Source organism: Hyaena hyaena, unplaced genomic scaffold (assembly GCF_003009895.1).
Source record: "Hyaena hyaena isolate Hyena2069 unplaced genomic scaffold, ASM300989v1 scaffold_456, whole genome shotgun sequence".
Lineage (NCBI taxonomy): Eukaryota > Metazoa > Chordata > Mammalia > Carnivora > Hyaenidae > Hyaena > Hyaena hyaena.
Genome location: NW_024081087.1, coordinates 1 through 67,840, shown reverse-complemented (window position 1 = coordinate 67,840; position 67,840 = coordinate 1). Strand labels below are relative to the sequence as shown.

The window sequence follows — 67,840 nt, the reverse complement described above, 5'->3', positions numbered from 1 at the left end:
GAGTAGTTTGTCATTTCTGGAACTCTGTCAGTCATCATGGAGAAAAAGTCAACTAAGCCTTTGGTGAGTATAAGAACTATAACCCACAACTCATGAATCGAAATGAAATTGAGGGAGAACTTTCCAAGGTCAATCTCTCTACCTTGCAAAGTTGGAAGCTAAATTTCAGAGCAGATATTTGGCAGAGTCAGGAACTGAGCCTGGATCATCTATATTCCTGTCTATTACACCCTCCTCCAATCACTGCATGTTCAATCACACACTTCATCCAGGGTACTCTTATACCCTACATCAGTGCCCAGGGATCAGTTCTAGAAAAAGTCTGCCTCCTTATAATGCCCCTTTGATGGTAACTGGACTTCAAATTTAGATCTTCAATGACAAAAAAGTGACACTATTATAAAGAGGTCTAGTTGTTGTAGATTCACTGTTTAAGCCCATCTGTCCAAACTCTTGAGAACCTAGTCAAAATTGTTATTTATGTGGGGAATTCTCTCTCATTCTTTTATCTATCTGATCTAAAAATTAATACTTCTGTTGGATTTGAGTATGAACTCTCGAGTCCTAAAAGTTGGCATTAGTTATTGGTATTGGATAAGAAAACAACTTCACCTGCATTTAACTCTTCCAGGAAAACCAGAACCGGGTGTGGCAGGGAGAGAAAAACTGGATTATAGGGAGATTTCTAATCTGTAAAGTTTTACTAAGTCCTCAATCAATCCTAGACCCCTCAAGTAGTTTGATGTTGGGGGTCACATGTGAGAATGCCATAGAACATAGTAACACAGAAACTCAATTTGGAAGCTCTACTTACCAAAATCTCCTGTAGGCAGCAGGAAATTAGAGAGAGTGCTCAGGGCAAAGCCAATCTCTCTCTCTCTCTCTCTCTCTCTCTCTCTCATTCTCTTGCTCTCTCGCTCTCTCACTCTCCATCAGAATTTAGAGACTGATGACTTGGAACCCTTTCCTAGCTCCCAAGCTGCTAGGTAAGTGCTGTCCTGAAGAATTTACTGTAGTAATAGAGATGGAGTAATCACACTGCCAGGTATGGTAGTCACATGTTGCAACTGAGAACAGGAAATGTGGCCAGTGAAACTGACAAACTGAACTTCGTATTTTTTTATTTCAGTTTACTTTAAATATAAGTAGCCCACGTGGCTAGTGACAACCATATTGGATAATGTTTCTAGGGGTGGCTGGGTGGCTCAGTCCATTAAGCATCCATCTCTTGACTTCAGCTCAGGTCATAATCTCATGGTTCTTGGTGTCAAGGCCCGCATTGGGCTCTGTGCTGACAGTGTAGAGCTTGCTTGGGATTCTCTCTCTCTTTTCTGTCTGCACCTCCCACACATGCACATGCTCGCTTGCTCTTCCTCTCCCTCAACTAAATACACATTTTTAATTTTTTAAAGGTTTTTTTAAAATTTATTTCTGAGAGAGAAAGAGACAGCATGAGCAGAGGAGGGTCAGAGAGAGAGGGAGATACAGAATCTGAAGCAGCCTCCAGGCTCTGAGCTAGCTGTCAGCACAGAGCCCGAAGCGGGGCTCAGATTCTCAAACCATGAGATCATGACCTGAGCCGAAGTCAGACGCTCAACCGACTGAGCCACCCAGGTGCCCCAATATACATTTTTTTTAAAAAGCTAATATTTCTAGATTTTTAGGGGGAAGCTTATGGGACTCTTACCCCTGAGAAGAGCAATGACAGAGTGAACAGGGCAGCAAACTCAAGGCCATGGGGTGTGGGCTTTGGGTGTGCTCTGGCTCACCAGAGCCATCTATCTTGTAGTGAATTCTACTGTGCTCACACATTATACCAGCCCTTTCTGAGGTTGAGGACGAATACTGTCCCAGAACAAAGCTAAATTATTCTAAGAAATCTATACATTAGAAATCATGATTTGCTGGTTATCAGGAGGCCCAGGAGCATGCACCTTAGTCATTATTTTAGGGAACGGGGTTAGGAGGAGAAAAATGCCCTCCCTATTCTCTATCATGCCCGAAAGTTCCAACTGCTAAGCCATTAAAGAAAGAGGAACCTAGATAGGATTATGTGATATTCTATTTTATAACTACTTGGTGTGCCCTAGACCACACTCACCTATAAATATAGCTTCCAGGATCATCCTTGCTCAATTCCCCTCTTCTGTGAGTTGGCGTAGAAGATTCCTCATCTCTGAGATCAGTTTATTTATTGCCCTCACTCACTTCACGCATGTAGAAATGAAACCCAGAGTGGGAAATGAACTGAGGGACTGAGCACTCAGGAAAACTGAGAGGGTCACAGGCAAAACTACTACCATGACCTCAGCTTCCTAACACCCAGTCTGGCCTTCTACTTCACACTGCCACTCACATGCTACACCATCCTCAGGCCTGAGGCTAGAATTCTGTCTAAACTCATTCATACGGAACCCTGGGTGCGAGTACCCAGAGCCTGTACACTCCAGGGCTCACCTAAGCCTGAGTACCATGTCCCCATATTTATCTCTGGGTGTGTGGGTATTTAAGAGGGTCGTGTGCAGGGAGGAGTGCCTCCTCTGTGTAGCCAATGCTTCCACCAGGGGTTTCTGAATGAGCTGGGGGAGAAAGAAATCACACCTGCCTTTGGTCATACTTTTTGGTGGATTCTGTAGGCACGGCCTCATGGAGTCCAGCCAGCAGTTCTGGGTAAAGAATTTAGGAGAGTAACATTCTCTGCCACCTACTGAAGTCCTACCTGGGGAGAAACATTTCATTTATTCGTTTACTTATCCAAGATATAACTTTTAGGTGCAGAGATATTGCTAAGTGCTGGGGAGACATATGGGTTTAAGTCTACCAACACTAGACTTCCTGAAGGACATAGATAAGAAAATAAGGTTTTGCAATGCCTTGGCAGAGAGAGATAATAGAACATTTGCTGCTTGTCAGGAGTGATTCTTACTCAGCATTTGTCTGTCAGGTTTGGAGCAGCGTGGCTGCAAACATTCTGAGCTCTCTATGTGCCCTAGTGGGTTTTATTCTCCTCTCTGTAACCTTGGCTGCTTTGGATCCTGCCTTTCGGAAGTGTACCTTCAACCAAAAGAACAGAGAACTCGAAGAGACTACATTTCACTATTATGTTCACCCACTTATTGACAAAGAATGCTTCACGGCCAAAAGCACTCTGACTGTAAGTATATTTAGATGGGGTGCTCCAGTCATGTGAGGTTTCTGAAAGCCTTGACTTTTTGTTATCCCTTCTTTTGAAAATCTGTCTGATTCTTTATGGTTTGGGCATCTGGGAGAAGGCCAACCCTCTGTCTTCCCAAAGAAGGGCACTGCCTAACTGAGGTGACAGGGAGAGGCTCTGGTGTAGTGAAGAGGAGTAGAACAGGAAATGCCAAATTTGATGAGGAAAAGCTAAAACTTACCATTGATAGAGGTTCTTAATAATCAAAGTAATTCTGTTGTTAGAGTCATAAAATATGAGTTTACCAAACCGAAAATCTTGGCACATGGAAAGGTACATTCAGAAAGTCAAAGACAGCAGGAAGACGCAAGTGATCGGGAAGTATGTGTACTGGGGTGTTGACTCGGCCTGAGCAGACATCAGGCCCAGCACTGAGAAGTAGAGGGTAGGAAGTCTGACCTTGGAGGTGAGGGCTTCTCCTTCTGGTGACCACAGTGATGAACAGGATTAATCAAGTGAGAAAGCAACATCATTGTTGTTATAACTTAAGAGATGGAATTTATTAATATTAAATTAAGAAATATGTCTAGGAAGATGAAGAGTGTTAACCGATAATAATTGCCATTATTGGGGAAAAGAAAGCAATGAAGTTTAACTAATAGAAATAATGTCTCAAGTTGGAGCATTCAAGGGAATGGGTATGGTGAGAAAACCCTGAGAAAGACACAAATAAAGAGGCAGCAGAAAATGTGTTGTCCTGCAATCACCAAAGTGGATGATGTCAAGGACACAGCTGGAGGATGGCCAGAGCTGGTCAAGCATGTGCTTGCACACCATTCCTTATGGAGCTGGCCCAAGCAACTTGCTTCTCTCCAGGTTCGTGATATGATCAGGGGAAGAGGTACATGCAAATGAGGTTGACAGTAATGGACCTAACCCCGCACTTGGAGGATCCAGCTCCATTGTGGGAATAATTCTGGACAGAAGTTTGGGAGGGATTTGTATAATGAATAAAGTATGAATTCGTGAGGGATCATTTTGCTTTATAAATAAAGGGATTAGCGTGGGCTTGCTTGCTATGACAATTTCTCATTAACGTCAACAAGTTGGATTTCCTCTTCCACTATGTATAAATAGACTAGAAGCCTGTGCAATCACTTTTTCTCTCCTGTCCTATCATCTTGCCAGGTCTGCATGAAGGATGCCTCAGGACAGAAATGGTAGAACCGAGTCTCTTGGGGAAGCATCTTCTTTGAGTTGATTTGGTTTGTTAGATGATGATGTTTATGCTATGTTTATTGCCTTGATTGTTTTTTCGAACTCTCGCAGATGTCAAGAAAAGCTAAGAAAGCCCATCCAAAGGGGGTGTTAATATTGAACTTTACAAAGGGCTTGCACCAATGAGGTCAAAACCTCATTGGTTCTCAGATCCCTCTGAGAAGGAAGTATCAAGGTGCACATTTGATAAATGAGGAAACAAGCTAGAGAAGTAGAGACTTCAGGCTCACTCAGCTACTAAGCGGTAGAGGTGAGGCTGAGGCTAGAATGGAATCTGGCATTTCTCAGCCCTGGGAGTTATCATACTACCAGCTGAGTCAACAAGGTCATCAGATGTAGCTATGCCTCCAAGCGAGTGGAGACAAAGTGGGTTATGTGTAGCTGATGTGGTTAAGGCTCATCCTCCCTCTCAAGTGTCTAAATAAGCAAAGGGTTTAAACTAAGTCAATTACTAGGCTGGGAAGGAGCAGTGTGCTCTTGCTGAGGGTGTTTCTTCCTTCACTCTCTGATGGTTGAGGCGGTCTTCATCTCTTACAGTCACCACCCAACAAGGGATGAGGGCTTCGGTTGACTCAAGCACTGCCAACCTTGTATTCCCTACATTGCAGGGAACTCTGTCTGTGATGCTGATATACACGGTGTTGGAGCTCTGCCTGGCCGTGCTCACTGCTGCGGTTTGGTGGAAACAGGCTCACTCTGACTTCCTTGGGGTGAGTGTGCTGGCCAGCCTCCCTGAGTCCTGCTAGGTGTCTTTCAGGTTCAGGACTGAGTTGAGTGATGTCAGCAAGAGTGGCAGATGGGCCGGCAGTTGTCGGTCATGAGATACACATTAGAGCCGGTGTGATGGGGATGGAAGACAGATGAGGAAAGCAGAACAGCTGGGGAGCTGATTGGCTGAGGATTAACCAAATGGGGTGGTTGAACCTGATAAATTGACTGGTTCAATCTTCCATTTTGTAAATGCAGAAACCTGGAAGTGAAATGACTTGCCTGGCATGGTGTATGAGTCTGTGCTATGCTTGGGTCCCTAGAACTTGGTTTGTGTCTTTCCTAGACAGCCCCAGTCTCCTTAACAGTCTTGACTTAGTGAAGGACATTTGCACACGACTGGATTTGGTAAACGTCTTTTGCTCTGGCCTCGACTTCCTGTGATCTTTACATTCTTTTTTCATCTAAAAGATACTTTAAAAAAATTGTTGTTTCAAATTCCATAGGACAGCACCCTCCCACCACTATAGACCCACGGCTTCATTTAACCGAATTAAAAAGCCTTGATTTATCCAAAATTTTATTACAGAAAGCAGAATGAATACTGAGCTGATGAGCAGCACTTATTTAAAGAGCTTAATGACATGCTATATTCATCTTGTATAACACACACACGCACACACTCAGAGATTGGAGGAAATGACATCGAGAGATGTATATATTAAGCCGAACCTGAATGAAGTCTGAAGAACTAACATATGAAGAACTAACGTATTTTGTTTCTTTTAGAGTGTGCTTTTCCTGCCTCAGAGTTACAAGAATAAATCCAGCACAGCCTCAAAGGCATTTCATGCCGACCCTGGATACAAAGAACTCGTGACTTCTTAGGGGAAATACTCATCAGAAATTTGGTTTTATGATAATATATGAAGACCAGCCAGAGAAACTCAAGAAAGCAAAGTTTGAATTCCCTGAAATGTAGGATTTATGTAATGAACACTGCAAATATATATGCATATATGTATATGTATATATCTATGTGTATATATATATATTTGTTTTGTTTTCTTGTTGTTGAATATATGTGTTCATTGGGGGTGTTTTGATTTGGCATTAGGTAAAGGTGCAGATGTGTAAATTACCATTGGCTAGACAGCCAAATAGTCAGACATTTACCAAAACACTAGACACGATTGTGTGATTCAGTGATTCTGCTGACGTAAAGGAGACAACTCATTCTTGTCCCCCTTAATCACCAACCGGAATTAGCTGACTTACAGTGGTGTTCAGACTCGTTTATAGCAGACAGTAGTGTTTCATCACATGATTTTACTCATTACTGTATGCAGATAAACCCCCTACAATTAAATCTCAGAAGCTGTGTAAGTAATGGGCTTCGAAATAAAATCTTTCTTTGATTTCTATGATGTGTATTTTGTCAATACCACCAAGCAATTAACTCAATTCCAATACTATCTACCTGGAGATAGCATCTAACCTTACAGGTTGAGGGCTCAGTCCTACTAGACCATGATCCTATCACCCACTTCAGACGGCAGTAGTAGGTCCAGATTGTCACCTGAGCTTCTGGCTCACTGGCTATAGATTGAGGTTCCCAAGCCCCCCTCCTTAGTTCAACTAATTTGCTAGAGTGGCTCACAGAACTCAGAGAAATGTTTCGCTTACATAGGGAAGAGATACAGAGGACAAGGAATGGGAAAGGATGTGGAGGACTCCTCTTCCCGAATCTCCTTGTGTTTACCAGGAAGCTATCCCAATCCTGTCCTTCTGATGTTTTACGTAGGCTTTGTTACATACTCATGATTGATGAGATCATTGGCCATTGGTGATAAAACTCAATTTTTAGCCCCTTTCTCCTTTCCAGAGGTTGGGAGGGGTGGGGGATGGACTGATAGTTCCAATCTTCTAATCAATCATAAGGTCGGTTTCTCTGCTTGGGGAGGGTCCCCAATGGATCCTTAGGTTCCCTGAGGGCTCATCAACATAAAATAAACTCATTAACATAAAAACCAACTCATTAACATAAAAAATATATCTTTACTGTTCTATCGCTTAAGAAATTCTACAGATTCGCAGAGCTCTGTTCCAAGAACTAGAAGACTATATATATATATTTCTTATTATAAATATCACAAAATATTAATTACATATTTTTGGAAACTCCTTTTTTTCATGTGTCCTTTTAAATACAGAGTAAGTCAGTGAAATGAAAGATACACACCTAACCTTGAACCCCCTTCTCCCTGATCAAATACTCAAACAAAACAAAGGAGCGAGGACTAACTAGAATATTTATTGTTATTTAAGAGGCAACCAATTCATATTCTTTTCCTGATTTCAAAATAGGAAAGAGCAGTTGTCCCATTGTAAATGTTAAGCCTCAACACATATACACACATGTGCGTACACACATACACACACATGCTGGGTGTAAAAAGACTCCTTCTAATTTTCTATAAGCTCTATTTTTTAAAGATTTTTCTCACGTTCTCCCTACCCTGACCCACCACGTCAGGATCACACCCCCTATGTCAGGTCTGATGCTCAGTTTCCCTGTTCTATTTTTCACTGTGAGAGTAGAATGTTGGTTTTGACTTCTCGGTCTTTCTTCAAACTCTCTCCTCATTGTCTTCTTCCTGCTGCCCTTCCTCCCTACATATGCATATGGACACCATTCCTCTTATTTGCTTCTTACGGAGAGTCAACATCTATCCGCACGTTGAGAGTACCAGACACTATGTTTGATGCCAAGATTACAAAGGTGAATAAAGTACACTCTTTTGCTTCAGGAAATTCATAATCAATTCGGCAAAACAGATGACAATAAAGTTGGAGAAGGACCATATAGGGCATTAAGGGCTATTTGAGCCCAGAATAAAGAACGCCCTCCTCTGCTTAAAAGAACATAGGGAATAAACATGTGTGTGTGCATGTGTGTGCGTGTGTGTGTGTATGTGCACATATGTGAATATGAGCAAGAGAGAGATTCTTCCTTTGAGAACTCCATCTCTGCAGTAGACACTACCATAGTAGGGCTGTCAACCACAAGGGGCCACCCTCCTCTCACACACAGTTGGTATCCTCCATCATATCGTCCCCACACCACCCCTCCACTTCCACCATGATTAAATGTAAAATGTCTAGAACCGGGAGCTCATCCTAGACCTCTCTTTGCTTTGACTCCTTTCCCAGAAAAGGCAGCCAGCCCTTTAGGCAACACTCAAAGTCACTTCTTATCATTGGTTCAACATAACCACTAAGTTAGCCATCTGTGTCTTTTAAGCTGCCATGTCCCTCTAGCGTCTAATGACGCTAGCGTCTAACGACGAAATGAGACTGACGTCTACTTTGAGATCTGAAGATGTATTGAAAACACATGTGTAAAGCACTTACCATTGTACAGAAAATGCTCAGTTAACTTCAGTTTTATTTTCTATTTTCTTCCACCTCCCCTCTTATTCCCCTATACCAACTTAATTCTCTAAACAATTTGAATCTCCGTCTGCCTCTGGGATTTCGAAACCGATTAATCTCCTAAAATCTTTCATTTCTCCAAGAGAGTCTGTACAGTGGTCTAAACAGAAGCTCAGACCGCAGCAATTTATTTTCTGTTCCCTTTGCTACCAAGGAAGATTTTAGAATTAAAGGCCTTTTTTCAGAGCTTCTGCACAGGTGACTCTACTGACATCCAGTGGTGATAATGAGAAACACTCCCCCTCCCCTCCCCCGAGATAAATAGAAAAGGCAAGCCAGGGTAATAACTCAGTATCCATGGAGAATTTCCCTGCGGGCAGCTAATTTGACAGTACAAAATCGTATCTGCAAACTTTGTCTTCACATGTCATTGCTGAGAGGGGACAATGCATCTTTCAGAAATAATTTTTTATTTGTAACTTCAAAAAGACTCAAAACATTACCATAAGAAGCTAGAATAGCTATATTCATATGGAATAAAATATAATTTAATATGAAACATTATTAAAGAGAAAAAGGGATATTTTATCATGATAAAAGGGTCAACAGAGCAGGAAGAAACAAGTGTAAATAAAGGTGTAATTAACAGCAGAGCCCCCCAAATATAGGAAGCAAAAACTGACAGAATTCAAAGAATTCAGCAACTCTAACTGGGTTTCAATATTTTATCCCCAATCATAGATAGAAAAGCTAGACAGAAAATCAAGAAGGAAATAAAAGACTTGAACATTATTAACCAACTTTACGTGACGCACATCTATATGATAAATCTTAATATAACCTATATTATTTGTAGTAATGCATTTGTTACACAACAATAGAACACAAATATAGATCATATGCTAGAACTTAAGACAATAAATTTTAAAAGATTGAAATAATATAAAGTTCTCTGAACAAAACAGAATTAAAGAAGAAATCAATAGGAGAAAGACTTTGTAAAATCCCTGTATAGCTGTAAATTTAAATCACTCATTTCTCGGAGCTCCTGGGTGGCTCAGTTGGTTAAGCGTCTGACTTCAGCTCAGGTCATGATCCCACAGTTCATGGGTTCGAGCCCCACGTCACACTCTGTGCTGACAGCTAGCTCAGAGCCTGGAACCTGCTTCAGATTCTGCATCTCCCTCTCTCTTTGACCCTCCTCTGATCATTCTCTGTCTCTCAAAAATAAATTTAAAAAAACATTTAAAACTAAATAAATAAGTAAATAAATAAATAAATCACTCACTTCTCGACTGATTATGGGTAAAAGAAATTTAAAAAAAGAAATTGGAAAATATTTTAAGTTGAATAAAAAAGAAAACATATTAAATGTATGGGAGACAGCTAATGCTGGGCCTCGAGGAAAACTTATAGCTGTAAGTGCTTATATCAGAAACAAAAATGTCTCAAATCAATAGCCTAAGCCCCCCCCTATGAAACAGGAAAAAGGGAGAAAAAATTAAATTCAAAGTAAGCAGAAACAAGGAAATGTTTAGAGAACAGGAAAATAATAAACCAAAATCAAGGGAACTAAAGTTAGTTCTTTGAAAATGCCAGCAAAATTGAGAAACTTCAGCTAGACCAAACACTAAGGAGAGAGAAAACACACATTATCAAAATCAGTTACAGAAGAGGGCACACCATCACCAACTTCACAAATGTTAGAAGCATTATAAGGGCCTTATATATAATTCTGAACAATTGTATGCCAGCAACTTACACAAATAAATGAAATTGTAAGATAGAAATAAATTACCAAAACTGATCCAAAAAGAATTAGAAAATATGAGTGAATCTATAACAAGTGAATAAACTGAAATAATATTCAAACACTTTGCCACTAAGAAGCTCAGACCCAAATAGGTTTCCTGGTGATTATATCAGATAATTAAAGAAAAAATATGGGACACCCGGATGGCTCAGTCGGTTAAGGGTCCGACTTCAGCTCAGGTCATGATCTCATGGTTCGTGGGTTCGAGCCCCGCGTCAGGCTCTGTGCTGACAGCTCTGAACCTGGAGCCTGCTTCGGATTCTGTGTCTCCCTCTCTCTCTGACCCTCCCTTGCTCATACTCTCTCTCTCTCTCAGAAATGAATAAAACGTTTAAAAAATAATAACAATACATTACAAACTTCTTCGCAAAAGAAAAGAGGGAACACTCTCAGCTCATTCCATGAGCCAGTATTACCCTGATACCAAAGCCAGGCAAAGACATTAGAAGCAAAGAAAGCTACAGAATAATATGCCTCAAGACTGCCATTTTTTCCCATCCTCCTGCAGTCACCAGAGCAAATAAGATGCCCATTCTGGTGGTACCTCTTTTATCACAGCATCAGTCATAACCCAGGCAAGAGCCATCTCACCTGGGAGCTTGTTTTATAGTCTTTTAGAGCCATTCTGACGCCACCAGCTTTTGTGGTATTTCTATGGCTTCAGTAGATGTTGACCGTCATAAGGCAAAGGAAGGACAGTAGAGAATTTGCCTTTTTCTGAGTGTAAATGATGCACCGCTCCGTTGGTTCATCCTAAACTAGTTCATCCTAAACTAAACTAAATTCTTAGGAGCCATCTTTATAGATGTAGACAATTGATCCGCGAGAGTTGTCCAGGTTCCTTTGGCTGGTGCTCCTCCTGCTGGCCAAAAAGGGAAAAGTTCACTCCTGCTCTTGCTAAGCAAGAACATTAACAAGGAATTGTTAGCTGACTTGCCACTTTTTTGCAGTTTCTTACTCATCCATTTTGCTAGATCCTCAGATCCAGTTTCTATCGTTTCCATATTATACCGGGAAGTTCTGTTATCAAGCAACTTATTTTAAAGTCTGGGCTACTTCAAACTGAAGAAGTTCAGTAACCATCTGTGCATTCCCTTTATCAAAACCACCCTTTGGGGCCCCTGGGTGGCTTAGTCGGTTAAGCGTCCGACTTTTGCTTAGGTCATGATCTCGCGGTTCGTGGGTTTGAGCCCCGCATCGGGCTCTGTGCTGACTGCCAGCTCAGAGCCTGGAGCCTGTTTCAGTCTGTGACTCCCTCTCTCTCTGACCCTCCCCTGCTCACGCTGTCTCTCTCTCTCTCCTAGAAATAAAAAAATAAAAAATAAAAAAAACCCACCCTTTTTATTTATAAATACATCCTTAGCAATATTTTTAGTGAAAGACGAATCTGGGTCTTCAGTACCATGTCATTTCTGATGCCAAATGTTCTGATGGTAGCTGTTAGGGTTTAATTTCTAAAGAAGACTCATAGGATCCAACTGGACTATGCGTACAACTTTAGGACATATTTTGCAGGATTAGGACACGATATAGCAACAGCGTTAAACTAAAGCTGTGTGTTCCAGCTAAAGACTGCCTCGTTGCAAGGGCTCCATAATGCCAGGCTTGTGCCCCAATTGCCCTGCCTTCTTCTTTCTGTTTTTGAGAGGGAATCCCAACAGGAACCCTCAGGACCGGGGAGCCCTCAATTGTATTGGTCTGGGAGCTTCTTATGCCTGGCTTGACACACAGGCATGTTATTCAACCAGTCCCAATAACATACCATCCTGCGATCTCACTGAAGCCACATGCACATCACTAGTCACACTGTTATCGATAAATAACGCTGACAAGTTGGCCCAAACCACCCAGAAACTCCTGAGTCCCATAGTTACAGAGCAACACAACGAATCAATGTGCTCATGCCTTGACCAAGGGTCATCCCTCCACAGGTGCTCCCGAAAAACCACTCAGGTCTGTTTTCAGCTTCCTGAAATTAACCCTTACGACACAGGCCTGCGTTTTGACAGGCTTGGCTTGACTAATTACTCCTTGTGTGATCTTGGATCAAATCACAGCTTCCTTTTTTTTTTTTAATTCTAATATATAGATAATAAGTAGACCCCTGTGTCTGTCATGTCAGGACTGAAGAAGGAATTCTGAACACCATTCACTATACCTTGTTCGTAAACATTGGTTCTGTACATGTGACTCTCGGATGTTTGAGATAAGAAGGAAACGTTACTTTAGCCTTTCAAAAGCATACTCTCAGCAAGGAGAAAAAGCATTGGGCAGAGAAGGGGGGCCAGGGTTTGAAGGCACCTTTTTTGATAGGGGCACCTTAAGAACGTAACTAGAATTAAACAGAGCTATTCACATAAATGTGATTTAGGGAGTTTGGGTCTAAATAAAAGAATCAAGTGGAAACAGATACAGTGGAGTACGTACCATCAAACAAGATCAGGAAACTGTTGAAATATCTCTGTTTCTGAGCGTGGTAGATTGTTGATTATCCTCCGATAATATTAAGGCTAGCTTATCTCTACCACCCTTGTATTTGACCTAAAGTTGAAAATAAAGAAGCCTAGAGTAACAATTCTACCATAACAATCTTTCTCCATAGAGGGTCAACGGCAGGGTTGACTGGGTCAACTCAATGAACGATATGAAACACAAGGTTGCAAACCAGGATAGCTTGTGACTTAACACCCACTAGCAACCTGGGATAGACATCAAGGTAGGCACAGCTCATTTTCGGTTTTATATATTTCTGGTTGAGTCTGGCAATGATTCTGTGCTTGAGCCTGGACTGAGGATCCACAAAATCCCTGGACTGGGAGCAGATCTGAGCTGGAAGAGTGAGGACCCAGGGAGGGGAAGAGAGAGCAGAAAATTCTTTCTCTACCAACTTGGCAGTCACTCTGTGCCAGTATTTTCTCTTACTATTATTTGTGTAGTAAAGATATAGGCACAGATAATATTTTTACAAATACTGTATCTACTGCCCGGAGTCCACAGACAGCAGCTTTTTGCCTCATTTGCTTAAATGTTATATAATTAAAAAATTAATAAATCATTGTAGGCAGAGTTAAAGCCTCAGCCCTGAGCTACTGGCCCATTTTCCTTCCTTCTGGATTCAAAGACAATCATTATTTTCCCCTTCCCAAACATGTAAGATTTTTACCACACAGATGTATATGTGTGCTCATACACATGATAGGGCAATGTTTTATTTTACAATTAGAGTTCTGAAAAATAAGATTATCATCTTCATCAGAAGCTGAATATACCTTTTTTTAACTTTGAAATACACAGACAGAAAGGTCTGTGGAGGCAAGAGAGTGATAGAAGTAATTCAGGAAGTTTCTAGAGCAGCATGTGCCACCCTTAATTTCTGTCCGTCCTTTGCATCAGAATTCATCATTTATCCATAAAAGTGTTACTTGATTTTGTTTTAAAATTTCAACAATAGATTCCAATCTTCCTTTCACTGTTTGCCATTAATTTATTTAAAAAGTAAAGGATGTTCTCCTGTTATATTCCAAGTGATGTTCTAGAAGCTAAAGAAACAAAGATCAAGAAAATCTCGTATACTAGCATGTCAGTCAGAAAATGAAACATTTTGCCACTACTTTTTATATTTGACTTAATATATTATGTAGTTGATTTAAACTTTAGAAGAGAGGCGTTTCAGTGAGGGTGGCATAATCTGATAATCTATGTATTTTTAGTGACAATGTAAATAGATAAAATCTTTTGGCATGGAATTTGGGATCTGTAACGCATGCTCTTATCCTTATGCTTTGATCTAGTAATCCCATAAAAGGGAGTTTATAAATATAAATGTTAAATGCATACTTATTTACAGTAACAAAAATAGGTCACTTAAAACATATATGGCATCTAGGGGCACCTGAGAGGCTCAGTCGGTTAAGCGTCCAACTTCAGCTCAGGTCATGATCTCATCGTTCGTGGGTTCAAACCCCATGTTGGGCCCTGTGCTGACAGCTGAGAGGCTGGAGCCTGATTGGGATTCTCTGTCTCCCTCTCTCTGCGCCCCTCCCTTGCTTCTGTTCTCTCTCTGAAGAGTAAATAAATAGAAATTTAAAATATACATTTATGGCATCTTGAAAACGCTTAGTAGATCATACCATTATTCTTTTTTAAAAAATTGTGCAAACACTGCTAGGAATTTACCCAAGGGGTACAGAAATGCTGAGGCATAGGAGCACATGTACCCCAATGTTCATAGCAGCACTCTCCACAATAGCTAAAACATGGAAAGAGCCTAAGTGTCCATCAACAGACGAATGGATCAAGAAGATGTGGTTTATCTATACCATGGAATACTACATGGCAATGAGAAACAATGAAATCTGGCCATGTGTAGCAACATGGATGGACCCTGAGGGTGTTATGCTGAGCGAAATAAGTCAGGCAGAGAAGGACAAATACCATATGTTTGCACGTATAGGAGGATTAGGAGGAACTTGACGGAGGAACAAGGGGGAGAAGAAGGGCGGAAATGGTGGGGGAAAGGGAGAGAGGCAAACCATGAGAGACTCTTGAATACTGACAAAAACTGAGGACTGATGGATGTGGGGGGGAGGGGGGATGGGCATGGAGGAGGGCACTTGTGGGGATGAGCACTGGGTGTTATGTGGAAACTAATTTGACAATAAACTATTTGTAAAAAAGAAAAAAAAATTGTGCAAACAGAAAAGTGATAATTAACAGACACTTGGATAGATTTTTAATACATAATGTGAGTGTAAAACATTTAGAGACAAGAGTGCACATAAATCATAATTAAACTTTCAAAGGCCATTTTTGTACATCAGCAAATACTGGAATGGAATGAAGGCAAATACTGCTAGTTGTGTCCAGTTAACTTTTCTCTATTTTTTCACAATCTTATAATGCATTAACATGTTAGACACAGAAAAATAGTATAGCTTTCTGAAAGAAAAAAAAGTAATGTAGGCTTAGAAGGAAAGGTCAGTCGAGTGAAATCCGTTCTGTTGTATGCTAAAAATGGATCATATTGAAATTTTAGGCAACGATACGGAGAATTCATAGGAAAACTTAAATTGCTCTATTCTGAGGAGAAAAAAAATTAACTAGAAACACGCATCACGTTTCAGATTATTAAATAACTTCAATGAATTGTCTCAATAACATTACGTCAGAAGATCCTTATGAGGTCTAAATCACAGCTGAAGAAATAGAAACTCAGAGAATGTATGTGAATTGTCTGAAGCCACTGTGCAAATAACTGGGGAAGTCGGGATTCATGCCCGGGTGTACCTGACCTTAAGGTATGCATTCTTTCCATCCAATCCACAGCTTCATTTTTTTTGCACATGTGTGAGAAACAACAGAGGTGTCCCCTCTACAGTGGGTTTCTGGAAAGTGAGTTCCTGGAAAGTGGTAATAAATCCAGTGGGTTTCTGGAAAGTGGTAATAAAGCTGTCCAAGTCTCTGTTGTATTCTTATCCCATCCCTGCCTGTCTCCCACTACTGTCCTCCAGAATTCCATATTCCGTTGATTCCATCCTGGAGAGCTGTAGAACCCCCCACCCCTCCCAGGCCTCAAGTAAGGGTTGCTTATCAATCCTTCAGATAGATTTGAGAGCCAGGTTAACAAGTTTTACATGTGATCCATTTTCCCAGTGCCTTCCCTTCCTATGAAATACAATCCTCTCAGGACTAGGAAGCACATGGCCGCTTTCTTTGAAACACCTCCCAGAAATGTGTGTGGCATTTTGCACACTGAGGGCAGTAGGGCTTAAGGAAGAACTTTGACTACATGTGGTGTCTTACAGAATGAGCCGTGTCGTTGCTACTGAGGGGATTGTGGAGGGCATTTCAGCAAATGAAATTCACAATGCGCAAGTGGGACAAGCAGATGCATCTGATTTAACTCAGCGTCTACACAGCAAGCTGCATGATTTCCTTAAAAAGAATCTGCAATCCCTGGGTGTAAGTTACCTTTAGTCCTATAGACATTTAGGGGTGAGTTATGGGAAATTAAATGGTCTAAAATTTTATTTGGGAGGAATTATTTTATGCCAGTTCACAAGATTGGGTAAAAAATGGGTGAGAAAATATATCTGGGAGTCCATTTAGGTCAGATGTTTTGGTTTGAAGGTGTTCCAGGCTCCCAGAGTTCAAATGGGATGTTTGTGCCCAAATATAATATTCCCATTAGGTAATAATCATCCACAGGGCTTGGTAAACCAACACCATTTCTTTGGATTTCACTCTTCCAAGATTATTTTTAAGAGCCAATGAAGGTGGAAAAGATAACATGTGATTCACACGTGACCTTGAGATTGAGGGAGAAAAGTCTGTAACAGAGAGAGTTTCTACTTTCCCCCTTGTATTTTTTTGTTCCTCCAGGTAGCTCAGATAATGATTGGCCTGAAATGTTTCTTATTTGGGATCATGGAGATTTTTTTTTACTGGCACTTGGACTTGAGGAATCTTTTATTCTGCTTTTATATTGGCTACCCATTCTGGGCTGCGGCATCTGTGAGTATATCTGTTTGAACTACTTTGGGAATCAAAGAAGCTATTTAGCAGTTATAAATAAAGGGAAAAGTGTATTTAATTAGTTTGTCCTCTCTTTTTATAGACAATGGCTGAGACTCTTTTTTAGACTTTTTTAGAGACACTGTGCCAAGTAGGTAGGGAATTTGTAAGAGAGAAGGTTACAACGGACCTTACCATCAGGACCAATTGTAAGTGTTTGGCAAAAAAAAAAAAAGTGCTCTTGAGTCCCATGCTCCCCACTTTGAAGGGAATCGTTCTTACCCGAGATGTTCCAGGTGTACTTTGAAAGCAAACGAACTTTCAGATTGGAATATATTTGGACAGATTAGGATGGGGGTGTACAGGGCAGAATCATTCATCCCATCCAACTCTATCACAGTCGATGGCATCTACCTTGAGCTCCTGCCTCACCTTCTTCCCACATCAATATTCTTCCATCCATATGCCTAAAATGGACCCAGATTCAACTCGGTTCAGTTCGATGATTTGTTCTTTAGGAATATTCTGTTGGACTGGGGCTCAGGTTAAGTCATCCAAGGTGGAGGTGGGTGATGGGGACAGGAAAGTGTTCTCCCCTGTTAATGTCTTCCCTGTCTTATGAACAGTTCATCATGTCTGGATCTTTGACCATCTCAAGTACAGAAAAACAAACAAAATTTCTGGTGAGTATCATTTTCCCTTTTGCTCACTTAATGAGTTAGTAAGAACAGTTTACTCTGACTCTCTAGAGGAGGCCAAAACAACACAAAATTTGGATATCCCAGTCTATTTCATTGACTTGCAACCTTTTCTTCAATCATCTATTTCATCGACTTGCACATTTTTCTTCAGCGATCCATTAACTCTTTAGAAAATGAGGCATACACTTAGTTTTTTTAAAGACAAGAATGTATCCTGGGTGCCTGGGTGGCTTAGTTGGTTAAGCGTTTGACTCTAGACTTCAACTCAGGTCAGGGTCTCACAGTTTGAGAGTTCAAACCCTGCATCAGGTTCTGTGTTGACGGTGCAGATTCTGCTTGGGACTCTCTCTCTCTCACTCTCTCTCTCTCTGTCCCTCCACCTCTTGCTCTCTCTCTTTCTCTAAGTAAATAAAAATTAAAATTAAAAACAAGAGGAGAAAGTATCCAACCGTCTGAATTTTAGCCTAGTAAGAAACAAAGTAAGGGAGTCTTTACATATAGATCCTTGTTTCAATGGTTGAAGGAGACATTTTGGAAGGCTAAAATGGAGAGGGGTGCATGTTTGCGTGTTTGTATCAGGGAGCTTCTAATTCAGGGTGGACATATTCAAGATCAGTCCTACCAGTGATATCAGAACAAGTAGAACACTCATAATGTTGGATCCATGGCCTTTCATTTCTGGGGGACCACTTAATTCCGCCTCTCCCATGATGTAGAGTGGGTTGCCAACCAACTGCTTCAGTAAAACAGGAAATTGAATTACTTATGAAGGACCCCTTACATTAGCCCACGGAGCCAGGGTGTGCCTCAAGGGTACTGCAGATGTGTCTGGAAACACAAAGGGTCCTGAGTATTTCTGTTAAATGTGCTATTCTCTTCCAGACTGGAGTCAGTATTGGAGCTAACATTATCAGCACACTACTTTCAAGCACTGGGATAATTCTTCTCTCAGTGAATTTAGTTGATGTATTCTTACTTGATTGCTTGGAGTTACCTGAGTGTTCATTGGTTAAATCTTTTATAACTGTAAGTACTAATTTGCTGGATGGTATGTTCACATGCGATGCTTGTTTTCAGGTACCTCAGCTTTCAGTGACTAAAGCCTACAATGAAGTTTCTAAATGTTTAAAAGTAACAGGAAAACAAACAAATAAATGTAATCATGAAATTTGTTTTAAAAACCTCAAAATGAAACAAAAACATGATTGCAGAATTGCAGGATTATGTGTGTGCATTTCTGTGTGTCATTTTAAGAACATGTACTTTTATTCTTCCAAATTTTCTCTGATAAACATGTGCTGTTCTAAAAAGAAAATGATAAAAAGACAGCTTATAGATCAGTGTGCCCAGAGAGGAGGGAGTGAGCTGCAGCATTAATTGAGGATTGGCCTCTGGATTTCTGGTAGTGAAAATGATACAAAATTTGGGAGCTGGTCTGAGTCCTTTTAATGTTAATTTAAAAGACCAATGGATGGGGCGCCTGGGTGGCTTAGTCGGTTAAGCGTCCGACTTTTGCTTAGGTCATGATCTCGCGGGCCGTGGGTTCGAGCCCCGCGTCGGGCCCTGTGCTGACTGCCAGCTCGGAGCCTGGAGCCTGTTTCAGTCTGTGACTCCCTCTCTCTCTGACCCTCCCCTGCTCACGCTGTCTCTCTCTCTCTCTCTCCTAGAAATAAATAAAACATTAAAAAAAATTAAAAAAAAAAAAAAAAGACCAATGGAAGGGCACCTGGGTGGCTCAGTCAGTTAAGCATCCGACTTCGGCTCAGGTCATGACCTCACGGTTCGTGGGTTTGAGCCCCGCATCAGGCTCTGTGCTGACAGCTAACTCAGAGCCTGGAGCCTGTTTAAGATTCTGTGTCTCCCTCTCTCTCTGACCCTTCTCTGCTTGTGCTCTCTCTCTCTCTCTATTTCTCACAAATAAATAAAAAACATTTTTTAAAAAAGCCCAATGTAGGGGCGCCTGGGTGGCTCAGTCAGTTGAGTGTCTGTCTCTTGATTTCAGCTCATGTCATGATCCTAGGCTCATGGGATCGAGATCCACATTGGGCTCTGCACTGAGTGTGGAGCCTTCTTGGGATTCTCTCTTTCTCTTCCTCTGCCCCTCTCTCCATGCTTTCTCTCTCTGTCTCAAAAATTAAAAATTAAAAAAAAAGTAAAAGACCAATGGAATGCTAGTAAATCCATCCTTTCTGTGAGTAAAGTTGAGTCACATGACGTTTGTGTATGTGTATGAATGTGCGTGTGTGTGTGTGAGAAAGAGAGAGAGAAGTCGTCGTGTGTTCAGTGTTTGACCAATACGTGTGAAGAAATGGCTGAAATGGGAGCAACTAACTCTAGAATGGCAAGAGAGTTCTTTTGCAGAGCTCTGCCATTTAGAATTCCTATAACTCATATTTGTGTCTGTAGGAGTTTACTTATGGCTGCTCACTGAGGCCAGGTTTGTGTCAGACCCAATATGGTGCCTTTACCAGAATGTGCGTATCTTGGATAGGAAGTGCACTGTTCTGCAAAATATCCACCAATCCCGGCTCCTTGCCCCCGGACAGCCAGGATGTGCACACTGCAGGCTAAATTCTTGCTCCTCTTCTCTTCCATAGAGTATTGTGATCCTTCAGATGATACTGACTTGTGTGGAGATTTTTATTTCGTTCTCACTCTGTGGGCTCACTTATACCGTGGATGGCAATGAGGTCAGCTGGGTGAGTAGCTTTTTCTATGGAGAAGGTGAGGCAGCATTTAAAGCATCACGAAGAATCATATGTGCTAAGTGTTAACTTCAGTCTCTGGTTGACTAGAGAATTGGCAACAACGACAACAAAACACCCCCAAAAAATCCCTCTTAATGGCAAGATGGGAGATAGGAAGTTAGAGAACAACAGTTACGTGTTGCATTCACCAGCCACTCATTTTCTAAATAGTCCTTTGTACAGACACTTCATTCATAGTCAGTTTCCCTCATTCCACACGTTTATTTCTTATTCATCCCTCTAAGATGTACTGAACACGTAATATATTTACTGTGTTGTGCGATAGGGAAACAGCAGCTTTTCCCATATCTTCAACAATTTGCCCATAATTGAATAAACGCTTAACGACAAAAATAGCAGCCAAGTAAGAAATACAATAGCTCTACACATACGTGTGATTTTGATATTAATTCCACACCTCATAACTTTTCATGGAATCCCATCAGTCATTCACACCCCAACATGTTCATGTGCTCATGCACACAGACATATTCGTGCGTGTGTATGTAGTCTCCCACATTGTCACATGTGCGTTCCTCCATCATAGATTCCGTAAAGCCCTCATAAATGGTTGGCCTTGCTACATCTGAAATTTATCACACTGATATTTCTGTTTCCATGTCCCTAGGACAAAAGAGATGGGGATATATCTCGTGTTAATGGATAGCATTTTATGATTTTTTTATGGAATGAATGACCCTCTCTCTTACTACTACTCAAACTCCTGTAGATGCTGGCATGGACTGTTGGCTACATAAATACCTGACAAGATCATTGAAAAGATGTATTTTACGGTAGTTCCAGACGTGGCTGGAATTGCCCTATCTCTGCCAAGGCTGTCGTGAAAACATTGGCTGGTCAGGGTGTTTCAGCTTTGGCACTATTGACATTTTGAATGAATAATTATGTGTGGCGGGGGTCATGATCTGGGCATCGCCAGATGTTTAGCAACATCCTTGGCCTCTATCTGTTAGATGTCAATCACTTCTCCCACCCCCAATTTTGACAACCAAAATGTCTTCTGACATTGCTAAATATCCCCTGGAGGGTAAAAGTACCACCAGTTGAGAATCAGTGGGCTACACAGAGCATTGCAGCAAGGCACTTACAAGATCAGATAAAAATCACTGAAAAGCCTGGTAAATAATTGTAGATGTGATGATGTCCTATTTCTAGGCTTCTGCACTAAGCTGCTTGATCAGATCGCATTCTGAAGATCCTTACCAAGACTTACTGACTCAACATGAAATTTATGAAGACTTAGTGCTCCAAGACATAGACCTTGTTCACTCTGATTCATGAGACATCATTTTAACATTTTTTATCACACCAGTGCATCGTGGATCCAAGATGGCAACCAAAGACAGATCTTCTGATAGGAATCTTATACAAATACCCTGCTCCCCATGTCTTTTATTATGCAATTTCATGCACACACACACACACACACACACACACACACAATTATCACGTATATGTGCTTAATTTCATAGTTGACCAGCAAATACCAGTATTAGCATTCCATGACCTAATAGACCTCTTTTCATTCGGATGCTCTATTACTATTTTTAAGCAAATTTTAGTTCTTAGGCTTCAGAGAGGAATTTGTTGTTACCCACTTGCCCCTTCCTAGAAACAGTACTGCCCTCTGGGTTGACAGTTTATTCAAGTGAAAAATCTTTGTACAAATAGTTTGGGTAAGTAGTGGCATACTATCCAACACTGGGTCCAATCTAAGTTCCTTTGACTGTTGAATGTAGCAGCTCTCCCTTGCTGGTATCAAGGTGAATTTGAGAAAATATAATGCAATACAAAATGCATACTAGCACACTCTAATGTATGACATATAATAAAAATCTAATGCAACCTCATTATTACCTGAATGCAGATTTAATCACTCTACTGCTCAATCAGTTGTTTTTTTGTTTTTTGTTTTTTTATTTTTTAAATTAATGTTGCTTTCTTCTTGGTGACTATGTATCACAGTGGGTTTTTGTTTTTGTTTTATAAGGCACTATCCAGGGTTTGGTTTTTCAACAGCAGATTTTGAGATTAGGATTTGTGTGTCTATTTTTTAAGAAGTGAAGAAAAGCATCAGTAGGGAGGAAGAGAAGATAGAAGATAGTCAGATGAAGATGGCAGGGAGAGCCTGCTCAGGCTGCCATAAAAGAATACCACAGAATCAATGACAGAAATTTATTTACTCACAGCTCGGGAGGCTGGAAGTCCAAGATCAAGGTGTCAGGTGGGTTGCTTTCTCTGAGGTCTCTTTTCCTTGTTTGTATATTGCTGTCTTCTTGCTGTGTCCTCAATGGTCTTTCCCGTGTATGTCCGTGTCCTGTGTCCTAACCCTCCTATTATAAGGACACCAGTCACGATTGTATTGCATAAAATATGACCTCATTTTATCCTAATTAGCTCTTTGAAAGACACTCTCTTCAAATACAATCCCCTCCTGAGGTATTGAGGATCAGAACTTTAACAGATACATTTTAGGAGGACACAAGTCAGCCCATAACAAGAAAATACAACCAGTAAAACGTACATTAGCAAGCCAGTTCCAACTGTATGCAAAGTGGATTTTAGTTTAGAAGGAAAAATCTAGGAACTGTATTTATATATCAACTCCTAGCTGTCACTGTTTGAAAGCTGTTCTCGGGAAGTATAAAGTCCCTGGCAATATCTTCCTGCCATGCACATATATAGGACCTGCCTCTCTGGGGTTGGAGAAAGTCCTCAGGCAAAGAATCTAGAGTGTACTCTAGAAACAAGGTCTGTGAGACATGGGTGGGTCAGCGAACAAACAGCACTGGCCAAATCGTGTCTTGCTCAACTACACTCATTTCCTACACTAGAGTCTTTTTTCACATGAAATCTTCTTTAAAAAAAAAAAAAAAAAGATATTGCAATAGAGGAACAGGTGATGGTATCCAGAGCTACAGTCATTCTGAAGCTTCAATAGTATCCATCAATTCCTTCTTTTAAGCTCCATGTTAGATTCCACTCACCCTCACCCAGGACTTCTGATGTCTCAATTTCTTTTCCATCGGGGCAGCCCAGGCATCCCCCTGTGGGAGGTCTGAGCCTCTGGTTTCATGCGTTCTCCAGGCTGTGGTTGTTCCATTTACTTATTTGTGGTTTTTACGAGACATGGAAGTCTCAGGAGGCATGCTGGTGAATCCCATGAGTTCCTGACATAATTCTCTACCGTCCTATTATTTAAGAGCAATACTAATTCCTCAAAGTGTATCTTCTATACACTATCTTCTTTCATTTTCTTCTGATTCACTGGTTTGAAGATTCCAAAATGACTCACTGTTACTAGTTTTGGTGGAAGCCTTACGGTGTCCCTGGTAAATGCATCACCCCTGCCTCGTAGGAACCAACACTCAATTTCAGCAGAGGTTAAACTTCCAGGAACAAAAGCATAAACTGTACAAATGGATCATTGAGATTTTTCAGGGGCACCTGGGTGGCTCAGTCGGTTAAGCATCCGACTTCAGCTCAGGTCATGATCTCACAGCTCATGGGTTCGAGCCCTGCGTCGGGTTCTGTGCAGCTCAGACAGCTCAGAGCCTGGAGCCTGCTTCAGATTCTGTGTCTCCCTCTCTCTCTGCCCCTCCCCTGCTCACGCTGTCTCTCTCTCTCTCTCTCTCAGAAATAAATAAAACATTTTAAAAAAGAGATTTTTCATAAGAGGGGTCACTATCCACTAGGGTTATAACAACACATAATAGCCACTGGCTCAGAGATACATATAGCAGTGTAAAGGACAAAGCCTCAATTCCCCAGAGTATGACAGTGTCTTGCTGTATATTTAAGAAGTCATTCTGGCATGCTATCAAGAAGAAATTAAGAATTTCTGTTCATCAAAGGACATTCTTGGGACAATGGAAACAGAGGCCACTGACTGGGAGAAAATATTTATAAAGCATATATTTGATAATATTCATGTATCCAGGATACATAAAGAACTCCCAAAACTCAGGGCGCATTGGTGGCCCAGTCAGTTAAGCATCTGACTTCAGCTCAGGTCATGATCTCATGGTGGGTGAGTTCGAGCCTCAGGTTGGACTCTGTGGTGACAGCTCAGAGCCTGGAGCCTGCTTCAGATTCTATGTCTCCCTCTCTCTCTCTCAAAAATGAATAAAAACATTAAGAAAAAAAAGAACTCTCAAAACTCAATAACAAAATAGCAAACAACCCTAGTAATACATGTGAAAAATAACTGAAGACACTTCACCAGAGAAGATACAGTGATTACAAATAAGCACATGATAAGGTACTCAATATCACTGGTTGTGAAGAAATGCAAATTAAGGGCACCTGGGTGGCTCAGCTGGATAAGCATTCGACTTCAGCACAGATCATGATCTCACCGTTCCTGGGTTCGAGAGCCCATCAGGCTCTGTGCTGACAGCTCAGAGCCTGGATCCTGCTGCGCATTCTGTGTATTCCCCTGGCCCCCCAGCCTCTGCCCCTCTCCTGCTCGTTCTCTCTCTCTCTCTCTCTCTCTCTCTCTCTCTCAAATAAATAAACATTAAGAAAAAAATTTTTTAATGCAAATTAAAACACAAGTTTCTTTTATACTCCTATCAGAATGGCTAAAATTAAAAAGACTGATCACAACAAGTATTGGCAAGAATGTGGAGAATAGAGAGGCACCTGGGCTGCTCAGTCAGTTAAGACTCTGACTTCGGCTCAGGTCGTGATCTCACATTCGTGGGTTCGAGCCCCACGTCAGGCTCTGTGCTGACAGCTCAGAGAATGGAGCCTGCTTTGGATTCTGTATCTATCTGTCTCTCTGCCCCTCCCCTCTCATGCTCTGTCTCTCTCTGTCTCAAAAATAAATAAAACATTAAAAAAAATTAAGAATGTGGAAGGCAGAGAAGGACAAATATCATATGTGTGCACGTATAGGAGGATTAGGAGGAACTTAACAGAGGACCAAGGGGGAGAAGAAGGGAGGAAATGGTGGGGGAAAGGGAGAGAGGCAAACCATGAGAGACTCTTGAATGCTGACAAAAACTGAGAACTGATGGATGTAGGGGGGAGGGGGGATGGGCATGGAGGAGGGCACTCGTGGGGATGAGCACTGGGTGTTATGTGGAAACTAATTTGACAATAAACTATTTGTAAAATAAAATAAAATAAAATAAAATAAAATAAAATAAATAGCTTCATAAAAAGAGAAAAAAAAATTAAGAATGTGGAGAATAGAAACCCTCATACACAGCTGGTGGGAATGTGAAATGATCCAATCACACTGGAAAACATTCTGGCAGTTTCTTAAAACCGTGAACACATACTGATCACCCAGATGCTGCACTCTTGGGTAAATGCCCAAGAGAAATAAAGTTATATGTTAACATAAAGGCTGTACACAAACATTCATAACCGCTTTATTTGTAATAGCCCATAACTAGAAACACTTCCAGTGTCTTTTAACAAGTAAATGAATAAACAGATTGTGGTGTATCCAAACAGCAGGATACTACCACCAAGCAATAAAAAGGAATTCAGAAATCACCCCTTGTCACTTGTAACCAAGAACATGCTCTTTCCTGGTATGTGAGACAGCATTACAATCTGGCTGGATAGCTCAAAAAGTATGGATTCAGACTCCAAGTCTTCCTCATATTACTAGACCCAGATTGCTCAGCCCTGTGTTTCTAGCAAAATGGTGGAGGTTAGGTCATATCAGGTTACAACCCACCCACTCTCCGATCTAGAGAGTGAGATCTTATCACACCCCACTTTTGTTCCCCAAGCTCATTTCATGCTAGAGGAAAACAGTTCTCCAAATAACCAGCCAACAGAGAGAAGCTATCTCTGCACCAAGACTACTCACTCAGGGTGGGTCTCCATAAGGCACGTTATTGACTCTCTAAGAGAATGAGAAGTGGAAATTAGCTTGTGCAACTAAGAGATGGCAAATGCTACTTTTAAATCTTCTGTGTTCCTCAGTGCAGATGAGGTACCCTGGAAGGTTCCCCTTTTAGGGCCTAATCTGATTATGTCAGATGAGTATATAAGATTGTTTAACTCTCGTGAGCAAATCATGCCATCCATCAGCTACAAACTATTTCACAACCAAGTAAACAGGGCATACTAGTCTTCTAAGATATCTTCTATCTTTGGGCTGTCCCTTGAACCAGGCCTGCTTTCAGCATTGATCTTTTATAGAGTTTTCAAGATACAACAACAACTCAATTAAAAGTAAAACAAACCATTAATCAGAGATCCCAGTGAGTTACAGCTAAATTTTTAATTAATTATCTATCTAAAATAGGAAACGTTTTCAAAATGAAAATTGCTAGAGGAAAAAAGTCAAAACAAAACAAAACAAAACCAAAGGGCTATTTCTGAAGACCTATCATTCTGGAAATCAAATGACATTTCCTTAAGAAATAATGAATAATATTATTGAGTGCCAAGATTCATCCTAAGGGTTTCAAATCTATTAAATGAATCAATCCTCACAACTCTTATTAGAGTTGTGCCTATAAACATTGCTTTTATCAGTTCGGAACAAGAAATCTAGAGAAGTCAAGTGCCTGGCACAAAATACGCAGAGAGTAGAAAATGGTGTGATGAGGGTAGACCCTGAAACAGATATATGGAAGTCTAACTCCTTACACGTAATAGAAATTCATTTCTCAGGCACACAATAATTCACACTGGGCACCCCTGGCCAGAGGCTGCTCTGGCCCAGGTTGTGACCCAGTGACCCTGCCTTCTTCCATTTGGTCTTCACCATTCCTTAGAGCCCTGTTTGTATGTGTAGTAAACTGTAAGGAAGACACAACAAAGGAGGCCACCACGGAAGTCCATGCACCAGACCTGTCAGTAATGTTCCAGGATGTGGTCTCAGAACAGAACTACCTGCAGAGGATGCTAAAAGGTAGTTAACTCTGTGTCCAGAATGGAGAGCAAAATCGATTCCAGGCAAGAACAAGTTTTCTCCGCCATCTGTAATTCTAGTGGCAAAATTACCCACTGGCATTTTTCCCATCTCAAAACATACTTACTTTTCTCATCAAAAGAAATAGCTCTACCCAGTCAATGTACTCGTCTCGAAAACTGGGACCTTTGGGTGTATGTAGTCTGCTTCATCTGTTCCGGCCATGATTCCTCACAGTCAGAGTCCTGTGAATTAAAAACAGCAGCAACAACAAAAAAATCCGTGTATTTTCCATCACCCCCGACTCTAATTCATGTATATTCAAGGGTGGGAAACCACAATTCCAAAAAGAGGAATGGAAAACATGCACATGTCCTTGGTCTACAATAATAATGGAACTCTGTAGGGTCAGTGTCATGACCACTCCCTATGCCGTCAGTTAACAGTGTGGAATGAGCTTCTGGTCCATTGTCTCTTGGGCCCTGGCTTAAGTGTGGGCTGGATACAAACCCAATCAGTCTGGCTCCGATCCTATTACAGGAGACAAATAACAGACACGTATGTATATTGATCTCAGGAATGATTTCCTCTGAGATAAAAAAAAGGACCTGTCACCTGCCTTATGAGAATACAAAAAACAGATAATATATCTACGCACATTAGATACGTGCAGAGATGAGAAGAATCTCTCAGTTTGAATATGCAAAGACTATCTGTAAGGAAATAGTGTTCTCCTGTGACTAATCTCATTTTCCTTCCTCAATTTTTAGTCAAGCCTGACTTTCTCTTAAGTCCTGCAATTAAAGGTACACACACGGAAGCAGTGGAGAAGGACTTTTAAAAGAATGAGCCCTGGAATCAGCTGCTAATGCAGTTAATCTGTGATCTTGGAAAATTCCTTATTATCTCCATGGCCTCTAGAAGAAGACAATAGTGGACCTGTATGAGAAGGCTGTTTTGAGGAAAAATGAGGTTTTTGTCTACAAGGTACATTTTGTCTGCAAGGTACTTTATATATACATCTACCAAGCCTGGCATACGCTACCAGCTCAGTGAGTATTAGCCAATATTCTATCGACCTGATACTAACTCCCTATTTTGCCCTAGTCTCTGCTTTATTTAAATTCCTATTAAAATACATATGAGCTGAAACATCATGTGAAGTGAAAGAAACCAGACGTATTGTGTGACTCCATGCATATGAAGTATGCAGAACAGGTAAACTCGCATAGACCACGTGGATTGGTGGTTGTCAGGGCCTGAGGGTGGGGAGGAATGGGGGAGAAACTACTTCCTGGGTACATGGTTTTATTGTGCAGTGACATAACCAGGTAGAGGTGAAGGCTCTGTGACATTGTGAATGTAGTAAATGCCACTGAACTTTTCAATTTAACATGGTTACGTTTATGTGAATTTTGCTTCAATAAATTGAAAAAAAAAACACCACAGTATGGGCTTGGTTAGAAGTTGCTCTTGGATTCGATACTGGAGAAGACATGAAAGGAAACATTGATGGATGATGGAGCCTTCCCAGATGGTGGCCCTTCGTCCTCCCTGGAGGGGGGGAAGGGAGGTGGGGGGAGGGGGAGGAGTCCAAGCATCTGAAGTCATGCCTACAGGCTCCCACATCCCTGCACTGCACCAGCATAAGAACACGCCCAGGCATTGCTCAAATCTGTGCCTCCTGGTTCTCCCAGTATGAATTCCTTGGTTTTGCCATTTCACCCTCTCCCTTTCTATCTTGAACCCCCAATCTTGCCCTCAGCTGTCATCCTTGGGGATTTGCATTCTTGCTTGGCATGCTTCTCCCTGACCCAGGCTCAGCTTCTAACATGGTCTGTTCGTGCCATCCAGTGACCAAAGTTGTTAGCTCCGCCTACAGGAATTTTTCTTTCTTTCTTTCTTTCTTTCTTTCTTTCTTTCTTTCTTTCTTTCTTTCTTTCTTTCTTTCTTTCTTTTTTTAGCAGAAAGTCTGGATGAAAACAGGAAGTTAGGGAAGACCCAGGTTAATGCAATGATTTCTCATTCTTTTACTACATCTGTTTTAAGATTTTTAAAAAATGTTTTTAATGTTTATTCATTTTTGAGACACAAGAGAGACAGCGTGAGTGGAGAAGGGAAGAGAGGAAAACACAGCATGCAAAGCAGGCTCCACGTTCTGAGCTGTCAGGACAGAGCCCAACGCAGGGCTCCAACCCACGAACCGTAAGATCATGACCTGAGCCGAAGTCAGATGCTTAACCGACTCAGCCATTCAGGAGCCCCTGTTTTAAGATTTATTGACATAAACTTCTGGCTTGTGTCTCCACTATGCAATATAGTCTTTGGATCCTGTGTCTTGGCAGCGCCTCTCCAGCCATTTTTAATTCTATGCTATAATAAATGTTTCCAGTTTCTAACCAGGGACTATTTAGGCCCATGAAACCTGCCTATCTGGATGGTGGCTTCCTGACCACATCACTTGTTTCTGCTGGAGAGTCACCTTTACCAAATTCCTAAACTGAAACCCTTATTTCATATATGGCTCAAGGCCCTGCTAAGTCCCTGATGCCTCTACCATTAGCTTTTCAAGACATTGCCTTTCTTTTTCTTTTTCTTTTAATTTTATTTACTTTTGAGAGAGAGCAGGGGAAAGGCAGAGAGAACAAGAGAGAGAGAGAGAATCCTAAGCAACCTCTGCACTGTCAGTGCAAAGCCTGACATGGGGCTCAAACTCACAAATCATGAGATCATGACCTGAGCCAAAGTCAAGAGTCAGATATTTAACCAGCTGAGCTACCCAGGTGCTCAAAGACATCACCTCTCTTAACTCTTGAATGCCCCAGGCACTGAGAAGCATTTTCTTCCCACATCTCTGTCCACAGAGGCATATGCTATAGAGATTCGTATGTATTTCAGTTCATCTCCTTTGTAGAAGCACCTTTTAACAGGTGCTTAAGTTGTGCCTTCCTTCTCTGACACAGAGAGGCTAGCAGGATGTGTTCACCAGAAGGCCTTCCCTTAGAGACTTAACACCAACCTTTCTCCAGCATGTTTCTTCAGGAAATAGTAAATGTCTATCAGCCTACCTACTGTTGGTATACTCTTTAGAAATGTACAGATGTAGGGCACCTGGGTGGCTCAGTCGGTTAAGCATCCGATTTTGGCTCAGGTCATGATCTCATGGTTCGTGGGTTCGAGCCCCGTGTCAGGCTGTGTGCTGACTGCCAGCTCAGAGCCTGGAGCCTGTTTTAAATTCTGTATCTCCCTCTCTCTCTGACCCTCCCCTGCTCACGCTGTCTCTCTCTCTCAGAAATAGATTTTTTAAAACATTTTAAAAAAAAGAAATGCACAGATGTAATCTTTTTTAAATTTTATTTTAGAGAGAGAAAGTGCACGAGAGAGAGAGAGGCAGAGGGAGAGGGAGAGAGAGAGAGAGAGAGAGAGAGAATCCCAAGCAGGCTCCATGTTCAGCACAGAGCCTGACATGGGGTTCAATCCCACGACCCTGGGATCATGACCTGAGCCAAAATAGAGTCAGATGCTCAACCCACGGAGCCACCCAGGCATCCCCAGTTATAATCCTTGAGTATGACTCTTGAGCCTCTGTACAAGCCTTGGGGTTTCAAATTCAGTTTTTTTGCACTATTCTGGTTGCTTCTCAGGGCACATTCCTCTTGAGTACCTTCCCAGACCAGAAACTGCTCATTTGAATTACAAGCTCACTAGTGCTTCAGAAGACACAGAAGACTGTCCTGAGCTGCGGGATAGAATAATTTTCTCCTCCTCGCTGTGTAAAACCTGCTGGGGAACACTTTTCCTCCTGCGACAGCCGAAATCCTACTGTCTTTGTTGACATGTTTAGTTCGTTTCTTTACTGACAAATCCCTCCCATGGGTTTACTGTGATGGTTACTGTTATATCAACTTGGCTGGACCACAGTACCCAATTATTTGGTCAAACCGTCATCATAGATGTTTCTGTGATGGTATTTTTTAGAGGAGATTCACTTTTAAGTTGGTGGACTTGATACCCTCCCTAATGTGGGTAGGCCTCATCCAAGCAGTTGAAAGCCTTAATAGAAATAAGACTGACTTTGAGTGGCTAAAATGAGCAAATCAGAGAACTCTAGATGCTGGCGAGGATGTGGAGAAACGGGCACCCTCCTACACTATTGGTGGGAATGTAAACTGGTGCAGCCCCTCTGGAAAACAGTGTGGAGGTTCCTCAGGAAACTAACAATAGAACTCCCTTATGACCCAGCAATAGCACTGCTAGGAATTTACCCAAGGGATACAGAAATGCTGAGGCATAGGAGCACATGTACCCCAATGTTCATAGCAGCACTCTCCACAATAGCTAAAACATGGAAAGAGCCTAAGTGTCCATCAACAGACGAATGGATCAAGAAGATGTGGTTTATCTATACCATGGAATACTACATGGCAATGAGAAACAATGAAATCTGGCCATGTGTAGCAACATGGATGGACCTTGAGGGTGTTATGCTGAGCGAAATAAGTCAGGCAGAGAAGGACAAATACCATATGTTTGCACGTATAGGAGGATTAGGAGGAACTTGACGGAGGAACAAGGGGGAGAAGAAGGGCGGAAATGGTGGGGGAAACGGAGAGAGGAAAACCATGAGAGACTCTTGAATGCTGACAAAAACTGAGGACTGATGGATGTGGGGGGGAGGGGGAGGATGAGCATGGAGGAGGACACTTGTGGGGATGAGCACTGGGTGTTATGTGGAAACTAATTTGACAATAAACTATTTGTAAAAAAAAATCATTGGAGCAGTGGAAGTGGAAAATAAATAAATAAAATGCTAAAAAAAAAAAAAAAGAAAGAAAGAAGACTGACTTTGCAAGAGAAAGCAGGAGACTGCCTTTGGACTCAAAATGCAACATCTGTTCTTCCCTGGGCTAGATCTCCAAACTACTGGCCTACCCTGCAGATTTTGGACTTGCGAGCCTTGCTAATCATGTGAGCCAGCTCTTTAAAATAAATCTCTCTCTCCTCTTTTGATAGATAGATGGAGAGGTACACTGATACATAGAGAGATACAGAAATAGTTATAGGTATCTCCTATTGGTTCTAATATAGTTTCTAGATATAACTAGTCACCAAGGGACCATGATATTGTAAGTGGAATGGCTATCTGAGAAGAAACCCCTTCTATGGGGCAGCAAAAAGGTAATTCCAACCTCCATGTCCCTGTAAGAAGTTACCATCTACATGCATTGTCCTGCGACCCAAAATAGTAGTTCTATTCTCTTTTTAGTGGTCTGGACTTGAGTGCCAAGTATTGAGACTTGAGGGATGTCCAATAAATATTATTTATCTTCCTTTATCATGTCTCTAACCTCTTGAAAAGTAATAGAGTAAAACAGAAGAAGATCAAAAAGTCTGACAATGGTAGATGTGGCTTATAACTGGTGGCTTCTTGATTTCCCAAGAGTGGGTCTCAGAATGACACAACCATGCAAAGTCATGGCAGGGCTGACCCTACACAGGCTGACTCTGCTGTCACCTGCGGCAGCCCGTTCTTCCAGAGGGAGCAGGGACTCTCTACGTGATGCCTGATTCCTCCTCCCAGTTGTAACAAACTGCTTCTTCCTTTCTGTGGAAGTAGGAAGTGATGGATAAGAAAAAGCTAGAAATTTTGCTCCGTTGGAGCTCTCCCCCCACCCGGAAGGAAACACCCTTGGAGGAGAAAGCAACCCTCCAGCCACATCCCATCCCCTAATAGTTACCCCTGTTCTATAGATGAGAGAAATCAGATTTAGCAAGGATAAGATATACTGCTCTAAGGGGAGCCTGAGTGGCTCAGTTAGTTGAGCATCCAACTCTTGGTTTCGGCTTAGATTATGGTCTCACAGTTCATGAGTTCGAGCCCCGCGTAGGGCTCTGCCATGTAAAGCGTGCTCTGAGTTCTCTCTCATACTCTCTCTGTCCTTCCCTTTCTCTCTCCCCCTCTAAAAATAAATAAATAAACTTAAAAAAAATCTACTGCTATAAAAAATCTACTACTACCACTCATAAGTAGTTTGACTATAGTTCACGCCTGAGTCTATCTATTGTGGGGGAGTCTATCCCTGCACTATTCTTTATAAAACACTAGATTTTCATAGGAAATAGAGAACCCCCTTTGACATGCTTTATGCCAGTGAAATGTGAGCTGAGACATTAAAGGAGCTGGTATTGCAAATAGCCACATTGATTCTCATAAGAATCATGGCCTGGTGGTTTATAGAAAAAGATTCTTGTAACTGGATTAACTGAAAGAAATGAAACAAAACAAAAAAAGAAAAATAACGAGGAGATCTCAAACGTTAATTATTGGGTAGGCCTAATTATCATTTTCAGAAATAATCGGAATCCCCTCTGTCCATGGTCTGGACATCTCCCCATGACGATAGACCATATGTGCCATTACTCTACTTCCTCTGACAGGTGTGTCCCTCCTTGTTCTACTTAGGGCCCCTTGCTCACTTCACCCATCATAGACCCATTGAGGTTGCCACATGGAGTTGTGATTCATTAATTTTCACTGCTTTATAATGTTCCTAAGTGTGTATATATTCTCCTCTCTCCCTTTCTCCGTATGTATGTATGTGTGTGTGTGTGTCCATTTATTTATTTGTTTATATCACCATGCTTACGTAAACAATGTTTACATTGTTTCAATTGTTTGCTATCACTATCCTTCCTTTAAGATACCCTTGCGGTGCCTGACTCCCAGTCTACATGAGTACAAGTGTACTCTTGGGTCTTTGTCTAGGAGTGCAAGAACTGGTTCTTAGGAAATGCAGTATGTAACCTTATAAGAAAACTTAAAATGTTTTCCAGAGTGTTTTTTAAAAAAATCAAATGCCTTTTTCAAAATAAAGAGTAAATATTCACATTGGGCTACATGTTAGCCAAGAGCTGGGTTCCCTAGTTGGTTGGAAGTTGTGCCCCATTATGGACCTGATTGACATTTCTCTGAAGACTGATAAGACAGATTTTCTTGTGCTTCTTTGTTATTTGCATGTTCTAGTCTATGAAGTCCCTGTTAATATTTTTTTGCCCTTTTCTAAGTTTGTTTTTTAAATTGGTTTGTTGCAATCTGTAAAGAGTCTGCACATTGATTCTGTTGATGTTTTGTGTGTTACAGTTATACTCTAAGAAGTTACTTCTTGATTTTTTACTCTCTTTATATTTCTTTTTAATTGAAAAATTAAGTTTGCCCTGACTGTATAAAACATATTTCAGGCAAGTCCTGTGCACCTTTTTGAGAAAATTTTCTGTGCTTCAACATAGTAATATATCATTCTACACTGCCTTATAGCCGTTCAGTGGTTTTCTTTTCTAAATTAATCCATTATTCATGTGGAATTGCTCTATTTTATGATGTGAGTTATGGGTCCAATTTTCCTTTACCCCCCGCTTAAATCACATAAGACTATTGGTCCAGCATCACTGGTTTAAATGATTATGTTTTTCCCATAGTGTATATCTGTATCATCCATCATTTGTTAACTGGAAGACAAGCCAGTGTCTCCTCAAACAGGATGAGTGAGGACTGCTTAGTAAAGGGATGTTTGCATCTCACTTTAAAACTGGGAGATTCTGGGGCAGCTAGGTGGTCATTAAGCATCTGACTTTGGCTCAGGTCATGATCTTAGAGCTTGTGAGTTTGAGTACCACATCATGTGAGCCCAAACCCTGTGTCAGGTGAGCTCAAGCCCCATGTTGGACAAGCGTGGGCCTGCTTCAGTTGAGCACGGGCCCCACGTCAGGTAAAAACAAACACAAGCCCTGTTTCATGTAAACACGAGCCCTGCTTCAGGTGAGCCCTGCTTTTCTCTCTCTCCCTCTCTGCCCACCATGGGATATTCTCTGCCCCTCGTTCACTTGTGCCCTCTCTCTCTCAAAAAAAAAAAAAAAAAAAAGGAAAAGGGAGATTCTCTTGAATTATCTCCTGGACCCAATATAATCACAATCCTTGGCTCCAGCCCCTTCTTCAAAACCAGGAGTGGTGGGTCAGGCCCTTCTCATGCTGCATCTCTGACTCTTTGATTGTCACATCACTCTCCATGTCCACAACCAGAAAATTTATCTACTTTTAAGAACCCACATGATTCTATCGAGCCCAAGAGACAGTCCAGGATTAGTAAGCTTCTTAATTCTTTTTGCAGTGTTTGACTCCCATTGGCCATGTAACATATTCAGTGGTTCTAGGAATCAGGATCTAAAGAGCTTTGTGGAGGGATTATTCTGAATACCACACTGCCCTTGTCTGAGCGTGTTATCAAGGAACATAGGAACGAAAATATAGGTAATATCCTGCTTGACACCAGCTAAGAATTCATTGGCAGTAGAAATGTCCTGGATCTTCATCCAGTGGGGCAGAATCTAAAAAAACTAGGACACATAGAGCTGTTGGAATGAGAAGTAACCAACATGGACTTCTTTCCTCTGGTGAAAGATCTGGCACGACCTGGACTGATACAAGAAAATCGGAATCAAACAACTCATTTCCATTTAAACAGATTTGGAGATCTTAAAATGACACTGTTTCCTGATTCCTTGAAACGTTGGCAGATGGTATGGTGGGAAATCCAAAGAATAATCCACATCAGCAAATAAAAGAAGCCTTTATTATACTGTGTTCTGTCACCACAAGATTCCAAGTATATAAACCTAAGAACTGTCAGACAGATGTATTCTCAGTCTTAGTCTCATGTGGTAAACAGCCAACTGAGGGAGATTAAATAGGTCAAAATGATTGGAAATGCCACACCCCAGGGATCTATTGAAATGCGACCTCATCATATATATGGTCAGGAGAGGGGATGTTGTCGTTATTTGGTAAGAAAACCACCACCTGTGGAAAAATCAGAACATTAGATTCTTACAGTCAACAATAGGGAGAGAAAAGTCATCTCATTTGCTTTAGAAACTGTATGGTCACTGAGCACTTTCCTTCCGAATCCTGATACTTTGCTGGTCTAGGTTCCTATTCTTGCTTTGACCTTCCTTTCCTTACACCTCTTCAACAACGCCAGAAACGACCTTCATACAAGAAAAAGAGGAGTCTTCGGTGTCTAGGGATAGTTCTTTGGCTCAGTGTGGTTGGCTATTTCCCTCCACTGCTACCTGTGCTACTTCCTTTAAGGATTAAGACTTTATACATGGAATAGCATTTTCCCTCTTCCTAATCTTCCCCGCAAAAATAATAGAGGACACACACACACAGAGAAGCAGAGAAGGAGAGAGAGAGAGAACCCATAGAGACCCAAAACACTCACCTTGTTGACAGAACAGGCTGCCCTGCACACAAATATGCAGAGGGACAAAGCAACACAGCCTTCCGCCAGAGACAAGAGCAACATTCCAGTTAGCATGCCCTGGAAAACACACAGAAAACCCCACAAGCTATAGAAGACGGAAAAGCAGATATTGTAAGAAGAAAGAATTGTTGGTGGCATTTCACATCTGTGAGAGTTCATCTCGTCACAACAGGAACCCCTTTCCTTAGCACAGATTCCTGAGTTTTCTCCCAATTCAAATATATAAAACAAACAACTTGAAAATCGATCTTTGGAATTCCACTCTTTCACGCACAATTCTAGAACGTCAGGTAAGTTTGGGCTTGTCCATACTGATTTTTGGTTGGTTGTTTGCCTGATTTCCACCCCACATTTCATGACCAGGGTAGACTTTTGGGCTTTATACGTCTCCTTCGGTCTCTCTGCAGTCGTTCCTTACGACACACGACAGCCTACAGTTAACTCCCTGAACTTCTCCCTCACTCTGGTTGCACCGTGGGATTCAGAATACTAACACACCCTCCCCAGCCATATCAGTTAGGTGTTCAGAATCCCTGAAAGTCATGGAGCACCAGGAACACCAGTTTTCCTTTTTGTCTTCAGATGGCTTTTCAAATCAAGAGGAAAGTGCCCCAGGGAGAACTGAGTTCTTGCAGAATTTTCCACTCACTGACCACACATCAGGGCCTTCAGACATGAATGGTAACTAAAAAGCTAACTTTTTTTGCTCAGTACTTCCATCAAGACACAAAGAGTTAGCTCCCATAGCCTTCAGGAGAGTGTCCAGCATCTAAATAAGCGATGGCCATGGTCAGATCCATAGTAAGAATTTACAGAGAAGATTTTGGAGAAAACCAGTCTATGGATTTTCATGACTGGGACAGGATATACTTACTGTAACTGCTATTGCATAGGGAGAATTCCACATCATTCCGTAATATATAACTATTTCTTCAAGAAGTATCACACCTACGCCTATGGCTGCTACAGTGGCACTGACTGCATTCATTCCCAGGCTGCCTTGGATCTGAAGAAGAATAAGATCAAGAGAAGAGCTGTTGCAAACCTTTCTCACATTCTTCCCAGGTTAGATATGTCAGTCGGGGACATTCAGCTCATCTGAGTTGAGTTTGGGAATTTACTTGGGGGATCTTCCCCAGTTTAAAGGAGGACCTTCTGGTATAGTTGTGGTTTTGACTCCCTCAGCGAGTGAGTGCCCTCAGTGAGCATGTGGCACATGGCTTATCATGGAGCACAGAGCTGAGCCCATCATTCTTGCCTAAGTGCCACAGAGGAAGCGCTTCTAGGGCCCTCCCAAGAGCACCTCTAGGGTCCTTCTCTAAAGAACCAGCAAGTTCTAGGTGCCTTAGCCTGGTAGCCGAACAGTTCCTTGTTTCACTAGACCTGTCTGAGCCTCAGCAATGAAACACTTACCAAACCCTTGGTTACTTTCCTTCCAGCAGCAATGGACAACGCTCCCGATATGAAGAACTGACCAAAGAGAGAAAACTCACTCAGAGCTTGCACCATCCCCCTGGCTGCTCCCACTCCCCTACCAGTATTATCTACCCAGTCAGCCCAAGCTTAGGACCTAAACAGCAGTGCATGGATTCTTGAGAGAGAAAGATAAAGGTCTTGCAGACTCCTGAAACATTTGAAACACTAGAATAATCACTAATACTCACAGAGAAGGGTCCCCATAGGTGATAGCCTATTTTAGTGGTAAAGCAAAATAGAAGTTCACAGTCATTTGGAGGCAAACTGATTGTCACACCCAGGCACAGCATTGTCAGCCCAATCAGGATCTGAGCCACCTGGAGGGTTAGAGACATCCTATGAGGAGCAGCTTCTCAGGAGGAAGACTCTTTCTCAGACCAGTACACAGTAACTTCTTTCCCGCCGCTGAGACCCCAGGCTTGAGGAAGTCCCAGGAAGGTTACAGTCTACATATCAAAATCTTTTTCCTTGTCCAATGCAGGACATTGACTTTAGCCTTAAAGTATTTATTCATGTAATTGCTACCTAAGTAGAGAGATTTTTTTTTTTATTCGAATGATGGACAGCTTTACACCATTTCTTCCTGAATCTGTAAGGTCTGTGCACTTCAGGATGATTACGTTCAGTTCATGACCACAATCAATGATCTGGAGAATGGGGATACTGTGAGGAAACCCCAGTCTTGGGTCGGGAAACCTTCCCCTCCCCACAGCCTGCACTCTGGTCTTGGGTCTACTCACCCCTAAGACCTGGGGCTGCCCCTTCAGGAAGAGCAGCAGACTCTTCTGCTGCTGGGAGGGCAAAACCCAGTTACCCGGCCAGTGTGGTTGGGTTACGCTGTCAATCTCAGGAAGGTTTATCATGTAGTCCTGGGCTGTCTCTGCCTCAAATGTCCCTGGGTTGCTGTTGACACCAGGAAAGAAAACACTTCTCAGCATTGATTCACTTTTTTTTTAAGGTTTATTTATTTTTGGGAGAGAGAAAGAGACAGAAAGAGAGAGAGAGAGAGAGAGAGACAGAGAGAGAGTGCAAGCGGGGTCGGAGCAGATAGAGGGCGGGACAGAGGACCAAAGCAGGCCCATCCTGACAGCAACAATCCCCATGCAGAGCTCATACCCACAAAATGCAACATTTGTGACTTAAGCCAAAGTCAGCCACTCAAGTGACTGAGCCACCTAGGAGCCCCAGCAGCACTGATTCACTTTTAAATATCTTTTTTATTCATTTTTGAGAGAGAGACAGAGCATGAGCAGGGGAAGGGTAGAGAGAGAGGGAGACACAGCATCTGAAGCAGACTCCAGGCTCCAAGCTGTCAGCACAGAGCCCGACACAGGCTTCGAACCCACGAATCACCAGATCATGACTTGAGCTGAAGTCGGGCCCTTAACCAACTGAGCCACCCAGACGCCCCAGATTCACTTTTACATATCTTCCTTGTGGGGCGCCTGGGTGGCTCAGTCGGTTGAGCTTTCAGCTCAGGTCATGATCTCACGGTCCATGAGTTCGAGCCCCATGTCAGGCTCTGTGCTGACAGCTCAGAGCCTGGAGATTGCTTTGAGTTCTATGTGTCTCTCTCTCTCTTTCTGTCTCTCCCCTGCTCATGCTCTGTCTCAAAAATAAATAAACATTTTTTAAAAATTTTTAATAAATAAATAAAAATCTTCCTTGTTCCATATCAAAATACCAGGAACAGGGGAATTTGTTTCTTGGGCATAACCCAGATTTTTCCTTATATCCTGGTTCCCATTACCTACCCAAGCAGCCAGCTCAGAATAATCTAGATGGAGCTACAGCTGCCTATCTTTGGCAATGTACACACAGTTATTGATCCTAAAGCAGAGAGTCTAAGCCTTGTAAGACTGAAAGCCAGATATTTACCTTCTGCTCGTATTCCAGAAGCAAAAGCAACTGCCCACTCACAGCAAGATGTCAAGCAAGATTTTTCCATTCACGAATTTCCTCTAGCTCAACTTACAGAGAGCCCCAGAGTCTTGATGCTTGTGCACCTCCCACCTAGATGCCTTCTCAGAGAGCAAGCATGTGGTAAAGATGAGAAAACGTTTCTTCCTACCTTTGCATCTCCTCAGTACACACAAATGGGTGATTGTCCCCTCTGGGGTGTGGTCTCTAGTTTACAGGGTTCAAAGACAGTGACCTGCTCTGATGTGTGATGCATGAAGAAACCATTGCCCAGAGCCCTGTGTTGGCCATCTGTTTCCTGTGGCTTATCTCAACCTTCCGGACGAGAATCTGTGATGTGCTCAAGCTCGGTAATATATCCCTAAGATAATACTCTAACTCCACTCCTCACACACAAAGATTGTATCGAAGGGCACGTGTGTTCTCAACGCTAGTTCCTCCTCACTGCTGTGTTCCTCTTCAGTACCATACAGACGTCTGTGCTTGCCATATCCTCAACGATGGGGACCCACACTGATGGGGTTTTAGAGTGGTGGGGTTTCAGAGCTGTTGGCCAAGAAAGAATCCTTGAGATACCTTCAGTGAAAAAAAAAAAAAGTTGATTTTATTAAAGCATGGGGACAGGACCTGTGGGCAGTAAGAGCTGCCCCAGGACCGGACTGTGCGAAGAGACTGATTATATACTTAGGAGTTGGGGGCGGTAAAGTTAAAAGGAAGTTTCCAAAGCGATTTTCATGTGCTGAAGAAGACTCACAGGATCCTGGAGGCCTAGCTATTGTCAAGCTACGGTTGTTTTTCCCTCTAGCAAAGTATTAATATTAAGACGTTAGGGATTTCCTGGAAGAATATTACACTCTGTCTGCTTCAAGTATTTGTCAACTGGCTGCAGGTTATAAGGACATTTAATTTTATCTGTCATTTTTTCTGCCTTTGTTTCCCATATCGTGCACTACCCTGATTTCTGTAGTAGAAGCTGCATGCAAATTATGAATTTTCATAAGCAAAGGCTTATGTGAAGCCTCTGATGAGGGAGGTTGGGGAAAGCTGAGGGCAAAATACAGGTTTGCATATACTCTCCATCCCGCCCCTCTCCCCAGGATGGAATACATGTGCTATTCCTCTGACCCTCATGGCTACCCACGAACAAAGGAAAGGGGGTTAAGTGCTTGCCATGGTCATGTGGGAAACTAAGGTAAATGAAAAATTAAATTATCTTACTGCCTACAGCCCACTGACAAGTCCTTGAAATTGTCAGAGTGACCTCCCCCTAGGAGTTCAGCTGCCTCAAGGATGACACTGCGGAGGCCAAAAGAGAACCTTGGCTTAACATTGTCCCAACTTCAAGGATCCTGTAAGTCTACTTCCTTTATCTCAACTACCCCAGGATATATGCTGGCAACCCTGCTCCACGCTTATGCCCCCCGCCCTCCACATCTGAAAGGTCACATGACTGAGGTTTTATTAAACAGTGATAAACGGTGTTTCCCTAACAACAGCTAGCCCCTCGAGGTCCTGGAAACCTTGTTTCCAAAATTCCTTGGAAATTTACACTATCCATGACCCGCTCCCGACCTGCATATAATGAGTTACCCATCAGGACCCCAGTGCAAATTTTTCTGCTCATGGGTCCTGTCCCTGTGCTTTAATAAAAATCACCTTTTTGCACCAACGACGTCTTCAAGAATTCTTTCTTGGCTGTTGGCTCTGGACCTCCCCGCCGTCACCCCAAACCTTCATTAGCCCCTGTTTTAATTAATTCTATTTTCTGTTATTTTACATGATCAATGACGTTGATTCTATCATATCACATTTTTAATTCCACAATACACTTTGCATATTAAACTTTGGGGTGCAGAGGAAATTTTTATCATAAGTTAATGTTTTCTGGACTTGTAGCCCATGGTAACCACTTGTAACCCACTTCACTCAATGAAAGTGGTGTTTTTCTTCTGGCCAATTATAGCCAGATGCACCACGAAGAAGTATCTCTGAGTTATCTTTGGCACGTTTGCCTGTGAAGGGCCATGAGCGTTTATGCAGGTGGTACCTCTCCCCCAATTTCCTCCTCGGCCCCATTAGCTGGTCCCCTTACAGGCTGGCACACTGGTTCGCAAAGACCTCGCCTTCCATAACCAATATCCAACAGCGTTTCCTAAATAAAAGCAAAAGCCCTGTGATGATGATGGTTATGTATTAGAATAATTCGTGAATTCTCCTACAGCTCTGGGATCCCTGTAGGCTGTTTTCCAGCCATATCCAATCCCCTGAGAAAATGCTCCCTCTACTGTCCCTATTTGGACTAGCAAGTCCTTTCCAATATGATAAGGTTTGAGGGACAATTTTGGTTTCAGGCTATAACCTACACAACAATCCCACAGGATCCTACTCTTTTAGAACAGGTGTGTTATTCTGGGTCTCGTACTGACAAATCCCTCCTATATGGTGGGAATCTTGTGATTACCAGGAAGTTCCAGGGGTTTGTATGGTCTCGGGCCATCTATAGTATTGCAATTGGCTAGGAATGCGTGGGGACCCTCATCTGGACTCCCAGGAGCTCCCCACAGATGTCTACCCTTTCCAAACCAATGTTAGGGCTGGACCAACCTTTGTGGTTATTATGACTGCAAGACACCCTTCAGCAGCAATCATCAGGAAACTCTGAGAAAACAAAGATTTGTTACAAGACCTGGAAATTACACAATCCTCTGAGGTCACATTGTGAGGTCAAGGGTGGGGAAGAAAAAGAGAGCAGAGGCCTGGGGTTCTGCTTTCATCAGGGACAGGGTGGGTGCCCAGGGTCTGGGGACTCCCTCTTTGCTGGTGAATTTAAAATTGAAGAGCACACATTTAAAGCAAGGGAAGCAAAAAAACAAGCAGCCCAAGATATCGGCTAAGGAAATCACCAAAGATCTCTAAAACAAAGGAGTCAGTGCTGGAGGCTGCCTGGCCCTTTACCATGTGGCTGGCAGTGTGCTTATTCTAGAAAGCCGTCTTGGAAGTGGATCTCTCTTTGAAAGAACGCCTCTCCAAACCAAAGCTTAAACTGTCAGGGATTTGCATTACCAAAAAGAAAAACAAAAAAGCCAGGGCTTACACTATACCTGATGAGGTTTTGGGGTGATGAGGGGTTTGTGGAGGTTCGGAGCTGAAAGCCAAGAAAGAGCTCTTCAAGACATCTTTGGTGCAAAAAGGTGATTTTATTAAAGCACAGGGACAGGGCCCATGGGCAGAAAGAGCTGCACTGGGGTTGTGAAGACTGGCTCATTATACACTATGGGGTTGGAAGAGGTAGAGTCAAAAGGAAGTTTCTAAAGAGACTTTCATACGCTAAAGACTTACAGGAGGCCTAGCTATTGTCAAGCTAAGATTGTTTTTCCGTTTAGCAAAGCATTAACATTAAGACAGTAGGGAGTTCCTGGACTTTAGGCTATTGATGGGATTGCCTTTTTCTTGTAAACTGGTGGAAACTTTTATCAGTTTAACCACTGGGGTTTTTTTTTGTTTTTTTGTTTGTTTTTTTGTTTGTTTTTGTCCTTTCCTGTTTTGGGGTAGTGGGGACTGTCCAAGGGATATCAAACATCCCACCCGGGGCAGTGACTGTACTTTGCCTTCCACTGGCCTTGTGCTCCCTCATCAGTACTCATGCATAAGAACTGTCCTCTGAGGGCAACTCTTTGGGCCCATGCCTTGACCCACTGTGACAGGTTAAGTCACCATATCTGGAGCTCCAAATGTGCTTCCACTTAGGGATCAGTCATGCACCCAAACATTTCTCTGTCTCAGTAGTATCTAGAATTAGCAATATGTCCCCTTATTGTGATGCTCATAATCCCTATCAGTAGTGATCTGCCAGGCTTCTGCTGATATTTCTAGAAAGTGTCTTAATTCTTACACACTATTCTCTGAGGATTTCCCACCCCCTTGGCCCTAGTTTCTGCTATACATAAGTTTGTGAGTAGAAGTGATTTTAACTGAGCAATTCCTGAGTGAATAAAAATCTCAGGAGGTCATGGAGGCAGAAAGCCATCCATGAATAGCAAAACCTATTATTTCCTATTCTATTAGACATGAAGCTTTAAGTAGGATCACTAACAGTAACCGGGTAATGGGATTGTCAACTAATTTCATACACCTAGTGCTCAATCTGCCTTGGTCTGTTTTTCCTGAGTCCCACAGGGACAGCTGGCGAGTCCTCCCGATGAGAAACAAGGCAAGAGAAATGTAGATACAATTAAATTTCCTTACAACGTGCCATCTACTAATACCAGAGACAGGCACAATGTAATATGCCTCAAGGAACTCACAGTTGCCTTAATGTTAATGCTTTGCTAGAGACTAGAAGCAACCTTATCTTGACAACAGCCAGAACCCCAGGATCCTGGAAGTCTTCTTTAACATAAGGAAATCCCTTTAGGGACTTCCATCATCTCTACGCGCCTCTTACTGAAAAATATATCATCAATCGCACCTCACAATCCCAGTGCAGCTCTTTCTACCCACGGGTCCTGGCCCAGGACTTTTGTACCAGAAACATCTCAAGAATTCTTTCTTGACCACTGTTCTCAGTGACCCCACATCAGTCCCAACAGCCAATTCTAATCCTGTCCGTTCACCCTTTCCTCGTTCTTGCCTTTTAATCCTAAAATTACACTGCCTTTTTTGAAAACTGTCTAGCAGTTTCTTTCTTTCTTTCTTTCTTTCTTTCTTTCTTTCTTTCTTTCTTTCTTTCTTTCTTTCTTTCTTTCTTTCTTTTTATTTCTGAAAGAGGGAGAGAGACAGTGTGAGCAGGGGAGGGTCAGAGACAGACGGAGACACAAAACCTGAAACAGGCTCCAGGCTCTGAGCTAGCTGTCAGCACAGAGCCCGACGTGGGACTCGAACCCCACAAACCGTGAGATCATGACCTGAGCCAAAGTCGGACGCCCAACCCACTGAGCCACCCAGGCGCCCCCTGACTAGCAGTTTCTAATAAAGCTGAATGTGTGTTTCCTGAGACAAATGTCCAGATAAAGGGGATTTTTGGTAGTGAAAGGAGATTTTAAATCCTGCCAACTCAGAGTCCTCTCCACAAAATGTGGGAAATGATGTGATTTGATGTGGGGCCCATGAGCAAACGGTCAAGAAAGAATTCTTAGGATGTTTTTTGGTGCAAAAAAGGTGGTTTTATTAAAGCACAGGGATAAGAGCTGTGGGCAGAAAGAGCTTCACTGGGGTTGGGAGGAGTGATTGATTATATACTTTTAATTTGGGACGAGTAAAGACAAAGGAAATTTCCCAAAGGATTTTCATATGTTAAAGAAGACTTCCAGGACTGTTGTCAAGTTAAGGTTGTTTTTGCCTCTAACAAGGTATTAACCTTAAGACAGTAGGAAGAATGTCAAACTCTACCTGTCACAAGTATTTGTCCAGGAGCTGCAAGTTATAAGGAAATTTCATTTTATCTGTATTTCCTTTTGCCTTTGTTCTTCATATCAGAAAAGACAGAAAACAGTTTGACTTTTTTTTAAAACTTTATTTATTTATTTTAAGAGAGAGAGTAGGACTGGGACAGAAAGAGAAGGAAAGAGAGAGAATCCCAAGTAGGCTCTACAGTGTCAGTGCAGAGCCCGACTTGGGACTTGAACTCAAGAACTGTGAGATCATGACCTGAGCCAAAGTCTAGAGTCAGATGTTTAACTGACTGAGCCCCCCAGGCATCCCACTTTTACTTTAAAAAAAAAAAAAACTACTGAATTTATTTAAGTTCTATTGCCAAGTCTACAATATCCACAAATTTTACTCTTTTTAAAAAAATTGAGGTAAAGTTGACACACAATGTTACCTTAGCTTCAGGTATACAACATACTGATCAGACACATTTGCACATTGCAGTCAAGGAGAGAAATCTTCCTCTGCCCTTCAACTTCTTCTAGCTGGACTAAGAATTCAGTTTACACGAGACAGATTAACAAGAGGGGAAAACGAACAGTTTTCTTATGTGTGCACAGAGGTCCAATAATGAAATTGAGGCCTAAAGAAATGACCAAGGCAGGCAGTTTTTATATATTGAAACAAAGAGGCGATCCATTTGAGAGGAATTTACGGGAGAAGGAAAACAGGTATATAGGAGCCGTAATGAGTAAGGAATTCTAAGTGGAATTTGGGCTGAGGTAGTAAATTAGTAAAAAAAAAAAAAAAGTAACAAAGTTTATTTCTACAGCTTTCTCAATTTTAAAGTCCTTTTCTCAGATGATAGAGTGTCTTTTTTCTTTCTTTCTTTTTTCTAACCCTCTTTTTTTTTTAATTTTTTAAATTTATTGTTGAGAGAGAGAGAGGGTGCAAGTGAGTGAGGGGCAGAGAGACAGAGAATCCCATGTACTGTCAATGTAGAGCCCAAAGTGGGGTTCAAGCTCAGAAACCATGAGATCATGACCTGAGCCGAAGTTGGACACTTAACCAACTGAGCCACCCAGGAGGCCTCAGGTGTTTTTTCTCTTCTTGGTACAGGGAGGGTACTTTTCCATACAGGAGATTTGTTTCCTGCTTTCAGAGGGACAGAGGAGCGTCTGAGTGTCCTGACAATGACTGTTTCCCAAGTAGCTTTGATTCAATATAATCAATATGCCATTGTGGTACATTTTGGGGTGGCCTGCCCTGGGCCCCTACAATGTTAGGCTGTGCTCACCACAAGCGTAGCTAACACCTGTCACCACAGGTGATTACAACACCATGGACTATATTCCCTGTGCTGGGCCTTTCACTTTGGCTGGGACTTATTCAAGCCAAAACTGGAAGCCTGTACCTCCCACCCGCCTTCGCCATTTTCCAGCTTTACTTTGAATAAGCATAAGCCAGTGTACCAAGTGCATCTGTAAGAGCAAATACAAGTTAAAAATAGAAGGATTAATTGGCCTTGGTGAAAATAAGGGAAAAGACCTCCCTCCCCCTCCTCTCCTTGGAATATTTACCTTAGAAAACTAGTAAGTTCGTCCTCTGTCTTATTGAAATGTATGTACATCTTTTTGAGACAGGAAAACTGAAAGACTCTATAAAAATCTTTTTGCTCCTTGTCCTGCTTCTATTCTTGCTAGGATATGCACCCCCACCACACTCTACACATGCCTCAGAATGCAAAGAAGTATGTCCTCCTTGAAAGAGACAGGAGTTAATGACTTCTCTAGAATAAGTTACATCTAGAGAAGGACCAAGCAAGAATGACTGGAAAAAGCCATCATATGTGTATTCCAGACCACCAGCACTAGACATCTCAATGCCAAGGCCCCCTGGACCTAAGGAATGACAGCTGGGCCCTTGTCTTTGTTCTAACTGGTTCCTGATGCCTGAGAGGACACATACACCAGACCTCCATCCTCAATAACCCCCCAGGCCCTGATCAAAGATGAGACTCATGGTCACTTCCTTTCTGAGTCTCCCAGATGGTGCATCTGTATCTGCTCTGTCTATACCTTCAAAAAGCTCTTTCACCTCCTCCTGGCTCACATTTGATTTCTATCCTTCTTGAAGCCAAAGACCCTCTTGGCTAATCCTATGGGACGCCCTCTAGGTCTCCAGACCCAGTCTGCCAGCATCATCTTGAAAAGCCGAGTATGTCTCTTGACAGTTTTAAGACCCAGGAATCTCTTTCTCAAGCACCTGGGAACCATCTCTTTGAAATACAGTCCTCAAGACAAGTGCCCTTACCCCCTGGTGTCTGTAGAGGGTAGGAATCCATCTCCAACCGGCGGCTCTCACTAGGTTGCAAAACTGCTTCCCGAAAGACTACATAATGGCTGTATGTAGATGTCTTTGTATCATGCATCTGAGAAACATTACTAGGGAAAACGTAAAAATTGTTGAAGGATCTACATTTTCATGTAAATATGACGTGACTGATATGATTGACAGGAACTCAGGAGAAATGTATTCACCACATCACATTCTGGCTTAATGTTTATTCAATAATGAAATGGTTTTGTGTCTCTTTTTCCTTTGTGGAGAGATTTTTCTGGGTTAGGAACAGATTTTATTTTTAATCATACTTCCCCAGCAAGTCATAGTTAATCCACAGAAGGGATTTTTATACAGCTAAGCAGATACAATCCTTTAGAAACATGTTCCCAAGAATAATGGCAATTGACCTCATGGAAGAGGACTTGATAGCACATAGATTCTTTTCTATTTCATACAAAATTTATCTAGCCATTGGAGTAGCCGAAGGAATAATAATAATCTGGTATCTCTATGACAGGCAGATGGTTACAGTTTTGAGCAAGGCACTAAGCCAAATACCCATAGTGACAAGAAAATGGTGATACTATCTTTCTTATTGTTTATATTTCAAAGAGATGGTCTAAGGCCCTTAAGAAAAATATTCCTGAGTTGTAATTTGGGCAAGAAGTCTATTTAGCTTTTAAAAACATTTACATAGATGTCAAAGGGACAGAAGAAGGATTCAAAAATATTAGATTTCTCAAGGAAATGCTTTAAAAAAGAGATGGGAGTGGGGAAGAAAGAGGTCCAGTTCCAACTGGCAATAGGGAAAATTCTAAATGTTTTTATTCACCATTAGGTAGTCCTGAAGCCCTAGAGTGATGGTTTAGGAAGGAAAGTTGATTCCTTTAGGCAGAGAGGTGGCATCAGGAGTGGAATCCTAGAGTAAAGGAAATTCCACCTCAATTTTGGCCAGGGAATAGCGGGAGGCTATTTCAGAGAAATGCAGGGGATATAGATGACAATATCTTACCACTGTCCAAAATATCCTATATTCTTTCTTGGAAGTTGGTTGAGAAAAATTAGATGCCCCATTATTGGTCTGTTGGTATCTGATTGTCTTAGAGATGCTACACCCAAAATAAGTCTAATATTAGAAAAGTTGTATATTGGAATCAGGATAAGATTTTGAGGCAAGTTCTTGAGGAAGATAAAGAGAATCTTCTAGTGACAGTTTTCTAGAGGATAATCAAAGTATTAAATCATCCATATATTGAAAAAGAGTAGGATTTACTTCAAATGATTGTTTGAGTCTTTTTTTTTTTTCTTTCCAAGATTGTATTTAAATTCAAGTTAGTTAATATACACTGTAGTGCTGGTTTCAGGACGAGAATTTAGTGATTCATCTCTTACATATGACAGCCAGTGCTCATCCCAACAAGTGCCCCCCTTAATGCCCATCACCCATTTAGCCCATCTTCCCACCCACCTCCCCTTCAACAGTTCTCGGTCTGTTCTATTTAAGAATCTCTTGGGGCACCTGGGTGACTTAGTCGGTTAAGCGTCCGACTTTCGCTTAGTTCATGATCTCGCGGTTCGTGGGTTCAGGCCCCGCGTCGGGCTCTGTGCTGACTGCCAGCTCAGAGCCTGGAGCCTGTTTCGGTCTGTGACTCCCTCTCTCTCTGACCCTCCCCTGCTCACGCTGTCTCTCTCTCTCTCCTAGAAATAAATAAAACATTAAAAAAAAAAAAAAGAATCTCTTATGGTTTGCCTCCCTCTCTGTTTTTATCTTACTTTATTTTTCTTTCCCTTCTATGTTCATCTGTTTTGTTTCTTAAATTCCATGTATGAGTGAAATCATATGGTATTTTTCTTTCTCTGACCGACTTATTTCACTTAGCATAATACATTCTAGTTCCATCCACGTTGTTGCAGATGACAAGATTTCATTCTTTTGGATCGTAAAGTAATCTATCTATCTATCTATCTATCTATATCTTAATATATAGATATAGAATCTTACATCTTTTGGATCATTGAGTAATCTATCTATCTATCTATCTATCTAATCTTACATCTTCTTTATCCATTCATCTTGATTTACGACCTGAGAGGTATGTGCAAGTGATGCAAACTGAGGTAGGGCTACGTAAGTGGATTGTTGCTGTTCCTAAGTGAAAGCAAACTTTTCACACACAGGAATTATAATGGAAGTAGAATGGAGCTCTACTACAAATAAACAAATAGAATATGAAGTAGGAGGAGGAAATAGTAATTTTTGATAGGAAAGCATCCCTTAAAATGCAAGAGATAATCTTATTCACAACCCTGAGATCCAGAACAAGAGTAGCTCTGTCCATGAAGTGTCTTTGTTAGTGGATAGGGGTATTAAACAGGCTTATCTAAGATATGTTCAAACTTCTTGATTTTAGATCCTGCACAATTTATTCTAAGCCACATGTGGCTTTTTGTTTTGGGTTACTGAAGGAATCAGATTTTGTTGCTGGTTGGTTTTTAGGACCCACTGTAACTTTTAAGGGTTCAATAGTCTGCATCAGTATTTCTTCTAATTCATAATATAATAAGGACTTTTCTAGTAGATCAGACAAAACTGAAATAAGCGATCTAAGTTCTAGAGCTGGGAGATCCAACAGAGATATATCCCTTGTTCTGATAAATATCCTGGGATGTGTACAGATAATCCACCTGAGCCATAGAAAATGATGATAATCCATTTACAGAGACTATCTTGGGGCACCTGGAGTGGTTCAGTTGGTTAAGCAACTGACCTCGGCTCAGGTCATGATCTCACGGTTCATGGGTTCCATCCCCGTGGCAGGCTCAGTGCTGAAAGATCAGAGCCTGGAGCCTGCTTCAGATTCTGTGTCTCCCTCTCTCTCTGCCCCTCCCCTGCTCATTCTCTGTCTCTCTCTGTCTCTCAAAAATAAATAAAGGTTAAAAAAAAAAAGAGACTATCTTGGCCTAATAAGGCCTAATAGGATTAAAGTTAATAAGACTATTCAGGGGGCCTAAATGACAGAAGTAGTTTGGAAAGTGGAAAGGACCACAGGTTTTAGGGAACCTGCTAAAAAAAATCTTCTCTGTATTCCAAGGATCTAGTGACAAAAAGAGCAGGATTAAGGAGTAGATACTATAGCTCCTTTGTCAACTAGAAAAGTGGCAGTTTCTCCCAAAAGTGACAGGAAAAGTCCTCTATTAATGTTGAAAGTAATGAAACTAAACATGAAACTACAAAGTTCTGTTAGGAGGAAAATTTTTCTCTACCCTTTAAGGTTCTTCCTCCTGGTAAAAATTTAATTAACATAAAACAGAGTAAGAGGAGAAAATAGCATTTAATTACATATGTCCAGGAAATCCACAGAGACATGGAAACTCCAAAGACAGTCAGGCAGAATGAGATGTATATGTCACCTTAAACTTTAGGAGAGGGGAGTGGGGTTTGGAAGATGAAAGGGAGGAAATATTTGGTAAAAAAAAAAAAAAAAAAAAGTTTGCTGAGCCACACAGAAGCAATGGGACATAGAGGAACTTTAACAAAAACAAATTTTGTTAAATTTCTCTCTGTCTACCGCCCCTAGCTCATATTACCCTGGAGTTATCTATGGTGATCGCTCTTTTCCTGGAGACGGTCCTCTATCTCAATTCTTAGGCAGTTAAGGGAAGGTCAAAGTTTCTTCCTGAGTGGTTCAGACCTTGTTTGTTTTCAGCTTTAAATAGTCTGCGTGTCAGAGTAAATATCTTGAGGTAATTCCCATTAATCTGACTGATAGATAAAGATCATAGGTTCTTAAGGCTGCTGCTTTCCAGCTAAGCCAAAAACAATTGTTCTACCCCTGTCCTTTTTCCTTATCAACATGATAAGCATCTTAATCTAGTGTGAATCACCTCGTCAGTAAGTTTATTTACTCTGTACCACCTTATAGCTTATATAGGGACCAAGGGTAGACTACCACTTTGACATATTATTTTATTTATTTTTTTTTTTGAGAGAGAGACACACACACAGTGCAAGCAGGAGAGGAGTATAGAGAGAGGGAGAAACAGAATCTGAAGCAGGCTCCAGGCTCTGAGCTGTTAGCAGAGAGCTTGACGTGGGGCTCGAACTCACGGACTATGAGATCATGACCTGAGCCGAAGCTGGATGCTTAATTGACTGAGCCTCCCGGGTGCCTCAACATACTGTTTTAAATAAAACTTACTTAAGAGACAGCCTGCACAAGAAGGACACTCAGCCCCTCCTCTGTCTTCCGTGAAAGCAGGAAATAAATCTCCCATGTGAAAGGTAACCTCTCATAGCAGGAGGGACAGAGATGTCCTTTTCATCAGAGATAGAAAGTTTAGAGCTAAGAAGGCTGTATAAACAACATTTGTTACTTTTTGCTAATTTACTCCCCCAGCCCAAATTCTGTTTAGAGTTCCTTACTAATTGAAACTCCCAAAGTTAAGTTTTCTTTGTCCCGTCAATTCCTCACTGATTTATTGTCTGTTTGTCTAAAAGTATAAAAATATCCTGCCTTGATCATTTCTTCAGGTCTCAATTTTATTATTGGGCCTCCATGGGCATGTAGTAAAACTTTGGGTTTTTTTTTTCCCCCTCCTGTTAATATGTTTCATGTAGACTGCATTCTAAATCCACTGGAAGAAACTGAAGAGTAGAGGAAGAATGTTTTCCTTCCCAACACTGATAAAACTGCAAGCCTATAATTTGGTTTAAAAGTCATCCTCTTTGTTACCTACTGTTTCCTCCGAATGTTTAGCAGGCTGTTGTAATGTCAGTTAGGAGTGGTTGTATACTGTTATTCTGTCTTCGCTCCTCTCCTTGCTAGTAAGCTGCTACGCATCCAAGTTTATACTCAGCTTTTGAAATCTTGCTTGGTTTTTGTATTCTTGAACAAAACAGCTTGAAGAAAATGTACTTTCCTGTGTTAGATCATCACCATTCTCTCTTGAAAACATCCCTATGCACAGCCTTCAAGTTGATTTGATCTTAGTATTTAGAGCCCCTCACTTAGAATTCAACAATGAAACAACAGACATGATGTCATTGTTCCTTTTTATAGAATCTGACCCCAGGTTTCTGGCTGTAAAGTTTGTATTCTTTTCATTCTTTGCACTAATTCCACAATCGTCAAACACAATTATTAGAAAGATCTTCTTCTGTAACAAGGGTAGTGAAAATATAGAGAAACTAATTCTTGAACTCGGCCTCCCTCTTAGGTGAAAATCTTATATCAGTACAAGAATTCTAAACTAATTATCTCCCTACAAATACCGAGAAAGACTGTAAAAGGGAAAACCATACATTAGCCAATCAATGTATGCACTCCTGGGATTCATACTTGTCTCAAGATGATTCCCTGGTGTTGGAGGCTGAGCTGGCCCCGACAGGTCCAGGGGTCCCTGAAGGATGGATGGTGTCGGCGAAAGAGAATGAGAGAGCCCCGAGATTCTTTCTGATCACCCGGCAGGCATCTCTGTCCTGTCGGTTTTGGTGTCTTTATTTAAAAGTTCAGCAACAGGGGCGCCTGGGTGGCTTAGTCGGTTAAGCTTCCGACTTTCACTTAGGTCATGATCTCGCGGTTCGTGGGTTCGAGCCCCGCGTCGGGCTCTGTGCTGACTGCCGGCTCAGAGCCTGGAGCCTATTTCAGAGTCTGTGTCTCCCTCTCTCTCTGACCCTCCCCCTGCTCACGCTGTCTCTCTTTCTCTCTCTCCTAGAAATAAATTAAAAAATATTTTTTAAAAAAGTTCAGCAACAACATGAAGTCAGAGAAAGGGATTTCTTACAATGGGAGGCCTTTTATGATATCAATTGCAGAATTATTCCGACCAAGGAAATAACAGAATGTTCTTAGTGAAAAACAGGATAACATACAAGTTAAATTGTATATAGATAAGCTAGGAGTTATTCTGTCTGGCTCTCAAGAGGATAAATGTTTCTGAATTGGTTTATTTGTGGAAACTAACATGGGGACCCTAAATGTGTCAGTCTTTGCACCTGGGTTTATGTTTTAGCTACTCTTATCCGTCCTCATCCCAGCTGCCAGCGTAAGGGAGGGTGTTTGTGGAATGCAGGCCTTGAGGAAGGGACTGCCATGCTTCACCAATTAGCAAAGATATATGTAGTAGCTTTGTTCTGCTCTTAACCCTAAAATAGGCTCTTTGTCTCNGGGGCCAGGCTCATTTGTAACTCTTGTGTTCTTAACCCCCTTTATTATCTAAGCCTTGGGTCTGCAAGGCCCATAGGAAGAGCCTTTTGACAATTGCCCATAGAGCTTTCATCTAAAGTCTCTTTTGTAAAGGCAGGAACATGTTTTTCCTTATGAGGTATCTCTGTTCGGAATATGGGTCTGATATGGAATATTGTGAGGCCTGGTTAATACCAGCAGGCTTATTTCCAACACGAGCCAGTAGTAGCAGAAAGAGATACCAGTTTTTGTTTCTCAAGGCAGGAGCAGCAAACATTGCCATTTCCTTGCTGTGACCACCATCCAGAGAGGCCGGTGCTGCTCCCGGCACCCTGGGATGCTTATATTGGCTCCCCAAATAGCTATGAGGTAAATATCTTGCCCAGTTTTCTATTATATTGATGGATAAGGTCTAATGCTGATTGAAAATAATTAAGTAACTGAAATCTTTTAAAAACATGGTCTGGAAGAATTCTTTGTAGTTTGGAACTTGCAACTTTAAATCTGCAGCGAGGTAACAATATTAGTGTTTGCCACAAAATTAGAAATGTTTCAGAAAGGGGTTTAGCCTTCTCAATTAATTAGTCTCAGTGCAGTAATCTTTATTTTAAGGAATAATCTGTTCCTAAGATGTATCCCCTACTGGACCACATTTCAAAACTGCAGCTCAAAAAAGAGAATTTGGATAAGTCCCAGATATTGGCCTGGGGCCAAACTTATTTTCTAATATGAGCAAATGGAGAGGACTTGTCATATGTGTAGCAGCTACTTGGCCCATAAAACATTCTTCCATTCCACTAGGGTCATAGGATGACAGCTCTGCAAGACATTGATTTAGGTTCTAGCACAGAGCTTTCCATGGGAAGCAGTGTACTGAGTTTTTTTGGGGGTACTATAGAGCAGGGTAGCTGGGCATTTCTGTCAATTACACTAGGTCTTTTTCTCCAACAAAACTGGGTACTCCAGTTGTATAAGAAAATAATTATGCAACACGGACACCCTGTAGCCTCTACTTCCTCCAGATAAGGGATGAAGATGGGTTAAGATGTGGAATCTCTCCAAGAGAGTCTTTTATCTTCTATTTTGAAACATTCAGACTTTATCACAACCTACAAATGTTGATTCCCAGAGCCTGACACACATTTTCCTCCCTCTGCCTACCAGTTGTCCAAGAAGTCAGCAGTGGGTTATGCTAGGGAAATATCAGTACTGGAAAAATTGACATTTAGAGATTCAGAAACCACTTTGTCCACAGAAGAATCATGACATGAGAAGAATATAGGAATATTCCCTGTGGAAGGTATATTGTCCTAGGAATTCACTGTTTGTTTTTTAGAACTCAGTTTGGGCCTTTTAAACAATGACATAGAGGTGCCTCGGTGGCTCAGGAGGTTAAGTGTCCAACTCTTGATTTTGTCTCAGGTTATGATCTCACACTTCATGGGATCAAGCCCTGCCTTTGGCTCTGTGCTGACAGTGCAGAGCCTGCTTAGGATTCTCTCTCTCCCTCTCTCTCTCTCTGCCCCTCCCCCACTCGTGCACACATGCATGCTCTCTTTATCTCAAAATAAACAAATAGACTTTGTTTATTAGAAAAAAAAACAATTGGGGCGCCTGGGTGACTCAGTCAGCTAAGCATTTGACTTCAGTTCAGGTTATGATCTCATGGTTCATGGGTTCAAGCCCCACATCAGGCTCTGTGCTGACAGCTCAGAGCCTAGACCCTACTTCAGATTCTGGGTGTCTCTTTCTATCCCTTCCCCACTCACACTCTCTCTCTCAAAAATATATTAATTAACATTAAAAATATATTTAAAAAAACATAATGACATAATCCCATGCAATATTCTCAAAACCCTCATTTATTCTTCTGGAGAAGACTCTACAGATAAGGAACACCAACGCACCTGAGAGAGAAAACCATGGCTGGCAATGACCTGTCATTTGTCTCTGTCTCTGTTCTTATCTTTCCTGCTGTTATAAGGAGGGCATGTCATATTTTACTCCTGTTGGGGAAATATAACTGAAAACAAGATCTTCTCCTAACCATGAAAACCTCTCCGCGAAAGCAGAGAAGAAAACGTCTTGTGTAACTTGTTTTGACTGTTCGTTCAAAGTTCACAGGAAAGCACTGCTCTGAGGGTGAGAAATACGGTTGGTCGGTATAACATTAAACTATTTTGCCAATTATTTTCCGGAGGTAGCATTAGAATAGGTACCTGGCCAGCATCAATATATCCACAGGATCTAAGCCAACCAAGAATTCATTGTTCTCCCTCATTAATTCTACTTTTTCAGGTTCTTCCTTTTATGGGACAGGGAAGTCAAGAATAGAGTTAAGTGTCAGTCCTCGTCAATATCCATTCTTCGCTCTCAGACTACAGGGAGGGGTCTATCTCGGTGCCCTTGCCTTTTCATTACACTAAAGGGGAATGTATTATCTCTCTGGCTATTGGCCCGTGACTGAACACCCATATGCCTTTTCATTTCCTGAATCTCAGCATCAAGCTAAGGCATCAACCCCCATATTCTAATCTCCTTAGCGGCAGTTGCTTTCTTTGTTGTTCTGTTCTATTTTCTTTGGAGGGGCGCCTATATGAGCCAAATTAATTCTTCCTCTAAATTTCTATGTAGATTTCTCTAACAGAGTACCTCACATGGGGATGATCGTTATTGTTTGGTTCTCTAGGGCCAATATTCCTGATGGTCTAGAAAACCTGTTTGCTAGCACCACCCCCACAACACACACATGGGTGTGTTACTCTTACACTCCTGTGTGCATGAGTCAGACTCTTCCTTCACAGCTAAACAAATTGCTATTAACTCTGAATTACTCTGTCTAATTCCATCCGGATTTTATTGTCTTCCAGATAGCAATCTAGTCATTAACCCAGGGATTCCAATCAGTAAACTACGGGAGCTTTTTTGCCTTCAGTAGGAGAGAATCTTAGGATTCAGATCACAGCAGTGGGATGAAGAGGTTCTCCGAGACGGCTCCTCCCTTCCCTATTTTATGAAGCAACCTGATCACAGTGTGCTCTTGAATATGCCATGTCACATAAAGGATGAAAAATGAGTTTTTCTGTGCTGCTTCCTCTCTGAATATCTATCTGTCTGAAATCACCAAATATTTCTACCCTTTCCTTGCAGAAGCAGCTTTAATCAACTCAGTGACAAGCCCAGTTGTCTCACAAATGGATTCTAAAGAGAAATTGCCTCAGGCATTTTTTTAATTAAAAAATTGTTTTACAGTTTATTTTTGGGAGAGAAGAGAGCACACGAGTGGGGCAGGGGCAGAGAGAGAGGGAAGAGAGAATCCTAAGCAGGCTTTCCACACAGTCAGCACAGAGCCCGATGCAGGGCTTGAACTCACCAACTATGAGATCATGACCTGAGCCAAAACCAAGAGTTGGATGCTTTACCTACTGAGTCACCCAGGTGACCCTGACTCAGGCAGTTTTTAAGACCCAAACTCAGAGAGGCTTCTCTGGGTAGACCTGTTTGACTTTTTCTCAAGGTCCCAGTCTGTGTTCTGGTTGCAGATATACCTCTAGTATCACCCCCACAGTTTTAGATCACGAGGACAGGGGAGGAATGTCTGCACAATTGCTTTCTATAAATATTTTAGCGGTTGTTACTGATCAAGAACCCACTCAAATTCAGATTTCTTGCTGGTGACTATGTGGCTAGAGCCCCAAAAGATTTCTAGATGTGGAAATTTGCTATCGCTTCAGAAGGAATATTCCATTTGGCACGAACATTTGCTGTTTCCAGGTAGGTCTGCCAAACCCACCTGTTTTCTCCATCTAAATCCCTGTGGCACATTTGAAAGCACCCGCTTGTAAAAGGTTGCATCTTACCTTTTGAAGTAGGAGCGCTTGGGTGGCTCAGCTGGTGAAGTGTCTGACTTTTCACTTTGACTCAGGTGATGACCTCACAGTTGTGGAATTGAGTCCTACATAGAGCTCTGTGCTTGGGGTGGAGCCTGCTTGAGATTCTTTCTCCCTCTCCTTCTCTCTCCCACTCACATGCTCGCTCGCTCTCAATCAATCAATCAATCAATCAATCAAGTAAAATGTACTGCCCTTTGATAAACATAATCAAAGTACACATTGAAGTAATCATTAAGGGAAACATCAGAGCATCCTCAGTAAAGTGGTGAATCAAAATCATATGCCTCCCCCAAAAGATGCAGTAGAAAAGCCACACCACCCTTCTGTAATAACCCTGCCCCAAGTGCATACACTTATCCCATGATGGTGAAACACCAGACTAGTCCACACTAAGAAACATTCTATAATACAGGTAGCTTAGAGTCTCCAAAAGCACCAAAATCATAGCAAAGAAAATATGAAACTATTGCAGACTGAGTGGACAAAAGAGATAGGGAACTAAATGGGTATGTGATTCTGTACCAGTTCGTTTTCCTATAAAGGAACGTATTTGACCATTAAATTTGGAGTCGTTCTGGGAATTAGATAGTACCACAGTATCAGTGTGAATTCCCTGGATTAGATACAAATTTCCTCATCAACGATATTATGAAGTTATGTAAAAGGCTATCTACTATATGACAGAAAATATTTGCCACAAGTATAATCAACAAAAGGCTTATTTCCACACACATTAGCATCTCCTACAAATCAGTAAGTCGAGGAGACAAAACCATGGGGCAAACAGATGGCACTTCAGTAGACACTTCCAGAAGTTTAAGTGTCCAATAAACACATGAAAAATAGATATTCGACCTCATTGGAAAATAAAAATTAAAACCAACATGAAACCACCCTTGATAGAGACTTGAACTGCCCTCCTAATATAAGCAAATAGGAAAATGGGTGGAATGTACGAAAGAATTATTTCCAGAAACTGTACAACAGGGAACACAGGTGAAAATAAACAAGATGTACCCTATATTCAGGATCTCTGCCTGAGGTATTGTCCAGTTCCCAGGAAGAAAGCTAGATCAAATGAGGGTATAGCTGTTTTATTGATATGAAAAAGATAGAGACCTTAGTTCAGGGAGGCTTGTGTGCTTTAGAAATTTCAGAGAAAAGTTCAGGTGAAGAGGAGGTTGGGTGGAAAATGTACCCTACAAATCTGCTTAGGAGTCCCTGAGTCTCTGTTGTACAGTAAATCACAAGGCACAGTGCAAAACTCCACAAACCTGGACAAAATACAAGTTGTGACCAGTAAGGCCAGTGACTCCCAGAGCTTGTCTAATGGGGAAGGACACTCAGGCTGGAGAGAGGAGCCCTTGGTAGCCTCTCAGCACATTCAGTAGAGACCACAAGAAGATCATGCTTTAGTAAAAGGGATAAAGTTTACCAGCATAAGGCTACTTAGGATCCATACCAACCAAGTATAAAAACAAACTGTGAAAATATCAAGCTGATCTGTACATAAGAGAAGGGCCCAAGGCAATAAAGACCAGCGTCATGTAAAAGAAGAAATGAAATACAGCCCCTCCAAATAGCACGCACAATATTCACTATCCAATGAAAAATTCAAAATTTCCAGACATAACACTAACATGGAAATTGTGACCTAAAACCAGGAAAACAGTGAAGTGAAATAGACCCATAAATGAAAGAGATAATGCAATTATGTGACAAAGCCTTCAAATAGCCATTATAAACAGTATAAATATCCTCAGAGATGAACATAAGCATGACTACAAGGTATATTGAAACGAAATACATATTTTTAAAAATATGAAACCTCTAGAGATAAAACATACACTCTCTGAAATGAGAATTTCACCGGATGGGGTGAAAAGCAGATTACATATGGCAGAGGAAAAGGTTAGTGAACATGATGGCATAACAACAGAGAATATACAAACTGAAGCATAGAGAGAAAATGCCTTAAAATAAACAATCAGTACCTCAGTAATTTTGTGGGAGAACACCAAGCAATTTAACCCATGTGTAAATGGAGTCACATAAGAAGACAGAATGAGGGCGAAGAACAGAAAAACACTGAGAAAACTATGGCAGAAAACTTTCTAAATTTGTCGGAAATCGGGAGCCCAATGACTTAATGTGAGATATCCTAAGAAAGATAAATGTAAAGATGGCCCCCTCAAGGCATATGATCATTAATTTTTTGAAAGCAAAAAATCAGAACATCTCTAGAGTTGTCAGAGGGGAAAAATATGTACAGAGAAGCAAAGAGATGGGTGGTAACAAATTTCACATGAGAAAATACATAATAGGCAAGGAAGAAAAAAATGGGAATTTATGAAGTGCTGAGGGGACTATATCTAATGACTTTTCCTTCAAAAATAAAGACATGTCATCAGCAATCTAAAGCAATATTGAAAGGGTGCCTATCACTGAAAGGCAGAACTGCTTCTGGTAAGGATTATTATATTGCTGATTCTTCTATTGGATGAATTTTTCAAATTTCATGCAGCTTGAGCTGAATTTATACTCTCTTTCCAAATGATTGGTTGATCCCTGAAGTACACAAATGGAGAAAAGATCCCTAAGGTAGCCAGGAAGAACAATGGTGAGAATAAATATAAGCTTCAGCATATTACAGGAGAGACAGTGTCCAACATTTGAGTCCTTGTCATTGTGTTGCTATCTACCGCCAGAAGCCAGTAGTCGAGAACATCACAGAATACAGAAAACTATGATGTCCAGTTTTAAACTAAAAATTCCTATGCAGGCAAAAAATGAGGAGGGGTGGAGAGAAGAAGGAGGAGAGAATGATGGGTGAAAGGAAGGAGAGAATGATGGGTGGAAGGAAGGAGGGAAGGAAGGAAGGAAGGAAGGAAGGAAGGAAGGAAGGAAGGAAGGAAGGAAGGAAAAAGGAAGTGAAGGAAGGAGGGAGGAAGAGAAGATGTGACTCATGCTTAGCTTAAAAAAATGTTTAAAAAAACCATAGAAACTGATTTAAATGAGCCCAAAGACCAATCATTAGTAACTCTGTGCTGTAAAAAAGAAAACCATTTTTCTCTAAATGCCAGCACTCTCAAGTATAAAATAAGGAAGATAATACAGTTGACCCTCGGACCACACAGAAGTTAGGGCACGGACACCCCCACAGTAAAAAATCCAAGTATAACTTTGGATTTTTATCCAAGTATAACTTTTGACTCCCTCCAAAATTTAACTACTAATAGCCTAATAGTTGACCAGAAGCCTTACAGGTAAACACATCTTTTGTGTCTTATTTGTATTTTGTAAGGTTTTTTAGGTGTGTAAAATAAGACTCCAAGACAAACTGTTCCGCAGAAGGAGTTTTATGGTATCCATCCTCGGGCGAGGCTCTGCGACTCCAGAGAGGGGGAGTCGGGGAAGTGGCGACGGGGTTGGGCGGTGAGGGTTTTTTTTAAAGCCTGTTAGTGGGAGTGAGAGTGTTGTGCCCGATTCGCGAGTTCCCAGAGACCTCCAAGGAGCTGACACCGATGCAAATACAAACAGGTCTTTATTACAAGCTCGAGCAGGGGCTCACCTGCCTACCGGTGTCATGGCAGCAGGGTGAAGTGAAGAACAATAGCGAACAGGGTTTTTAAGGAGTAAGGGATGGGGGTGTTACAGTACATGTAGCATCATCACATAAGCACCAATTACAATTGTACAGCACCCCTGGAATAGCTTTGACCATTCAGTATCTGTGAGGTGTTCATTACTTTTGGTGGGACCCAATCATGACTCTTGAGAATCCTTTGAAAATGACCAATTATGAGGTGAGTTCAAAGGGCCCACGTGGGGTTCAGGCAAGCGGTGAGAAATTGGATAGTTTGTATCTGCAGTTCCCAGCCTTGACTCAGACCATAGGAATGTTCTTTGATTAGCTGATCTGAGGGCGGTCCGAGGATGGCTTTAACCTTGAACAGTCTGAGGCTCTTCCTGGAACTGGGACTGGGGCTACGTGCAGCCCGAGGTTGCTCTTAATGGAGGACTTAATTTTGGGGTCTTCAGGAGAAGTCCAGATAACAGGGGCGGTCTCTTGGCCGGGAAGTTCTCTTGTCTGGAAAGTCCCTGGCACAAGGTTTCGGTTTCTTGCCTAAGTTTCTGTTTCCCGCTGATGTAACGATATGGGCGGGAAAGTCAGCCATCTTAAGAAGTCCGCCAATCTGTGATGTCTTTGCCCTCCCTCTCAGCCGGCCCAACGTATTTTATCCAGTATTCTTACAGTAAAGTAAGCTCAAGAAAAGAAAATGTTCAGAAAGCCACAAAGAACAGAAAATGAATTTTTAGTACAGTTGTAAATAAAACAAATCTGTGTCGAACTGGACCCACACAGCTCAGACCCGTAATGTTCAAGAGTCAACTGCATTTGAGTGTCTTCCTGTAGGGATTTGAGGAGATGATGTCCCTAAAGTTCTCAGCACAAAACCTGTTTCACCAAGTTTCTAAAATCCCATCTGTCTATATGTATTTCTGTAAATTCCTTCTGAACAAGAGAAGGAAGACGTGGTACCAATGCCTGTAGGTACCATGTTCCTTCGAAGGTGGGTCTGAGGAGGTGTTACAGATGAGGCATAGACTCGAGGCTGAGATTGCTGATGAGGGACTATTTTAATTTATTGATGAGGGGACAGTGAAGAGAGTTTTAGTCAGCAAATTGGAAGGACATGGAATTTGAGGGAGTGGCAAGTAAAGGAATAGGCTAGAATGTTCCTGATTCTGAGCAGCGAAGTTTGATAAGCATCAACTCAACACAGCACAACCACTTATCTGGCGAGTACTGGATGTGGAAGTATAGCAAATGAGGAGCCTCACCGAAATCAGAGTGTAGATCTGATCCCCCCACGTGATGACTCAGTCTGTGCCAGACACGGAAGAGAAGCCGACACCTCCGGAGACTCCGGGCCCCCACCTCTGTGTCTGGAACAAACCAGGTATGCACCGCTCTTCACTCTTCTTCACGATTCTGAGGGGCACCTCGGGGCGCGGGGGGGGGGGGGGGGTTGGGGGGGGGGGGGGGGTGTTCCTGGGTAAATTCTGGGATGTGGAGACAGGACCTCGACTCTGGAGATAAACAGAGCCTGGGCAGGGGTGGGGCTCTGGTGTACCGTGTCTGCTTCCCCGGGAAAGTGGCTAGCTCTGAGATGTGCAGTGTGCTAGGTGATACCCTGCTATCCTGCCTGTATCCTCACACTTTCCTGAGGGAATTACCCTTTATGGTAAATAAGCTTTCTTCTGGCCGTGTTTCCCAGGGCATCCATGCAGGCGTGTTGTTCGTAATAAAGGTGATTAGAGGCAAGCTTTTCTTTCATCGGACTACTGACTAGGAAATAGACTTTGCATAATTGTGCGCTCTGCACGGATGACAGAAGATGGTGGGATTCCTCCAGTCATATATTTTTGGACCTCACTGCGAGGAGAATTCGTGTTTTGATGAGTTTAGCATCCTTTCCTAGGCAGGCGGGAAAGAAGGGACAAAACCAGACTCTGAATCCCTCAGTATTAGTTTAATTACTGCGGTGTACAGAGTGACCAAGATAGGGATGCTGGGTGGCATGTTGGTAGTGTTGAACAAATGCTGCCACACTATAAACACAAGATCACTTGTAATGGAGGTAAAATTTCACTTAAAAAGTGGCTTATAAGTTCTACTTCTAGGGCGATGTTGTGAGGAGGTTTACAGAGCTATCCTCAGGCAAATTGGTAAAAACTCTTAAGAAGCACTTAACGTGTCTATAAATAGAGAGCAAATGAATACTATTTATTGAAGACAAATCAATGAACATGCAGAGAAAAGAAGCAAGAATCTGTGGTATTTGAATCTAGACTCGCTCCTTCCGTCACCCTTCCCAGCCCCCACTCAGAGGGTCATCTTCCGGACGGGGGGGCAGGACTTGGACATTTGTCAGCCTGCCCCCTACCACCTGGTGTGAGGCTAAGTTCCAAGTGAGTGTACCTGCGACGTGAGGCCCCTTCTTTCTTCTCCCTGCCCCCCCCCCCTTGGGGATGGAGGCTCTTCCTTGGGCACAACACTGCTGAGAATACGGGGTCTTGACTGACTTCCTCCAGCTGGTGTGTTGGGTTCCATACTGTGAGAGGCAAGCTAACGAGACCTGGGTCTGGTACCCTACCCCACTGAGCACTTAACCCCTAAAGTAGTGGTGGCGCTCATGAAGAAGTATGTCATTATTCCTATGCCCCAGCACCAGAGCTATGGTTTGGAGATTTTTTCTTTTTCTTTTTTTTGTCTGGGGTAGGGAGCAGTAGACCATGGAACAGAGGTCTCCAAATCCCTCACCAAAGAAAGCAACTAACTTCAATTTTTTTCTATTTTTCTTTTCTTTTTAAATTTATTTATTGTTTAATTTACATCTAAGTAGTTAGCATATGGTGCAACAGTGATTTCAGGAGTAGATTCCTTAAAGCCCTTTCCCCATATAGCCCATCCCCTCACACAACCCATCCAGTAACCCTCTGTTCGTTCTCTATATTTAAGAATCTTTTATGTTTCGTCTCCCTCTCTGTTTTTATATTCTTTTTGCTTCCCTTCCCTTATGTTCATCTGTTTTGTATCTTAAAGTCCTCATATGAGTGAAGTCATGTGATATTTGCCTTTCTCTGACTGATGATACTCACTTAGCATAATACCTTCTAGTGCCATTCACGTAGTTGCAAATGGCAAGATTTCATTCTTTTTGATTGCCAAGTAATACTCCAGTGTGTGTGTGTGTGTGTGTGTGTGTGTGTGTGTGTGTGTGTGTGTGTCTGTGTATACCATGTCTTCTTTATACATTCATCCATTGATGGACATTTGGGCTCTTTCCATACTTTGTCTATTGTCAATAGGGCTGCTGTAAACATTGGGGTGCATGTGCCCCTTTGAATCAGCACACCTGTATCCCTCGGAAAAATACCTGGTAGAGGAAGCAACTTCATTTGAAACAGAGGGTGAAGGTGAAGCCTAAAGGTTCTCTCAGAAACAGTATAGATGGTAGTGAGAGACAATTGAAAACACATCAGTAGATCAGCTGGAGGTATATACTAAACCACACGCAGGCAAGCTTCGCGGGGAAAAATGGAACAGCAGAAGCCTGTCTGGGGCCAGAACAACTTTCAAATACTGGCCTGGAACTATCTCTTTTCTTTCCTTTTTTTATTTTTAAATTTAGTTAACATATAGTGTAACAATGGTTTCAGGAGCAGAATTTAGGGATTCATCCCTTACCTGTAATAGCCAGTACTCATCCCAACAAGCGCCCTCCTTCATGCCCATCACCCATTTGGCCCCTCCCCTCACCCACCTCCCCTCCAGCAACCCTCAGTTTGTTCTCTGTCTTTAATAGTCTCTTATGGTTTGCCCCTCTCTCTGTTTTTATCTTATTTTTTCTTCCTTTCCTCTGTGTTCATCTGTGGAGTTTCTTAAATTCCACATATAAGTGAAATCACATGATATTTATCTTTCTCTGACTGACTTATTTTACATGCTAGTTTCATCCACATTGTTGTAAATGGCAAGATTTTATGGTTTTTGATCAACAAGTAATATTCCATTATACACCACATATATACACCGTATCTTTATCCATTTGTCAGGCAATAGACATTGGGCCCTTTCCATAATTTGGAAATAATACTTCCATAATATTGTTGATAGCGCTGCTCATAAACACTGGGGTGCATATGTCCCTTCAAATCAGCATTTTTGTATCCTTTGGATAAATACTGAGAAGTACCGTTGCTGTGTCGTAGGGTAGTTCTAGTTGCATTTTTTTGAGGAGCCTCCATATTGTCCTCCAGAGTGGCCGCGCCGGTTTGCATTCCCACCAGCAGTGCAAAAGTGTTCCCCTTTCTCCGCATCCTGGCCAATACCTGTAGTTTCCTGAGTTGTTAATTTTAGCCATTCTGACAAGTGTGACGTGGTATCTCATTGTGATTTTGATTTGTATTTCCCTGAGAATGAGTGACGTAGAACATTTAGAACTATCTCTTTGAAGGAGCTTGATATTGGTGGGGGGGGGGGGCACCTGGGTGGCTCTGTCAGTTAAGCGTCTGACTATGGCTCAGGTCATGAGCTCACAGTTTGTGAGTTCGAGCCTGTGCTGACAGCTCGGAGCCTGGAGCCTGCTTTGGATTCTGCCTTCCTCTCTCTGCCCCTCCTCTACCCACACTCTTATCTCTCTCTCTCTCTCTCTCAAAAATAAACATTCAAAAAAATTTAAGGGAGCTTGATTTTGACTGCTTACCTTTGTGGAGTAATTGAATGCTGAGAACAAACTGAGGGCAGATGGGGTGGGGGGAGGGCAAGGGGGTTATGGGCATGGAGGGGGGCACTTGTGGGGATGAGCACTGGGTGTTATATGGAAACCAACTTGACAATAAACTATTTAAAAAAAAAAAAAGACTCACTGAAAGGGTGCTTTGAAAACAATAGAGCAGTCAGCCTGCAATTCGTGGAGATTAATAGCAGATTGAGGGCAGGGAAAGAAACATTCAAAGCAAGCTCTGAGAAAATCAGGGTCATCCCAGGGGGACTGTGGGCACACCCATGGGTGTGTTCGCTGAAGAGAAGCATCTGAGGCTTCATCCTACTCAGGGAGAAACAGACTTACTAAAATAGTCCCACCAGTGGATATAAAAGTAAACAAAGAAATGAAAATAGCAAGCCCAGGAGGGGTACAATTCCCAGAAATGCTACAGTATATTATCTAAAATGTCCATTTTCTAACAAAAAATCATGAGACACACAAAGAAGCAGAAACATGTTAGCATAGATAAAGAGAGGCTCTTTATAATGCTAAAGGGGTCAGTTCACCAGGAAGACACAATTACAAACATGTGCAGCTAACAACAGAACATCAAGACATTGATGCAGTATATGTCAGTAGGAGAAATTTACTACATTAAGGGAGAAATAGATAATTCAACATCACAGTCAGAGACTCAGTGCCTCATCCAATAATGGATGGAACAGCTAGGCATAAGATAAAAAATGATATAGGATGGGGTGCCTGGGTGGCTCAGTCAGTTAAGTGTCCGACTTCGGCTCAGGTCATGATCTCACAGTTGATGGGTTCGAGGCCCGCGTCGGGCTCTGTGCTGACAGATAGCTCAGAGCCTGGAGCCTGTTTCAGATTCTGTGTCTCCCTCTCTCTCTGACCCTCCCCTCCCATGCTGTCTCTCTCTCTCTCTCAAAAATAAATAAAAAACATTAAAAAAAATGATATAGGAGGCTTGGACAGACTATACCCCAACCAGGCCTAATAGACTTATGGAGAACATTCCATCCAACAACAGAATAGGCGTTCTTCTCAAGTGAATGTAGACTAGTCTCCATAATAGACTATCAACTAGGCCATAGAGTAAACCTAACTATATTTAAAAGGTTAGAAATAATACAGAGTATGTTTTCCGACCAGGAATGAAGTTAATAATCAGTAAGAGAAAGGAATTTGAGAAACCCACGCACACACGGGAAACTAAGCAGGGTGTCAGGGAGAAAGCAAAAGGAAGATTAGGAAATGCATTCATGATAAATGACATATACTTATGGAATGCAGCTAACTCAGTGTTCAGAGGGAAATTTGTACCTGAAAATACCGATTTTAAAAAAAGGAATGATCTCAAAATCAATAACCTAATACTTCACCTTAAGACACTGGAGATAGAAACAAAAACAAAAACAAAACGAAACAAAACAAAACAGAACAAAACTACACTTACAGCAAGCAGAACTATCAGAGCAGAGCATTTAATGAAATGAAGAACAAAAATAAATACAGAAAATCAATGAAACTAAAACCTGGTTCTTTTAAAAGACCAGCAAAATTGACAAATCTTTAGCTATGCTGAACAAGAAAAATAGATAAAAGTCTTAAAAATTAGAAAGAGGGAACACTGCTATTGATCTTACAGAAATAAGGATTATAACTGTATACTATAAGCAATTGTATGTAAACGAATTAGATTTCTTTTTTTTTTTTTTTTTTTTACAAATAGTTTATTGTCAAATTAGTTTCTCCATAACACTCAGTGCTCATCCCCAAAGTGCCCTCC

General features: G+C 41.7%; 3 protein-coding genes across 7 annotated transcripts in view; 2 read left to right on the top strand and 1 right to left on the bottom strand.

Moving 5' to 3' along the window:
* Window positions 1-6,137, top strand: part of LOC120246192 (membrane-spanning 4-domains subfamily A member 6D-like) — an 11,080-nt gene extending 4,943 nt beyond the window's left edge. The window contains exons 4-7 of one of the 2 annotated variants that reach the window (XM_039253587.1): window positions 7-63; window positions 2,945-3,154; window positions 5,041-5,142; window positions 5,930-6,137. In XM_039253587.1, coding sequence (XP_039109518.1) covers window positions 7-63; window positions 2,945-3,154; window positions 5,041-5,142; window positions 5,930-6,028 — 468 coding nt within the window. In that variant the 3' untranslated portion in view covers window positions 6,029-6,137. The remainder of the gene's footprint in view (window positions 1-6; window positions 64-2,944; window positions 3,155-5,040; window positions 5,143-5,929) is intronic. The other variant, XM_039253588.1, reaches the window with a different exon arrangement.
* A 6,843-nt stretch (window positions 6,138-12,980) lies between these two features.
* Window positions 12,981-22,187, top strand: LOC120246195 (high affinity immunoglobulin epsilon receptor subunit beta-like). Of its 2 annotated transcripts, XM_039253594.1 has the most exons (8): window positions 12,981-13,104; window positions 15,714-15,779; window positions 16,193-16,349; window positions 16,770-16,901; window positions 17,528-17,584; window positions 18,485-18,628; window positions 20,200-20,301; window positions 21,526-22,187. In XM_039253594.1, the coding sequence occupies exons 3-8, from the start codon at window positions 16,194-16,196 to the stop codon at window positions 21,649-21,651; spliced, it is 717 nt and encodes a 238-aa protein (XP_039109525.1). In that variant the 5' UTR covers window positions 12,981-13,104; window positions 15,714-15,779; window position 16,193; the 3' UTR covers window positions 21,652-22,187. The 2 variants fall into 2 exon arrangements, with proteins under 2 accessions (XP_039109525.1, XP_039109526.1); XM_039253595.1 differs by lacking the exon at window positions 15,714-15,779.
* Window positions 22,188-35,861: 13,674 nt separating this feature from the next.
* LOC120246201 (membrane-spanning 4-domains subfamily A member 4A-like) lies at window positions 35,862-40,170 on the bottom strand. 3 transcript variants are annotated; one of them, XM_039253607.1, is made up of 7 exons: window positions 40,121-40,170; window positions 38,790-38,952; window positions 38,238-38,366; window positions 37,987-38,043; window positions 37,448-37,579; window positions 36,532-36,630; window positions 35,862-36,107 (listed from the first exon to the last, which is right to left on the bottom strand). In XM_039253607.1, exons 1-7 carry the CDS (start codon window positions 40,126-40,128, stop codon window positions 36,033-36,035), a joined length of 663 nt encoding a protein of 220 aa, XP_039109538.1. In that variant the 5' UTR covers window positions 40,129-40,170; the 3' UTR covers window positions 35,862-36,032. The 3 variants fall into 3 exon arrangements, with proteins under 3 accessions (XP_039109538.1, XP_039109539.1, XP_039109540.1); XM_039253608.1 differs by lacking the exon at window positions 40,121-40,170 and adding an exon at window positions 39,928-40,067; XM_039253609.1 differs by lacking the exon at window positions 37,987-38,043.
* Window positions 40,171-67,840: the final 27,670 nt, after the last annotated feature.

What these genes read in the sequence shown, in the direction of transcription:
- LOC120246195 (XM_039253595.1), top strand. Translation starts at nt 16,194, where the DNA reads ATGAGCCGTGTCGTTGCTACTGAGGGGATTGTGGAGGGCATTTCAGCA. An exon ending in AAAAACAAACAAAATTTCTG is followed by an intron (nt 17,585 to 18,484) that starts GTGAGTATCATT and finishes ATTCTCTTCCAG; the next exon opens with ACTGGAGTCAGTATTGGAGC. An exon ending in TGGTTAAATCTTTTATAACT is followed by an intron (nt 18,629 to 20,199) that starts GTAAGTACTAAT and finishes TCTCTTCCATAG; the next exon opens with AGTATTGTGATCCTTCAGAT.
- LOC120246201 (XM_039253607.1), bottom strand. An exon ending in GGCAGCCCCAGGTCTTAGGG is followed by an intron (nt 38,367 to 38,789) that starts GTGAGTAGACCC and finishes CTAACCCTCCAG; the next exon opens with GTGGCTCAGATCCTGATTGG. An exon ending in CAGCCTGTTCTGTCAACAAG is followed by an intron (nt 36,108 to 36,531) that starts GTGAGTGTTTTG and finishes ATTTTTCCACAG; the next exon opens with GTGGTGGTTTTCTTACCAAA.